The sequence below is a fragment of the Cololabis saira genome, chromosome 23, assembly GCF_033807715.1.
Source record: "Cololabis saira isolate AMF1-May2022 chromosome 23, fColSai1.1, whole genome shotgun sequence".
NCBI classification, from domain to species: domain Eukaryota; kingdom Metazoa; phylum Chordata; class Actinopteri; order Beloniformes; family Belonidae; genus Cololabis; species Cololabis saira.
The window spans coordinates 28,047,393-28,119,481 of NC_084609.1; the positions used below are offsets into that span (position 1 = coordinate 28,047,393).

General features: G+C 43.1%; 1 protein-coding gene across 1 annotated transcript; it reads left to right on the plus strand.

Moving 5' to 3' along the window:
- Positions 1 to 8,684: 8,684 nt before the first annotated feature.
- lrig3 (leucine-rich repeats and immunoglobulin-like domains 3) lies at positions 8,685 to 45,910 on the plus strand. The gene is made up of 19 exons (XM_061714585.1): positions 8,685 to 9,097; positions 13,986 to 14,057; positions 14,162 to 14,236; positions 21,586 to 21,720; positions 21,803 to 21,946; positions 22,653 to 22,796; positions 24,363 to 24,506; positions 28,254 to 28,397; positions 33,042 to 33,122; positions 33,214 to 33,285; positions 33,734 to 33,805; positions 34,919 to 35,082; positions 35,852 to 36,187; positions 37,849 to 38,130; positions 39,756 to 40,229; positions 42,204 to 42,362; positions 42,446 to 42,586; positions 43,495 to 43,728; positions 45,211 to 45,910. Exons 1-19 carry the CDS (start codon positions 8,898 to 8,900, stop codon positions 45,447 to 45,449), a joined length of 3,312 nt encoding a protein of 1,103 aa, XP_061570569.1. The 5' UTR covers positions 8,685 to 8,897; the 3' UTR covers positions 45,450 to 45,910.
- The last annotated feature ends 26,179 nt before the right edge of the window (positions 45,911 to 72,089 follow it).

Here is a 72,089-nt window from a genome sequence, read left to right on the forward strand (position 1 = left end):
TAAATGGAGCATCAGGAAAATGGTCCACTTTTTTTTTCCCCCCAAAAAAGTGCTATTTGACCAGATTTAGAGGATGCTGAACACCAGGATGCCTGTCACCGTTTCTGAGCCTGGGTGTCATCCACCTTTGCAAACTAATGACCTGCATACTTTCTGCATCAAGTACCCTCAAACTTTATTTTCAGTAAATCAGAGTTTTTCTCTGACCAAAAGTTTCTCGCTTTCGGGAAGCTCTACAAAAGAAATAGGCCATAAAAGAGACCATTTACAAGTCGACTGAATTACATTTATTAATAATCTATTAGATATTAAAGGGGTTTTTTTTTATTACAAGTTGTGAAACATTAGCAGCAGTGATGTGTGATGTGTGTTAATTTACAACAGAAAAAGACTCCAGTCAAATCTTATGAAGAAAATAATTAATTTCAGCAGATGATTATTTAAAACACAAAACGAAAGCCAGATTTGGATACATAAACATTAAACTTAACACGCTATTTATCACCAGATCTGACCCCATACCAACTGACATCGTAACATTTGGTAACCAATGGTATTTTAAATAAAAAGGATTAGATAACAGATAAACTGTTTTGTTTTAACTTCACAACATTATTGCACAACAATATGTTAGTTATGTAAAGTTATTTGCATGAGTGATTATAAGTCTTGTGACGGTTTAGTCCGTAGATAACAGACCTCGTCATAATAAACCAAATCTGTTATAACAAATAAAGATTAACACTGATAACATCTAAACACTATGATCTCCAGAAGGTGTGGCCTGCTGGTGGATTAAAAAAAAAGAAAAAAAAAAGTTGAATCCTCAACTCAAACTTTAAAAAGTTTTAATTTCAAAATGTAACAATTACATCAGTCATCCACGTCGCTAATTTGACTCGGTTTCAGTTGTAAATTGTCAAAAGTAAAGGATGGAGGGATGCTGCAATCTGATTGGCTCAACTGGGATCACGTGAGTAAACAGCGGCCTGAATACCTCGGACTTTCAGTCATGGTTTAGTTCTTCAGAAAGTCAAATTAAACCAGATAAAGAGCTATATGTAAGATTAAATGTCAAGAAAACATCCTACACAAACAAAGAATGGGTTTAATTTTTCTATTAAGTTATAACACCTGCGTGAGGTGACGTTTTTCTAAAGACTGAATGCACCCCTGTCCCCTTCTGAATAACATCTGATGTAGTCAACACTTCATTTTATTACTAATCAGATGGATGAGCAGGTTCTGATTTCAGAAGAAGACACAATCATCCCATTAGCACCAAATCAGGTAAAGGAAAAGTGGCTAATTAGCATTTTCTTCTTCTTTTTCTTCCCCACTTGCTTAATAAAACCCAGTCAGCAGCAGTAAATCTGATAAATATGTTAGGCTGCTTTTAGGGGGAGAAAGTTCATTCATTTTATTTTGTTTCAACCTGCACCCTCCTAGAAATGTGTCCACAGATTCAGGCCACGTTTCCACATAGCCGAGTATTTCCAAAAACGGATATTTCCCCCTCTACGTTTTGAAAAATACCATCATTTACACGAACCCGCATAAATACGCTGTTAAGGTGCTATGAGCAGCCAAACCTACAGGGGGCAGTGTAACGAGAAGATAAAGTCATGCTAGCCAATCAGAATCCTGGAAAAAAAACTCAACAAATGACACGAGTAACTTCCAGTTACTTCCAAGATGAACGAGAGTCTTTCGTTTGGAGTGACAGAGAAGGAGTTACTTTTAAATCTGACTTTAGAAAATAAAACAGGTAAAATACAAGAAAATATTGACGGTGGCCAAACACATTGTAAACACAGGTCGAACTCATGACGCTGGTGAGAGTTTTTGCAAATCTCCACTTTGGCCGGAGTTTTCAGAAATGATTGTTTTTGGTGACTTTGAGCTTAATTTTCGTGTAAAAGAACGGCCAAAACGCATGAAAACACCACCGTTTTTGCTACGTGTAAACTGGGCCTAAAAAGCAAGAAAAAAGAAAGTTCACTTTCAAGGGTCCCAAACGACTCAATCGGTGACCTTTTGGTTTTTGTTCTGACTTTCATCTCTTCATCTATAGTCCAGGTCCTTCAAACGCTCCAGCCCCGGCACGCGGCCCCGCATCCACACATTAATGAGTCCGTGTCCTCGCCGAGGAGAGGAAGCGCCAGATGACAGTGAAAACGTGACCTTGGTCAACAGGAAGCTGTTCAACACTTCGCCTCCGGGGGGGAGGGAGGGAGGGGATGGATATCCCCATGAAGGCTCTTTTCATGTGTAAAAGTTAAAAGAACCCAAATCTTTTAACTTGCAAATGAGTAAATATCAGTTGACTTTCAAGAGTAGAATACCAATTAAATCCTCTGTTAGCAACTTTAATGTAAATGAGGCTGTTTTGAGAAGCAAAAGCCAGTGGGAAAATTAGCGTTTTTGTCTAATTAACACAATTTATGAATCCTGCGCTCAACGCTGACTCCCACTGGGAGGAAAATATCCCACGAAGCACCAAAACAGTCCTTTTATTCTTATTCCTTTCAACTCCACTTCATCTCTGTGCACACGGCGAAACTTTGTCAGACTTTGTTTTTTACCAAATTTGATTGATGTTGCCGGCACAAATAATTTCACTGATGCACAGCTGGATTGAATCGGCACACAAACAAGACAGCCCAAGAAAGTGTCTCAAGACGGCAATAGCCAACTTTTTATTATTTATTCCATATACCAGATCAGTCCATCAGTAGCAGCCTCACAGGGTACAAAATGTGCTTTTCCTGACTTTCAAGGGCTTAAAATGGACTTAAACTGTAATATATCCAGTTTTCAGACCACCCAGCTGTCACTTTAAGAGGTGCACCATTGATCAAGCAGAGAATAAACATTTTAAAAGAGCACTCATACCAAGAGTTTCCAGAGATTTTGTTCAAAACTACTTTCTGCTTACATCAGCATTAACTACATCTGCAGATGTCTCCGTGAGTCCAGAACAATCCTGCCTCAAACGCAGCAGCAACTCGTCTACTGATGGAAAGGAACCATTCCTACATGCATGTTTCACTTAATGTGAATAAAGTCACTACTTTCTTGATGAGCAGCAGCTAAACCGGACTTTAGAGTCGGAGTAGAAGAGGTTTCTCCGACTTCAAACTTCAGACTAGGAAGTTGGAAAGTCTAATTTACAAATAAAAATGTAAAGCATCATAAATACACTGGGAATAAAAGTTGCAGAAAGTAATCCTGTCTTGAGCTGGTCGTCAGTGGTATCAGCATTCATTTATAACAACGCTGTATGCAATATTTAACATTTACAAACCACATGTGTGTTTACTGTGAAGCACTTTGTGATTCTTCTCTTGAAAGTAGGCCTATGTTGAAAAAATCGATTTTCCGATTCTAAATCGATTCTCATATTAATTCCTAAAAATCGATTCTTTTTTTTCTTTTTTTGGGGGGGGGGGGGTGTTTCTTTTATTTATTTTTGTATTTTTTTTTTTTATCATTACATTACAACTTTTGGTTATTTTTTTGTTTATGCCCAAAAAAGGAATGTTTTGTTGGACACGAGAATAACTGGTGCCATGTTTTTGCCTTTAAATATGTTTAAAGGTATGAAAACATTAAAGTGTTAGGTTATAATTGCATAAATTGTCTATATTTCATTACTTTATATACTGTCTTGGGGTTACATTTGCAAAAAATGCTAAAAACCAAATGCTCAAAAATTAAAAACCAAAATAGACCGAAAATGGAACAAATAAAAACAGAATGTGGGAAAAAATAAAACCGATTTCATCCGTCTCTGTTTCCTCCCTGGATCTGTTTGGTAATTCTGCACCAAGATGTTTCTGAAAGCAGTTCTATCAGCATTCTGGGAGCTGATTGGTCCTTACAGCATCATTAGCTGCAATACTTGCTGTTTAATCTCAGTATAATACTAGTAGTAATATGTTGCATAACTACACAGTCATAGAATTCATGCAACAGCTCAAAAAACTGTTTTAATAACACTAACCCAAATCAATATCGGAATCGAATCGGATCTAATCAAATCTTGATAATCGATTCTGAATCTTAAGAATCAGAATCGAATCGATTCTTGACATTTGAATCGATCCCCAGCCCTACTTGAAAGGTGATTTTACTTACTTACCTAACTTTCGTCTACAGATTAAAAGTAAACAGTATGATGTGCATGTCTGCCTTTAAGTGAATAAAATGTGAAACTGGCTCAGCGTTTCCTTGCAGCCATGTAGGAGTCTGAAGTCGGAGCAGGTGAGGGTTCTTCATCTCTCCAAGTTGGAATTTCAACCTCAGGCGGCGTTCCAACTAGGAATTAAGGCTTTTCTCCCACTACGGGAGTTTTAACCTGCCAGTGTTCATGTAATAATCGCTTGGGGGGTCTGGTTCTGGTATCTGGAAAGACTTGACTAGACAACTTGTGTTGTAATAGATGCTATATAAATAAAAATTAATTGCACTCAAAAAATCCAGCTATGAATACAAATGGCTGCACAATGGGAACATGAATACCAGACACCCACCAATGCTGTGGTATTTACCTCATATAAACACGGAGCAACATATTTTGTCTATGCCTGAGTTAATGTGAATAAAGTTAGATGCTCCTCTTATAATCAATACAATGAGTTCAGGGTTTCATTTCTATTCAATTTTTCAATATATATTCAATTCAATTTTATTGATATAACGTCTATTACAAGAGACCCAGAACATGACCATGACCATTTCCTAGGCACAGAAAGTCATGTTGGATTCTGAAGTCGGGGTATGCAAGGTTACTTTAACTTTCCAGATGACAATTACAACCTCAGGGGGTAAAAATGAACAGAAATGGAGTGCATCATGAATATAGGAGTATTTACTGCAAAATAGTGCCGTCTCGAGCTTGAACCATTCTGTCTGACTTCAAGGGTTCAATTGAAAATTAACAGAGACTCAGCATTTCAGACACCTGAATACAAATAGATCAAAAGTACATTGTTAATTTAAACTTTTGAAAGTCTTGAGCTGGGGGTATTTCTTTGCTGCATTTTATGATAATTATGATGATATGCGAATAAATACTAAGTTAACTGAGTCAGATAGCATCTACGTCTAATCCATACCTGTCAAGTCCCCTGTTTTAGGAGTATTTTACCCTCTTTTCCGCCATACTCCAGTATTAGTATTTTCCTGTAAATTTCCCGTTTTATTATATACTGTAATCATTTTTAAACTGCAAACTGAATTGCCACTAACCTCGCGAGAACTGCCCTCTGCTGTAGCCTGGGTGGCAGTTCTCGCGAGGTTAGTGGCGACAACGGGAGCAAACTCAGAAAAACAGATCAGGGATGGATGGATGTAACCATAGAGAAGACATTTCTGCCAAAAAAAGCGAAGACTTTGTTTAAATATCTCTAAAAATGGAAGACCAAATTTACTTTCCTAAAGAGGAGATACAGAAACATGCGTCTGTGTCATCAGACATTAATGCCAGAGAGCCACATGTGTGAACATGTAAATGTTTCACTTGAAGACAATCGAGAGCTGCGTCCAAAATCCCATATTTCCACCATAATGAGTAGCAATAACAGTATGTGAGATTTTTTAGTGCGTCCGAAACATTAGTACGTACACAATAGTATGCGCTATCCATACTCATTCCGGAGAAATGTATTAGTATGGATTGATGGACACTAGCTAAGCAGAAACTTCCCACAATGCAATGCAGTGGTGTTTGGTTGCTAAGTGATACGTATATGTCATAAGTGTAATATTAAGTATAACAATATTATTATATAACATTAATATTATAATATTGGTATATAATAATATTATATGATGTCATCTTGTTTGGCCAGAATAAACAGGAAAGAGCGTAGCGCTGCTGCTACTGCTGCTGTGACAGGAGTTGTTACCATGGTAACAACTCCCCCTCCCAACGGCAGGAAGTGCCGTGTGTCTCTGAGTAGTACGTCTGATTAATGCAGACTACTGATATTTACTCAAAAGTGTACCGAACTAAAGTATACTTTTTAAGTATATACTGTTTAGTATGGCATTTCGGACGCACCGAAGGTGTATATAAACTGAAAATATTTAAAATAAATAAGTGTGCCTTAATTCACTATTGTGTTTTCATTTAGGTTCTATTATAGGAATTACATACATAGGAATGTCCTCAGCATTTCAGTCAACAAAGATAGGAGCACATAATTGTAGTTTGTAAGTGCTGGACAGGTAGTTATATTGGATTTCTCGTAGATCTGTCTTATAATGTAAGATACTGGACCTTAGTTGGGCTGGTGGGACAGCGGTGGAACATTTTCCGTATTTTTAAATCCAAAACTTGACAGGTATGGTCTAATAAAAAACATTAACTAAAAACATTACTGTTTACTGAAGCGTACTCCTAAATTAAATACTTACCTGCTGTGCTCTACTGCCCTTATTTTTAACCACTGGTGCTTTTTATTATTTTACCTCTTTTCTTATCATTTTATTTCATGTATTTGTTATTTAAGCATACTCTTAAATTAAATACTTTGTGCAAACCGCGAATGAGATGTGTACCTGCTGTACTCTACTGCCCTTAGTTTTCAGCAACTTGTGCTTTTTATTATTTCACTTTCTTTTCTTATCATTTTATTTGTTATTTACTGTTTAATTATGTCTTACCGCTTTTAATGTAATTTAATGTAAAACACTTTGAATTACCTTGTGTTGAATTGTGCTACGTCTTCTCTCTGGTTACATCCATCCATCTCTGATCTGTTTTTCCGAGTTTGCTCCGGTTTGCTCCCGTTGTTGTCACTAACCTCGCGAGAACTGCTACACAGGCTGCAGCAGGTGGCAGTTCTCGCGAGGGTAGTGACAATTCAGTTTGCTGTTTAAAAATTATTATATTTTAAAACGGGAAATTTACGGGAAAATACTAATAGGTAGGAAGACAGCGGAAGACAGGTAAAATACGGTAGTTTCCCGCCCAAAACGGGAAACTTGACAGGTATGGACATAGATGCTATCTGACTCAATTTTTTTTCGCATATCATCATAATTATCATAAAATGCAGCAAAGAAATACCCCCAACTCAAGACTTTCAAAAGTTTAAATTAACAATGTATTTTTTATCTATTTGTATTCAGGTGTCTGAAATGCGGAGTCTCTGTTAATTTTCAATTGAACGCCGCTTGAGTTCAGACTTCCTAATCAGGAATGCCAATCCTTGTTATGATTTATTACTGATAAGGCGAGGTAGCGCTGGCAATGGTTCATGCTTGAGACGGCACTATTTATCAGTAAATACTCCTATATTCATGATGCACTCCATTTCTGTTCATTTTCACCCCCGAGGTTGTAATTGTAACCTGGAAAGTTAAAGTAACCTTGCATAGCCCGACTTCAGAATCCAACGTGACTTTCTGCGCCTCAGAAATGGTCATGGTCATGTTCTGGGTCTCTGGAAAGCGCCTAGAGATAACTTCTGTTGTAATAAACGTTATAAATAAACAGAGGTGTCAAATAACGAAGTACAAATACTTTGTTACCTTACTTAAAGGAGCTTGAGGCTCCTTTTAAGAAATGAGACTCTCTAACGCCACCCTTCACCACGACGGCCGTCGGGGGTACTGCAGCCAACAGTGAAGCCGGCACGGGAAAACGGGGAGAACGCGCATGCAGCATCATGTGACGTCACATCCGCAGGACAGCGCGGGAAATTCGGGACCGAATTGCAGCACATTTTGCAGCACACAGCCTGTTCAAGGAAAAGGAGAGATACACTAGAGGATCATTCTTTTGGGTTTGGAACGCTTCATCTGACATTATTACTAGAAAACTTAAAATGTATACAGATTTTTTTCATAAATCTAGCCACAATCCGGCCTCAAGCTCCTTTAAGTAGAAATTTTGGTTATCTATACTTCACTGGAGTAATTATTTTTAAGATGACTTTTTACTTTTACTCCTTACATTTTCACGCAAATTATCTGTACTTTTTACTCCTTACATTTTAAAAAACAGCCTTGTTACTCTATTTCATTTCGGCCTTTAAAAAAAAACTATCCAGTTAAATTGCTCCATCCGGATAGAGTGAATTTGGTTGTGGTTGTTTCAGATGTTCTTGTCCAGTTTTGTTCTTACATCCGTTCCCTCAGATTCCTGCAACTAAACTTGGATGTACATTCCAATAAAGGTTAGGATAAATGATAACATGCCTCTGAAGTTTGACTTTTTGCACCATTACAATATAGGCAACTATAGTCATCATATCTTCTGCTCTCTTAAACACACGTTAATGCTCAATAGTACACATATATGGTTCTTTAATATATTTGCATTATACTAAGATGCATTCATTTTCAATGGCTTTTATCCTTAATGACTTTTTTCCCCCTTACATTACTTTTACTTTTATACTTTAAGTAGTTTTGAAACCAGTACTTTTATACTTTTACTTGAGTAAAAAACTTGAGTTGATACTTCAACTTCTTCAGGAGTATTTTTAAACTCTTGTATCTATACTTCTACCTGAGTAATGAATGTGAATACTTTTGACATGAACTTGTCGGCACTACCTGTAACGGGGTCCGTGTGGGACTACATCTCCCATGATGCCCCGCGGCCCGCCCCGCATACCTCCAGTCTCCTCACGCCTCACGCTGCGGGGATCCGCACCAGTTCCCCAGCAGCCGCGGCGACGCGCCCCGCACTGAAGTTTGCTCTCAGGAATGGAAAAGTTTCAGAGCGACGTCGTCCTTTTACGTTTCAACAAAACCCGAAAGGATTGGAAATAACTATCGACCAGGTGGATAAAACCAGCGCTGGGGGATTTGTGTGTTTTTAAAGGGCTTTTTTCCCTCACTTTGGAGCGGAGAGGAGAGAGCTCAGCCCGGGAGGAGAGATGAGTGTGTGGCTGGCCGCCGTGCTGCTGCTGTTGGCGGGGCCGGAGCCGGGCTGGAGCTCCGGGGGCTGGAGCTCCGGGGCCGGGGCCGAGCCCAGGACCTGCCCCGCGCCCTGCCGCTGCTCCGGGGAGCTGCTGGACTGCAGCCGCCTCAGGAAGGGCCGGGTCCCGGACCAGATCCCCGGCTGGACGGTCCGACTGTGAGTCCTTTAATACATGTGATTGTGGCAGAGTTTATTCACACCTCAAGAGTTATACATTCTTACTTTTTACTTAGAATATTAAACTGAAGGACGGAAAAAAATCACACCATAGACTTTGATTTGATTTTTTGATTTGATTTGATTTGATTTTGTACATGTAAAAAAAAGACAATTCAAGAGAAAATAAGAAAACAAAACAAAGAATTTCATACTTTAACAATTGATATCTTAATTTACATGTGCAAAAAGGAGTAGGAAGAAGTGTAAACTTATTTAATCCTACCCCCATTATAAATACTCACACACTTACCTATACATACACACAATACTTTGTATTAACTTGATTGAAATATTTTACTATAAACCTTTTTTGGGGCATTTTTAGCCAAGTCAACACCTGATTGCAAACCTATTACATTAAAAAAGTTTTGATTTATTGTTGTTGTCTTTTAAAAGCACATGCCGTGGTTGTAGGTGCAGATGTTGCTGGTGTAAACAGCTGTATGAATGTAACTGTTTATATTATCGCTGTTCCATTGGGCCATCGGATATTTGAAGTTAAAACACTAGTTATTACTACATTACACCTTCAGTGATCGGTGCATGTGTTCAGTCTCCAGGTAGTTTAGTTTCTCTCTGTTATTTCCAGATTTTGAGGCCTCCAGTGTGCGTAAGGCATAAATCAGATGCAGGTTATGTGCAGCGTTGAACCGTTTCCTGGAGTCAAACCTGCACCAGAACAACTGCAAATGCTGCTCTCTTTACTTGTAATTGTTCTCAGCGGACTTTTATGGGCCCACTTTGAGCTGTAGTACTACTCTCCTCCTGCCCCGGCCCGACTCCACGCCTGGCTCGGAGGCCGGCCCTGCTGCTCAAATCACTTTTTCTCCTGCTGAAATGTGCTGCTCTGGAAAGTTGGAGGCTGCCAGAGAAAACAGACCCAGCCTGAGTCTCATAACCAAGGACTGGTCTTCCAAAGAAAATGAAGGGGGGAGAGAAAGAGAGAGACACAGAGAGAGAGAGGTTCCACCGAAGGGGGGAAAAATTCATTTCACTCTGGCATGCTAATTTACGAGTGACTCTCCAGCACATCTTAAACCCCTTAAACCGCCCGGGTCTTTGTTTTCCAGCACCCCATTATTTCTGCTGAATTAGCAGCGGCAGAGCCAGCAGCGGTGCTGATGGAGGAGGAGCGTGTGGGGTTTAGTTTGGAGGAAAGGGGGATGGAGGAGGGAGACGAGTGGAGCATGAAGACAGGGGTGTCTCAGTTTGTCCGGGGTTGGGGAAACGGGATCAAGACTAACATTCATTTATGAATTTGGACTTTAGTGGCGAATTTAAAACTCTCTGATAGTTTTTTTTACTCTTGCAAAGTGAAAACATCATAGGAAGTATATCATAAACGTAACTAAAGAAAAACTTTAGTGACTAAATTAAAGCAGATTTAGTCTTCATTAATGTAAAAGCTTGCAATTAGGGTGTTTTCCTACAAATATTTGGATAAAGGTGAAATACACCACTTACATGTTGATCCATTTAAAGAAAAAAAACAACTAGATATTTAAAAAACAAAGGGCTAAAGGATAAATGTGTGTAAAAACTTACATGTTTAAGTGTTTTTAGAAGTTTCTTAAGTAAATATCTGTAAGCTCGTGTCCCTACATTTAAAAGATACATAATCTGCCCTTTTTTCCACACATTTAAACCATTTCCTGAAGTGTGTGTGAGAAGTTTTGGTCAGAAATACCACAGAGGCGCTCCAGCGTCAGCGCTGGCCCCTCCCCGGGTTACGAGGGGGCCGGGCCAGCCGTGCGTCTTTTCTTTCCAAATCTGTGCTCCAGCTTTGTGCTACTCCAGAGGGTGGTAATGTTTTTGCTCTGATCTGGAGCTGTGATGTCACAGATGCCCTGCAAGTCTCAACTGCGATTAGGCTTGTGTTTCTTTGTTTCTTCAGGTTTTAACTGACTTTTTCACTTCAAACACTCAAACATATATTGCTAAACAGAAACAAGGTAGTCTCTAGTAGTCTCAAAAACTTCAATTATAAGTTTGAATCACCATGGTAACTTACATTTATGTTCTTACAATGAATATGGGCCAAAAATTGCGGCTTCATTTGCTTTTCTCCCTTTGTGGGGACGTTGCTGACAGCTCCTGCAGCCCGGAGACTCGTCCATTCATTGGCTTTTCAGCGTTTGATAATAGAAAGCTGTGGCGTTTTCACCCGGGCAGCCCGAGCAGCGCTCTGCGTGTTATCTCGCTCCACTCAGAGCCTGCTTTGTGAGGGAAATGGAAGTGTAGGGGCTACTCAGGGTTTATCTGAGGAGTATGATAGGACACCTTTCCCATATGGCTCGCAGGGCTGGAGTTACAACAACAACAACAACACTTAGCTGCAGGCCGGGAGAGAGAGGGGAGACGAGGGGGGGGCACGGCTTTAGAGAGGCAAGTAAAACTCTGCTTGAGTGGTTCGTGAAACTTTCCAGCAAAGAACAAAAACAGGCCCGAGAAATATCCAGCAGGGGTGTTTCAGATGTTTGAAAGGCGTCCCTCTCGCTTTTCCCGGCATTGTGAATACATTACCAGTTGTTAGGTTTTCCCCTCCTCCCCGGGCTCCTTGATGGATTCCAGATGAGGGAGGTAAGGAGGGAGGAGGAGGAGGAGGGGGAGGTGTAAAAAAAAAAGTGTCTGGCACCACAGCGTTGATCATGCGCAGCAGCGGCAATAACTCCCCGGCTTTATGGCGCATGAGGCTCTGCTCGCCAGACCTCGCGAGCTGCTTTTCAGGCTCGTTTTCCTGAAAAAAAAAGAAAGAAAAAGAAGGGAAAAAAACGGGCTGCGAGTGCAGCAGTCTCACCCCCAGTGAGCTGCAGCCAAGACTGCTTCAGACGAGTCCAAGACCAGACTCTGCTGAGCCTCAGCCAGGTCCAGATCCAAAGAAGGCTCAGACGAAACCAAAACAGGCAGCAGATCTGATTGAGCAACATTCAAGTCCTAAACGGATAATAAGCGGCCTTCGTGCGCATACTTCTGAAACACAAACGGCCGCGCCGAGCACAAATATGATGAAGTTTCCAAACAAAACGTGCAAAAAACCCACCAGCAGCTCCGGCTGGTGGATGTTTTTGAGGTTTCGTACACCAGCAATTATCAATGAGAAACAAGTTCTGATACAACTAGGCCTGGCGTGCAGGTTTGTTAGCATTTGAGCCGGAATAGAAATGTGACTGATTTGGGTCCAGACTCCTGAAGGATGTCTGAAGACGTCTCTCTTTCCCCCTCTCCGTCCGTCAGCCTGTCTGCTCTGGTCTGGGCAGAGGGCTGGGCAGGAGTCGTCTCCTCTGAGTTACAACAGTTCATTTGATGTGAAGCGTTTAGCTGGCCTTGGTGCCGCACCAACACACCACGGTTTGGGACTCGGGGACTGGACTCCACGCTGACCTTTGGTGACAGCATCCCAGCCGTAGACCTCACTTATTTTTCTTTCGTTTCTCTTTTTTTAGCAACCCTTATTTATTTAATATCGTACACTGTACTGGGACTTTCCCAAATACCGTTTTAGGGCTCCGGAGCTTCGGGAGAGATTTCGTTGGCAGCTTTGTCCTAGCACTTTAAATTAAGATCTATAACACTTATTGGTCATTTACACATTATCTGCTATAATAGATCACACATATATATATATATATATATATATATATATATATATATATATATATATATATATATATATATATATATATATATATATATGTGTATGTATATGTACACACACATACATTTATTTATTTATATACATACCGTACATATACAGTATATATGTGCATTTGTGTACATATATATGCATGTGTGTGTGTATATATATTCAATTCAATTCACACTTTATTAGAGACCCATCTCGAGAAGAGGAGAAGAGGTACGATACAACATACACAATATAAAAGACAACAACAACCACAATACAGAAGACTTAAAAATAACAGTGACACAAAAAGAAAACGGTGTCACTGTATGTGTGTGTGTGTATGTATGTGTGTATATATATATATATATATATATATATATATATATATATATATATATTAGGGGTGGGTTAAAAATATCGATATACCGATATTTCATCGATATACATGTGTAGGAACGATTATCGATACATAAATCAAAGTATCGATTAAAAAAAAAAAAATAATAATAATTTTTATTTATTTTTTTTTAATCCCGATTTTTTCCCCCCATTTTATCACCCAGTGCTCCATCCTAAGTTAGTCCTGGGCATTGCTCCCTCTAACAGCCCCAGGAGGCCCTGCACTGAGCTCAAGTCTCCTCCTTACTTGAGGAGTGAGCAGGCTGCTTCTTTTCACCAGTCAGGGTGGAGCTTCTCTGGCCGGACGTAGAGATGGAAGGATCACGTTATTCCGTTATTGTAACTAGAATATCGATATCCAATCGTATCGGAAATCGTATCGTCTTGGGACCTAGTGTATCGGAATCGTATCGTATCGGGAGGTCAGTGATGATACCCAGCTCTAATATATATTACATATTTATAAATGTTGTAGTTGAGCTGTTTCCTAAAGCGATAAAAAAATAAATATTCAGATACCAAAAATAATAACCAAATGTCTAAGAAAGTACAAATACTGGTATATCTGGGTGTTCATGTCCGGCCACATCGTACTACATCGTGTTCTCTGGTGTGATTCCTGTTACTTTGCTCTACTTTTGATGATCACGCTGTTTCAGCTCCATAAAACTGAACTTGACGTTATGTTTGTTGTTGTAATCACTGTGTAGACGCAGGTGGAAGACGGGAGCGTTTAAAAACTTCAGCGTATGGCATGTGCTTCTCCATTTTTGTTTACTCTCCCTTTTTTTCCTTTCACAGGGACCTGAGCCATAACAAACTGCAGTTTCTTGGCAAGACCCTGTTTTCCAAAGTACAGCATCTAAGAGAAATGTGAGTGTTCTCAGTCCGTGTTCAAGTAAATACAAGTTCCCCTGTTCATCTGTGTCCTGCAGACGATTAACTCTCCTTTCATCTGTCTCTTTCTCAACATAAAGAAAGCTCAATCACAACGAACTGGAGGATATTCCGGATTTGGGTCCCTGCGCCTCAAACATAACGACTCTCATTCTGTAAGTACTGCTTCTTTTCCACCGTGTCGCTTGTCCGGGTTCCCGCCTCGGCCCGCTCTGGTGGGCGATCCTTCGCCGCGACCGTCGCTACGTGCTTGGTAGCGGCCCCCGCCCTCCGTCTGGAGAGCAGCCCGTTCCTAACTGAGCCGGTTCCCAGACGGAGCAGTCGGGGACATGGCGGTCGGCCCCAGACGGGTCAAGTGTTCGGGGACTCATGTCATCAGCAGGGATGGAAATGTTTTGTTTGGTGGCGTTGGCTGCCATTGGTGTATTTTTAACCTCGAGGCAGTGACGGGACACTTGGAAGGAGAGAAAATCTGTCACACTAGTATAAACAAATTACTAATTTTGTGGCCGTTTTTCATTCGGCCTGTTATGGGACTTGGAAATAAAAAGTGGCAGATCAGGGTTTTTATTAGCAGCGGATCAAAAAAAGCATATATTCAGCCATGTGATCATTTGGAATATTTTCTCGTCTCCACAACAACGCTAGCAGATGAAGCATTTGCAGTATCGTTTGCCTTCTGTGGCACATCTTTGAAAACCACCCAACACACGGGGGGAAGAATGTGCCCGACTCTCAGCTCAGTGAGGAAGACTCTTTATCAAGCCCCGACACGATGGTGTGCGGCTGCCGCAGGGCGCACGGCCCTCAGCCAGTCAATCGACAATTTGTTTGAAGGTTTAACGCAGGCGTGTCATCTGCAGCTACAAGTCTGCTCTAAGCGCAGAAACGTGAGCAGCACAGTACCCACCCCCTTCCCCCTCAAAGCGTTTTATTATTTGTTCAAAATTCTCTGTCGTGTCTCACATGGTTGGCTTTAATGATTCTTTAATGCCCGTAGAGATGAGAGTTGTCCGGGCTCTCCGGGCTCTCCCAGCTGTCCTAGCTCTCTGGGCTATCCATGCTCTCCGGGCTATCCGGGCTGTCCGAGCTCTCCGGGCTGTCCGGGCTGTTCAAGCTCTCCGGGTTATCCGGGCTGTCCGAGCTCTCCGGGCTGTCCGGGCTGTCCGAGCTCTCCGGGCTGTCCGAGCTCTCCGGGCTGTCGGGGCTGTCGGGGCTGTCCGAGCTCTCCGGGCTGTCCGGGCTATCCGGGCTGTCAGGGCAGTGAGACTACAGAATTCTGGTTCCGATGTTCCAGTTTTTCATTGACTGAGACAGAAAGAGACAATTTACACTCAAAATTAAAACAAATAAAATCTGTCAAACCTTGTAGAGACTACATTAAGAATCCCTTAAAGCGAAGGTTTTTAATATGCTGACACAATTTCCTGTGGTCTTAATGAAATGTCTGTGACATGTTTTGATAAAAAATACCAGAAAGATCCAGTATAACATCTGGATTTACAACTGAGTCGTTACAGCTCTGTTCATAGCAGACACAGTTTCATTGTTTTATTTGAAATCTGACGCAATTACCTGAAATTTTAATCAAATGTCTGTCACATATATATATTTTGCTCTAAGTCGCACAGGAGTACAGTACGAAAGCATTCGTGCCTGTTTAGGGGTTGGAGTGATATTCTTATTTAATCTCCACCCCTTTTCTACGTGGGGTGTGTCCAATGTTGCCAGTTGTACGATAATTATCGCGTTTTTACGATAATGTCAATCTATGTAAGATGCATAGTTGAAAATGAACTATAATTTCACAATGCCTCTCAAAAAGCGAGTATTTTTCACAACAATTATTCACTATTAGTCTGATTTGGAGTCAACAGGTTAATTTGTTCGTAATTGATCTGATGTTTTGAGTTACCGTATTTTCACGACCATATGGCGCACCGTGTGAAAAGGCGCACCCTCAGTTTTGTGTGTCATTTTAGGTTTTAAAACACACATACGGCGCACCGACCCAAAAGGCGCCGTCTACAGAGACGGAGCTGCACACACGGGCGCTGCAGAACACACACACAAGAGTGCTTATTTAAAAATAGAGCGGAAGCAAAACTTAGTTTGATTGTATTTTATTTCACTTTACACATCAAGCAAATCCTTAAAAGTCTTCATCTTCTGTTTCCGCATTAAACAGCTCAGTGGATGGTCTCATTCACGTCGCAACTCACGGGGGCTTCACCCGCCCCCTTCTCTTTTTACCGTTCTCATGGTGGCCGGCCTCACATTACCGTAATTCGGGTAATAGACACGGCGCACCGTTTCATAAGGCGCCCAGCACATTTAAAAAAAAAAAAAAAAAAAATTATGTGCGCCTTATGGTCGCGAAAATACGGTAGTTTTTATTATCCTTCATTGTGGCCCTTCAACTCATCAGAATACTTGGTAAACTTGTTTCTCATCTCATGTCGTCGATGTAGCGTACAATACTTTTTGTGAAAGATGATAGTTTCAGACTGGCTGTACGATAATTTGGTTTTGGGTATCTGGAAACACTGGGCGTGTCTTTCCCAGCGTTAAAGCTTTGTGCTACCCCTTTAAACACGGACGGGCAGCATTTAGCTTTCATGCTCCAGAGACCTGGAACAATCCTCCAGAAACCTGCAGGAACGCTGAAACCCTCATTTTTTTCTTTCTTTCCCTCTTTACTTTTTAATGTTTTCACTATTAAAGCACCTTGAATCACCTTGTTGCTTGAATGTTTTATACAAATAAACTGGCCTTGCCTTTAAGAGGAGCCGTAAATGCAGCATGATGGGAAGTTGACGGGATATAACAACAGGAATGCTGGGTAATTCCACTTCAGTCTGGATCTGTAACCTGTAAAAGTGATTTTTCTTTTCTTTTTCATTGACTGACGTGCGTGTCAGGGTTGTGTTGTGTCAGGGTGTTGACTTGTTTGTGTCTTCAGACACCAGAATATATGTTAGAAAGCACAAAGGGTGGGTGTTAGCCAATCCTTCCGTTGAAATCCCTCATACAGCTTTATGTTACGCATTTTGGGGGTACAGCAACTACAGATGGAGATCCAGAAATTGTACTCTGATCCGAGTCCCTTAAGTACCTGCTACGTTGAAACATCTCACTGATTGGTGTATTTTTTTTTTATGTTTTCGACACCAAACAACGAGACAGGGTTGTTTTTGGTTAGGAAGTCGCCTCAAACACCCAAGCATAAGCTAAGTATAGAAACACAAGTTGGGATATTTCCCACCTTAAATGGTCAAATGAATCTAAAGGACTAAAAATTGAATAAAAGGGTGAAGATTCACACTTGGTCTCACATGTTTCCTTCGCTGGATTCCACCTTCCTTCCTTTCCTTTTCTCTTTTTTTTTTTTTTTTTTTTTTTTTCATTTTTCCCTCCAGTGAAACATTTTTCCAGAAACCCCCCCTTCCCAACCCCACCTTCAGTTTCACGGAGCTGGGAGGGCTGCAAAGACGAAGGAGAAAAAAAAAAGCCTCGGGGTATCAAATAGCACTTATTCAAACAGCCAGTCAGACATAGCGGCAGCTCTCGCCGACTCTCTTGACCTCGCAGCTCGGAGTAAAAACAAACGGCAAAACCCTGCAGCTGGTAGTAATCGAGTTGTGATCATCTTAATTAATTGAACAATTTCCTAGGAATTCACGGAGGGGGCCAGACCCCCACCGCCACCAAATCCCTCTGCATGTGTTCGGGGAGGGTTCAACAAATGACCAGAGAGATCCCAGGTCGGATAAGATGCTCTCGGAATATCGGCAGAGACCTGGGACCCGGCTGAGGATGGAAATCACAAACCAAAACAGGAGCGATTATAATAATCCGCCGTGACATTTGCATAATAAATATGCGTGCGATAAGGAGCCGGCGAGGGCTGCTGCTGCTAATAAAAAGGTTTGCTTGCTTTTGAGGAATCGGGTTAAAGTTTAGTCTGTTGAGAAATCCCCGGGGTCGACGGCTGGAGTCACAATAGCTTTGATCGATTACCGCTGCAGCTCGGGGTTCGAGCCAGTTCCAGCCGGCGTGTTTAGATGATGAGCCACTTGAGTGAGATATGCGCGGGGGTTTTAATACGGCGTCTCGGCAGCGAGCGCAGCGCTGGTTTTCATTACAGGCGCCACGGCGGGGGGAAAGAATCGTCAGATTGCATCTAAGAACTCTGTTCTTTTTCTGATAGGAAAAACCACACTGACACACACACACTCGGCAGAGAAACAGTGGATCCATAAGTCCAGATTTCAGCCGTGACGATACCTCAGGCCTCCCATAAAGGGCGGGAGAGCGCCGCGACCACCCTCGCGCCGTAATTACGACAAATTGGATGAACAAATTTCAAGTTGACGCAATTAAAGCGGGACAATACTGGGTGTGTTGTGTGGGCTTGTTGAGTGGCGGCGCAGATGTTCAGGTGCTCGTCTGGGCTTGGACTCGCCCAGCGTTGAAGTTTATAGTTGTTTTATCACTTGACTGAGGGAGGAAAAGGGAGTTATTGGAGCGTATTTGGAGGCATCTCCACCGTTTCCCCACCGAGCCCCTTCCACATGTCCGTGGCCCTACGTTTCCCCCTGAGGAAAACTGGAAGGACTGGTTCTGTCCCGCCGGGCGGCCCACCCTCCCTCGGCGGGCCGGTCGGGGGAACATGTAAACTGAGATCCAGGTGGTGTGCAGCACCTTTGTTTGGGAGCGGAGGGCCGTGGTGCGCGGAGAGCCCTCTGCAAATCTCCCAACAAAAGGCCTCCTTGTGCCGGTTTCATCGTAGAGATTGAGCTGATGTGCTCCACGACGGCCCGCGGCGCTTAATTCACATTTGCTTTTTTTTTAGCGTTATAAGGTTACAATCTCAGCAAATGTTTCAGGAAAGGAGAAACAAAGCATTTGGTCTTTAATAAATGTTCAAATTGGGGCAGTATAAAAACCAACATCACTGTTTCTTGGTTTTCTGTATGGTTTTCGTCAGCTTCTCGCATCATTGCGGAGGAGTTTTGGCTCGCCCTTCTTGACAAAATTGCTTCAACACATTGAGGTTTGTGGGCGTGAATCTGTCCCCCGTTCCAGTCAGGTTGAGGTCTGAATCCCGGTCTGGTTCGCTTGACATCGTCATCCCGCCGCACAGCCCCGTTATCGTTGGGGCGTTTGATATTAGGCAGACGGCCTCACACTTGAATAAAAATGTTTTGATATCCGGGGGAGTTCGTGGTTAAGTCAATAACTGCAAGATGCCCCAATCATCGCCCCTCCACCACCATGCTGGACAGATGTTTTGTGGTTTCTTCATGTAGACTAGAGCTTCACACGTTCTTTTAAACTCCTTTTATCTAACAGTCCTGTCATGGACCTTCACATTCAGACATAGCTCTTGGTTTCTTGGAGTTTCTCGGCCCTCGGATGATTTTTTTTTTTTTTTTTTTTAAAGATTTTTTTCGGCACAGACGCCTTTATTTGAAAGTTCAATGACAGGAAACAACGGGAAGGAGAGGGGGACTGACATGCAGCAAATGGTCCCCGGCCGGGATTCGAAACGGGGTCCACTGCGTATGTGGCATGCGCTCTAACCACTCGACCACCTGCGCGCCGGCCCTCGGATGATTGACTGAAACTGAACCGTCTCTAGCGTTTTCCACTTTTGAGTGAGCTTTCCCGCTGCAGACTGATGAACTCCAGAGTGTTTGGGAGTTCTCCGTGTAACCGTTCCCAGTTGTTTCTCTAAGTTCAGTGCTGATGTCTTTCCTCTGCAACATTGTGTTTAGCCCACCTGAAACCTTCAGACCCGCAAAACCACAGAAACCTCTGCATTTATCAACTAGTTAGGTGTATGTTGTGAGCTGCTACCGCCTCCACCCCCCACACCGGCGATACAGTCTTCCCTTTACCCATAAAGCCCGGCGACGGGCACCGCTGCCCTGCAGAACCTCCCGTCCTCCTCTCAGGTGGAGGATTGTGGCACCGTGTGGAACGATGAATCCCGTTTCCATGGAAACGACTGTGCAAACAGAGAAGGTGTTTGGAAAATGAGTCAGCGGTGGTACGCGGTTCCTTGACTAGTTGAGAGGTTCTGGAGCGCCACGGTCCCGTCTCTCCCTCTCTAAGTACATAAAAAATACATAAATAAATAAAATAAAAACAAGAAACCTGTGACCGGTTCACATATTGACTGCGTTTACACTCAATGCACTCAATAACCCTTTTAAAACCCAAATATTGGCAATAACCCGAATTTGCACGGCCATGTAAACACCAATAACCCCTTTCAATAACCCGAATTTGCTCATATTCTGGTTTTTAAAAACCTGGGTTACTCCGAATATTGGGTCATGTAAACGCCTAACGGAATATCCCCATCAAACGGAACATGAATTTGTTTTCTGCGCATGCTCTGTTCACAAGGAATCCTAGTCTTTTGAGTCCAGGAAGTTCTTATGAACGGCGAAACGCAAGACCACGCCACACTTTTGGAGTGAGGAGGAGACTAATCACTTCATAAATGTAATGAAGGATATGAACATTTCTGCATTTGTAGACGGTAGAAAGTACAGGATAGCGAGATTTACAAGTTGCGCGAAGCAGCATTTGTTTTGAATTTGGATACCGGAAGAAGAAGCGGAAATGACGATAATTGCGTCATCACGTTCTCCGTGCGTCGCTGGTTTGATCCAGATATCCCAAATGATTAATTACCATGTAAACGCAATATTCCAAATTATTCAGTAACCAGAATATTAGCAATAACCCGAATTTTGACTGCATGTAAACGTAGTCAATGATGACTGATCTCTCGGTGACACCTGGCAGCCTGGGTTCTGCAGGAGAGCTAAACATCCCAACATCCCCGGGCAGCAAGGTGCATCAGGAGGAGCCATTGTAACCGTGGCGATGAATGCTGAAAACGGGGCCTGTAGTCTGGCGCTGGAGGCCCGTCCCCCCCCCTCCCGTCCACTCTCCCCGCCGCCGAGTCCCGTGCACAAAGAGGGCACTGTACAGGGTCTGTTTATAACTAAGCAGTCCCTGCTCTGCAATTTAGGAGGCGTGCAGCTCAGGAAATTGCTGGCCTCTGCCGAGGCATGCTTTCACTGAAGGAATGGCATTCATCAGCCAAGTAATTGGTGGGTTACTTTTTTAAATACCTTGTTGGTAATTACCTTATAAACAGAGCAACACATCGCTAAGCCCAAAGGTTGTTTGCTGCGACGAACGGCGACATTAATCATATTCAGCAATTTGTTTGGCTGTTATGGACTGTGAGTGCAGCGTCAGCGCAGACGAAGAGAGTCAGACAGGGAAACCTCGTATTGGGTGGTAAGTTTAGCTTTACGAGCGTTTGAGTCATTTTTTTTTTGTTTTTTTTTGTTTTTTTTTATCCCGCAGCTTAATTTAAGGCCGTTTGTGTGTCTGGGAGCTTGAAACCGTTGTGCAACGCGACTCGAGTACCCGGTATTTTTGTAATTTATCGGAGCGATGGTGTCTGTGTTTACAGAGCGCACAACCGGATCAGCCGGATCTCCGAGGAGCGGCTGCGGCCCTTCGTCGCCCTGGAGACGCTGGACCTCAGCAACAACAGCGTCGTGGACATCAAGGCCGACTCCTTCCCCGCGCTTCCTCTCAAGAACATGTGAGTTTCTTTCCTGATCGGTGGGGCGGGGGCGGCGGAGGATAATGATATTCAGAAACCTTATGGCACAATCTCCGTTCAGGTTCCTCAACAGCAACCGCATCTCGTCGCTGGAGACCGGCTGCTTCGGCAACCTGTCGGCCACGCTGGAGATTCTTCAGCTCAACCGCAACCGCCTGTCCGCCATCCCGGCCAAGATCTTCCAGCTGCCCAGCCTGCAGCACCTGTGAGCACAACACTTCTGTTTCCTGCATGACATGACAGAAAAACATTGATCTTTCCTCATCCATCAGTATTGATACCGTCATACTTAAAGGGGACATATTATGGAACCAGATCGTTGAGTGTGTTCCTCGCTGGACGCGCTAATGAGTCATGATGGAAATGTGCAGGTTTTTCTCTTAATAATTAAGAGGGAAAAAAAATGTATTATAATTTTTAGTTTAGTTTATTTATTTAGCAATATAAGACAAATATGAACAAAAAATTACAAACAATGAAATAACATGCAAGGAAAGGAAGAAGCCTGGTGGCTTATATAGAATCATTTCCATATATGAATAATAATCAACTGATTTGCTAAAAAACAGTCATTTTATTTCAGTATTAGTTTGGTACAAAATATGTCTCATTTGTAAAACATCACACATTTATTTAAAGGGGACCTATTATGGCATCTAATACCTATTTTAAACAGGCCTTGAATGTCTTAAAAACAACCTTTTGATTGTTTTTGCTAAATAAATTAGAAATTCAGCCTCTGAGCCGTGTCTTTATCATCATCTTTATCATTATCATTTATTTATAAAACAGTAACTTTACCACTTAAAATAATTAAATATTGAGACGTAAAAGACAAGAGTGTGTTTTAATCAGCTGGGTTCTGTCGCTGCACTCGAACGCTGACCCTGCGTGTCCTGCGTGTGCTTCAGGGAGCTGAGCAGGAACCGTGTCCGCCGGATCGAGGGCCTCACGTTCTACGGCCTCCACGACCTCCAGTCCCTGACGATGCAGAGGAACCGGCTCAGCCGCCTGATGGACGGAGCCTTCTGGGGCCTCAGCAGCATGAAAGTCCTGTAAGAGCCATCCTGCGGGATTTTTACACTTCTGATTGCGTTTAACCACTTTGTCAGAGACGCTCCGGTCTCATCTGTTCCAGAGTTCTTGTGGTTTGTTCAGATACATTTCTGCAAACCTCGGTTGTGTTTCCACAAATCCTTTTAGGCCCTGTTTACACGTAGCAAAAACAGTGGTGTTTTCATGCGTTTTGGCCGTTCGTTTACACGAAAATGCTTGTAAACAGAGGGAAACGGACATTTAGGCTTCAGAAACGTCACATTATGGGACAGAAACGTCACCAGCGTCATGTGTGCGACCTGTGTTTACAATTTGTTTGGCTACTGTAGTTACTTGTGTCATTTGTTGATGTTTTTTTCCAGGATTCTGATTGGCTAGCATGACTTTATGCTTCTCGTTACACTGCCCCCTGTAGGTTTGGCTGCTCATAGCACCTTAACAGCGTATTTATGCGGGTTTGTGTAAATGATGGTCTTTTTCAAAACAAAGAGGGGGAAATATCCGTTTTTGTAAATACCCGGTTATGTGTAAACGTTGCCTTAGACCGAAGAGGCTCCTGGAGAACCTTCCAGACAAACTCCCTCAGTCTTTCTGCATCGGTGCCGTCACAAACATTTCACCTGCTCGGTGCAGGGCTCTCCGGTTTATTTGTACCACTCTCGAGCGTTGCATGGTCAGACCTTTTTTGGTGAACCTGCTGGGACGTTCCTGTCTGGGGAGATGTTGTAGTCGTCTTGAATGCTTATCACTTTTCAGAGGTGCATGCAGCAACAATTGCTTCTCTAAGGCCGATGCTTATGTCTTTTTGTGTTGGCATTGTGTTAACATACATCTAACTGCTCCAGACCAGCCCCAACATCTGCCTTTTCAGAGGTTGATTAGAGCATCAGGAATTTAATTAATTTTTTCTAAATAGATAATGGTCTGGTGAAAAATGTATGTTTCTGTCCGTCTGAGGTTTTATTTGATGTACCCCTCATCCCTCGCTAAAACGCGGTTCACCTTTCACGTCTCATTGCTTCAAGGATTTGCATTGTGTTCTGCATTCTGATTGGATAAACAGTCCCCCCGCTTTTTCACTTCCTGTGTGTCAATAACGTTATGGTTTAATATGTACTGTACATGTACATGTACTTAAAACATCTTGCCAAATTAAAGTTTGCAAATTTTCTCCAAACCCCATAATGTCGACAAAACGTTCTGCACTGATTCTCCCGTTCAAATCCAAAATCCAATTACTCGGGTTGCGGTGGGGCGGTGCTGATCTCCACAATTTGAAGCCTTAGAATAACTGTAAAAGAAATAAAGGTTAGTACATCACGGATTTCACCTATCATGGGTTCTTTTTGGAACGTAACCCCCGCGAACAACGAGGGATTACTGTATATTGTTCTTTTACGCTCAAAAAGCAGCATCGGATTAAACGAGGAGTCCAACCTTTTGCACATTAGTACTGGCTGCTGTTCTCGTGGCACCGGGCTCATGGCAGTGATGTTGCACACAGCCTGGATGTTGATAAGTGTGATACGTGTAGTAACGTGCTGATGTGTCTGTGGCTCCGACAGGCAGCTGGACTACAACAACCTGACGGAGGTGACGAAGGGCTGGCTGTACGGCCTGAAGGCGCTGGAGCAGCTCCACCTCGGACACAACGCCATCAGCAGGATCCGACCTGCCGCCTGGGAGTCCTGCCAGAAGCTGGGCGAGCTGTGAGTCCCCCGCCCGCGCCCCCCCTTCCTCGAACCCCACACCCCCCTCTACCACCTTCACCTCCTGCTCCTCACTTTCCATTCACACTCTGAGCTCCCAACACTCCTCCGTGTTGCCCTCTCCTCCCCTCCGGCACGGCTGGCTGCCCGTCCTCACGCTGCAGCTCCTCCCCTCCAGTCCCCGCCTCATCTCTCTCACACACACAAACACACACACACACACACAGGAATGGGAGATATTTTACCGTTCACGATATACCGTCAAAAAAATTCCCCACGGTAAGAATTTGTCATCTCGCGTTAAAAACGATAAATTCCCGTTGATGACGTTTTTGTGTAAAGTTTATGGTTCTGCGTTAAATCCACGCACAACGTACGTGTGTGTGAAGGAAGGAAGGAAGGAAGGAAGGAAGGAAGGAAGGAAGGAAGGAAGGAAGGAAGGAAGGAAGGAAGGAAGGAAGGAAGGAAGGAAGGAAGGAAGGAAGGAAGGAAGGAAGGAAGGAAGGAAGGAAGGAGGGAGGGAGGGAGGGAGGGAGGGAGGGAGGGAGGGAGGGAGGGAGGAAGGAAGGAAGGAAGGAAGGAAGGAAGGAAGGAAGGAAGGAAGGAAATGAGCCAGAAACAAAGAAAGAAAGAAATTAGCCTGAAAGAAAGAAATGAGCAAGAAAGAAAGAAATGAACCTGAAAGAAAGAAAGAAAGAAAGAAAGAAAGAAAGAAAGAAAGAAATGAGCAAGAAAGAAAGAAATGAACCTGAAAGAAAGAAAGAAAGAAAGAAAGAAAGAAAGAAAGAAAGAAAGAAAGAAATGAGCAAGAAAGAAAGAAATGAACCTGAAAGAAAGAAAGAAAGAAAGAAAGAAAGAAAGAAAGAAAGAAAGAAAGAAAGAAAGAAAGAAAGAAAGAAAGAAAGAAAGAAAGAAAGAAATGAGCAAGAAAGAAAGAAAGAAATGAGCAAGAAAGAAAGAAAGAAATGAGCAAGAAAGAAAGAAAGAAAGAAAGAAAGAAAGAAAGAAAGAAAGAAAGAAATGAACCTGAAAGAAAGAAAGAAAGAAAGAAAGAAAGAAAGAAAGAAAGAAAGAAATGAACCTGAAAGAAAGAAAGAAATGAGCAAGAAAGAAAGAAAGAAAGAAATGAACCTGAAAGAAAGAAAGAAAGAAAGAAAGAAAGAAAGAAAGAAAGAAAGAAAGAAAGAAAGAAAGAAAGAAAGAAAGGAAGAAATGAACCTGAAAGAAAGAAATGAGAAAGAAAGAAAGAAAGAAAGAAAGAAAGAAAGAAAGAAAGAAAGAAATGAGAAAGAAAGAAAGAAAGAAAGAAAGAAAGAAAGAAAGAAAGAAAGAAAGAAAGAAAGAAATGAGAAAGAAAGAAAGAAAGAAAGAAAGAAAGAAAGAAATGAGAAAGAAAGAAAGAAAGAAAGAAATGAACCTGAAAGAAAGAAAGAAAGAAAGAGAGAAAGAAAGAAAGAAAGAAAGAAAGAAAGAAAGAAAGAAAAAGGATAAATTCCTGTTGATACGTGTTTGTGTAACAAACATGGCAGAGTCATTACAGTTTTGCAGTACAGGTGTAACTAATTTAATTGGTTTTTATTAATTCAATGTAATTGGTGTAGTTTAGTAGTATTTAGTATCTTTTAAAGCAGTGATTTGGCTCCAAAGACTGTATGTGGTCATAGATTTAAAGTTACAAAGGTGGAGTTGAATTGGTATTTTTTTTATCGTTATCGGGATAAATACCAGAACACACACACACACACACACACACACACACACACACACACACACACACACACACACACACACAGGGCACCGCCTCTTACCCAGTGCCAGTCGGTGCCACCGTTGAAGGACTGCCAGTACCCCCCCCCCCCCTTCTCCTCTCCTGCTCTGATGTCACCCGAGCCCAAACCATCGCCCTCCGGAAGTCCCCGTCGTTTTCTTTCTTTCCATTTATTTATTCTTCAGATTGCGTTATTAGCTGCACTTCACTTGCTTTGAAATACCCCCAGACTTGAGTGGTTTTCTGGGCCCATCGGGCCTCGTTCCTGGAAGCAGATTGGGTTTCCTTTGTTGTGGCGGTTGTTTACAGCTGCGGCCGCCGCGCTGCTTGCCAGGCCCCGAGAGCGTTTCACAGATCATTTTTTTCTTTTTCTTTTTGACTCCCACACCTCCCCCCCACCCCCACACCCACACCCCAGCCTTATCACATGAACCTGGGAGTAAACAAACTGCCTGGGGGCCGTCAAAGTGTCCAGGTATCTGATTTGCTCTCATCTGAGTTTACTTTCTTTTTTTAGCTTGACTCCGACTGTAGATGAAAACAATAGACTGTACACATTAAGTAGTTATTTACTTTTTTTTTTTTTTTTTACTCCATTTTAGTCTCTTTTTTTGAACACTTATAGTTGTAAATACCAGTTTTTCTTTTGTACTGAAAGCACAGCTGAATGCTGACTGGGCCCTGTGAATATCCGGCACAAATATTACACCAAAATCTGCATGTTTTAGCAACTACAGTCTCTAAAACAAGCCAATTCAATACTTATCCATCGCTAGATTACCCAGAGTTCCCTGAAAGCTCCAACATACTCAGAATTGGAGTCCTGTCTAGTGACCAGAACCAACTTCCAGGGTACCAGTGAGTGGCGTCACACTGATGCTCCAGCATGTTATATAATCATCCAGCAGGACTGAGAATGGCAGTTTTTAGTCCCTTTCGCCTCCACTACCACTACTACTATCACTACTACTACTACTACTACTGTCATTTAGCGGAGGCTTTTATTCAAAGCGACTTACATCTGAGAACAACACAAGAATGAAATCCCATAGGAGGTCCAGCTGGATCAGTGCTGGTCAGACTGCTGAGATTCCAGTTGGACACAGGTGCTGCCATGCCAGTGTTATGGTTTTTTATTTATCTTCATTTTTTTTCTTCGCCCAACCCAACAGTCCATTTATACAAGAAAGCTACGTCTAAACAGACACCATCATGCGACCATCTTGTCATAAGTGCATGCAGCTTTCTCAGTGCTGAGTCCTGCAAAGAGCTGGATATTCTAACTCATTCTGATGAGCAGAGAAGTTTACTAGATGCAGAAGTTCTCCTTAACCCTTGTGCTGTCTTTGGGTCAAGGGAGGGTGAAGGGAGAAAAGAAGGAATGAAGGAAGGGAGAAAAGATGGAAGGAAGGAAAGAAGGAAGTAAGGAAGAAAGGAGTAAAGAAGGAAGGAAGTAGGAAAGGGAGTAAGGAAGGGAGAAAAGGAAAGAAAGAAGGTAAGAAAGGAACAAATGACGGAAGGGAGGTAGGAAGAAAGGAAAGAAGGGAGAAAAGGAAAGAAGGGGGAGGAAGGAATGGAGAAAAGGAAAGAAAGAAGGGAGGGAAGAAGGAAGGAATGGATAAAATAAGGAAAGAAGGTAATAAAGGAACGAATGACGGAAGGGAGGTAGGAAGAAAGAGGAGTAAAGGAGGGTAAAAAAGGAGGAAAAGAGGAAAGGAAGAAGGAAGGAGAGAGCAGGAGGAAAGAAGGATAGAATAATTGTGTCATTTTGACCCAAACACAGCACAAGGGTTAAAGAGCTGCATCTTTAGCTTGCTCTCAAAAGTCCATTGAGGAGTCTCGTCTCTTTTTTGCTCCTGCAAAGAAAAAGAAAGCAGTCCTGCTCTTCCAGTCTACCGAGCAGCACCTTCACTCAAAATTAGCATTTGCCTCTTGTTTACTGGAGAAATCCCTCATGTTTTTCTGCATCTGCCCGACAGGAACCTGTCCTCCAATCAGTTTTCCCGGCTGGAGGAATCCAACTTTGACGGCCTGAGCCAGCTGGACGAGCTCCACATGGGGGATAACCGCGTGAGCTTCATCGCGGACGGAGCCTTCCGCGGCCTCTCCGGACTGCAGATGCTGTAAGTAACAACCTTTTCCTTTTGTTTCCTTCCAGTCTTAGCGTCTGCTGCTTTAGAAAAGCTGCAGTTAGTAACACCAGGAACATCTCCAGACCTGGGTGGTGCTGCTGCAGCTTCCCTGACCCCTCCACCCCCTCCACCAGCTCTCTGCATGAGTGGAAATATCCTGCCTGCTTTGTTTTGGGGAGAAATAGATGAGTGTGTTAAGGTGTTCCCGCACACATGGAGGGGGAAACTCAGCGAGGCACAGCCCTGACCTCGAACCCCCCACCAACCCTTCATCCGTCCCACCCCTCCTTCCACACGCACCCATCCCCCCCTTTTCCCACAGAAACATCTCCCGCGGCCGGGACTCTTAACTGGAACCAAATGTTGGTCCTGCTGCCGAGGTCAGCGCAGGGCAGGTGTGCAGCTAGGTGGACGCGGGTCGCCCCGGGGCTTCAAACCCGCAACCCCTCCCTCACACACACATCCCAGCACACACACACACACTCACACACACCCTTCCTCGGCTGCAGTCAGCCGTGGCCGAGCATGCTGGGGAGGAAAATAAGCGTTTGAAAGCAGCCGAGCAGCTGAGGATCAAAGCCCATCGTTTCTCCGGGAAGTTCTCGCCGTTCAGGGATGTTTCCCCTTTTGTTTTGAAATTCCTTCATATTTTGAACGAGTCAAGAGTTTGGTAGCTTTAATAATAATAATAATAATAATAAACTTTATTTGTATAGCACCTTTCATACATAAAATGTAGCGCAAGGTGCTTCACATAAAAAGAAATTTAAGGCATAAAACATAACATAGAAATAGAGGGCATAAAACAAAAAATCAAAGCAGCAAAGTGGAAGCAAAAACAATAGCAGTAAAGCAGCATAGCATAACCAACCCATAACCCAAAAGATCGATTAAAATAATCAAAATACAGACAGTATTTTAAAATAATTTAAAAGATCAATTAAAAGCAAGTGTGTAAAAGTATGTCTTCAGCTGCGCTTTAAAAATGTCCACAGAGGCTGCCTGTCGGAGATACAGTGGGAGTTTGTTCCACGCAGTTGGGCCGTAAAAGCAGAAGGCTGCTTTACCAAATTTTTTAGTTTTCATTTTTCGGGGCACAACGAGCAGGTCAGCGGTGGAAGACCTGAGGGGGCGGGTTGGGACATATTTAGGGAGGCAGTCCAGCAGGTAGGGAGGCGCGAGACCATTCAGAGCTTTATAAACAAGTAAAAGAACTTTAAAATCAATCCTAAAAGCAACTGGAAGCCAATGCAGTGAAGCTAAAACTGGAGTAATATGTTCTCTCATCTTGGTTTTAGTTAAAACTCTGGCTGCCGCATTTTGGACAAGTTGTAGTCTGTCTGTTGTTTTCTTTGGTAGGCCCGAAAAAAGTGCATTGCAGTAGTCAAGACGAGAAAAGACAAAGGCGTGGGTCAGCGTTTTAGCATCATCCAAAGACAGGTAGGCTCTGATTCGAGCAATATTCCTAAGGTGAAAAAAGGCAGTCTTAGTAACATAACTTATGTGTGAGTTAAAATTCAGATCGGAGTCAATAATGACACCCAGGTTCTTGACTGTGCTGTTGCTATCTACAGCCAGGTTGCCAAGTTGTCTGTTTATGATTGTTTTCTGCTCACTGGAGCCGATTATGAGAACCTCTGTCTTATCCTCGTTTAGCTTCAGAAAGTTCTCACTCATCCAACATTTAATGCTGAACAGACAGGTCAAGAGTGGGTCTAGGGCAGAGAGATCATTTGGAGCTACAGAAAGATAGAGTTGGGTGTCATCGGCATAGGAATGAAAATTCACCCCGTGATTGGTAATGAGTTCCCCCAGCGGCAATATGTATAGGGAGAACAGTAGGGGACCAAGAATTGAACCTTGTGGAATACCAGAGTTGATGTGGTGTTTGTCTGATTCAAACTCACCTAATTTAACAAAATAAGTTCTGTTTGCTAAGTAGGATGAAAACCAGGATAGGGCTGATCCAGACAGACCTACACAGTGCTCTAGGCGTTTTATTAAAATAGAGTGATCAATTGTGTCAAATGCCGCCGTTAGATCGAGCAGTAGGAGAACAGATACATTTTTTTTGTCAGCAGACACTCTCAGATCGTTAATCACCTTAACGAGTGCTGTTTCGGTACTGTGACCTTTCCTAAAACCCGATTGGAATTTGTTGTGCACATTATTATTTTGTAAGAACACGTCCAATTGGTGAAAGACACATTTTTCTAGAACCTTGCCCAGAAAGGGCAGATTAGAGATGGGACGGTAGTGGGCCAGCACAGAGGGATCGAGATTGTGTTTTTTGAGGAGGGGCCTAACTACAGCCGACTTCAGTGTGTCTGGAAATATGCCTGACTGCAGAGAGCTGTTTACAATTTTAAGTATATCTCCAATCACGCTCTCTAGGATTTCTTTGAGAAAAGAGGTGGGAATTGTATCTAATGAACAGGAGGATGATGACATCTTAGATATGGTTCTGCGAAGATCATTTTCATTAATTGCGTGAAATGACATAAGGTGCCCACTGGGGAGGTCAACCCTGGCACCATTAGCTCCAGTTTGAGGATTTGCACTAGTGGCACCACTCATAATACCAGCTCTAATGTTAGAAATTTTGTCACCAAAAAAACATGCAAACTCATTGCACTTAGCTTTAGACGCAGGGAACGACTGCTTGTAGGACTCAGGGGGGTTTAAAAGTTGTTCGATGGTAGAGAAAAGGACTCTGGCATTTGTCTTGTTCTCATTAATAATGCCAGAGAAATAGGCCTGTCTTGCCAGACGCACAGCTTTGTTGTAGGTGACCGTTGATTTTTTTTAAATTTCTAGGTGGATGGTGAGTTTGCTTTTTCTCCAAACTCTCTCAGCTCTGCGACAGTCCTTCCTCAGTGAGCGAGTGTGGTCATTTATCCAGGGTGTTGTTCTGGTGCTCCTTTAGAAATACAAAATAAAATCCTAGTTTTCTTTGTTCGTACAGATATTATTTTTAATTCTGATTATTTCAAATGTAAAGTTTAATCATTATTGATAAAACAGGTGGAGGTCTAATACGTCACATTTAGCAACATTTAATCATAAATGTTTTTTTCTGTTGTTCCAACTGAATCAAATTACGAGGCTTTTATTGTTTCCCCAAATAACCGACTTTGAGATTAAATAACTGGATGGTTGTTGACGTGCCGAGATTCACATTTTGTGTAAAGAATCCAAAATAATCAGTTTCTCTGAATGTAGTTTGAGGAGCATGAATTATGACGCTTATCTGCTAGAATTTGAGTGATTTAGCAATTTTAGGTTTCTTGATTTTGTTCTGTGGCCTAAAAACTTAAAAACTCGCTGGTGGAAACTGGTTTTGTTTATGATCCATGTCAGTTCTCATTACTTACATGTTTAGCGGGCTAAGCTTTAGCTTTGCTGCCTCTGTTCGCTTTGCCAGGCAGCGTTCACGCTTTTCATGGAAATACTTAGTGGTTAGGGCTGGGTTAAAAAAATGAATGAATCAATTTGAATCGATTTTCCTTTGAATGATCCAATATTGATTCATAAAATCCCCAAATCGATCATTTAATGTTATTTCCACCGGGTGTAATGCAGCCTGCTGTTTAAAGCCGGGTATTCTGACGTGACCAGCGATCTCACGAGATCTCAGGACGAGGTAGAGAGTGTTGTTGGACATCATGGCAAGGGCACTGAAGGCACCACCAACAAAGCTGAAATCAGATGTTTGGATGCATTTTGGATTAAAAAAAACACAAAGCCAGCAATGAACTGGACAATATTTTTGATAAAGTACCAAATTAGAGTTAGTTTCTACAATTTACAGCATTGCTTTTCTGAGAATCTCTTCCATATTCAAGTAATATTGGTACTGTCTCTGAAATATCCTGACTTACTACTTGATCAGGCTCTTGTGAATCGAATTTAATCGATTTTGGAAATCTGAATGGATACCCAGCTCTACTAGTAGTGCTTTTTTATGTCTGATTGGTGTGTTTGCTACCAATTATACATGAATCTTTCCTTCTGGGACATAATGTTCTCGATCACCTGCTAACGTGATGTCATTCTGTCAGGTTTTATCAGGGATTTGAGTCAGAATGAGCCATTTTAAGTTTTTTGTGACCTTTTTTCTTCTATTAAATTAAGAAAAAAATTGTACATTGTTAGTTTGACTGTATCTCATTTCCTTTTTCATTAATTACCCTAAAAAAGTAACTGGAGCGCCTTCAGAGACACAGTGAAAGATTGACTTGTTTACTTAATTTAGCTCCTTTGACGCCTTTTTAATTTCTCACATAAGGCGACATCTTTAAATTGCATGTAGTGTATATTAAATATGCATCATCCCCGCAAATGAGAGTTAAAATTGAGTACACATGTTGCAGTTTGCAGTAAAACCTTTTTTTTTTCCTTCCATACGACACAAAAAAAGCCATCAAGCTTTTTAAAAGTGCTGCACGAGCCAGAAAGTCACTTCCTGTCAAAGCGAAGGCGCTTTGAGTATAATTTTAATGTCTCGAACATATTCCGCCCTCACACGAGATGCAAAGCCGCGTAAAGTTTTATTAGCGTAGCCAGCTCAGTTGTTTTCTGGGGCGTGGACTTTTTTTTTTTACAGCAGCGGTTTGTCTTTGTTTCCTCTGAAAGGGATCTCCAAAATAATGAAATATCCTGGACCATCGAGGACATGAACGGGCCGTTCTCCGCCCTGGACAACCTGAAGAAGCTGTGAGTTTGGCCGTCGCTCCGCTGGAATCCCCGAGCCAACGTGATGAAGCCAGACCCGTAAAAGTGATCAGAGCTTTTGTTTTGTTCCCAGGTTCCTGCAGGGGAACCAGATCCGCTCGGTCACCAAGAAGTCCTTCTCGGGCCTGGACGCTCTGCGGCACCTGTGAGTCGGCCTCGCGTTTCACTGATTGTTTCCAAACGTGTAAACGAATGCAGGATGAATCACGGTCAGACATGAGAGTGTGTTTGTTGGAGCCGCTGCAGCCGAGCGGCCTTTTCTCTCCCGCTCCCCCGTCTTTGATGTGGAGAAATCAGACGCTCGTATCTTAACGCGTCTGCCAAACTATATCGATCACAAAGGAAAGAGGAGAAGAGTGTGTGTGCAACAGCTGCATTTGATTCTCATTAGGGCTGTTTCCCAGCCGTAGCCAGAGCTCCGAGCTCGGAGCAGAGTCGGGGCCTCTCTTGATTAACGCAGCAAAACTGCTGCCCAGAGTTTTATTGTTCTGGAGCCCAGACCTTTCCCTCCGTGCAGCCGACGTCGATCCCCCTACAAGAAGATCTTATCGGCTTTAACCTCCTTTTTTTTTTCTTCATCTTTGTCTTCGCAGAGATCTGAGCAATAACGCAATCATGTCCATCCAAGCGAACGCCTTCTCCCAGATGAGGAGCCTGCAAGAGCTGTAAGTGTGGTCGCGTCTGAGCGCCGCTTCGGTGTTTCTGCTCTACAGAACACCAGGTGAAAGTCATTATGGGCTGCTGGGAAAGTCAGAACCACACACTGCTCACCGCTGGGCTGAAAACGCTCCGTTTCCTTTGTCTTTCCACGTTGCAGGACCGTTCTGACCTCAATCTTTTATCTATTATGAGCAGTTTGATTTTTATTGCCACATTCATGAACATGCAGATATTAAAAACTGGTCCTTGTTTACAAGCAGTACTGGAGTTGAGGGGGGATGAGGGGGGATGGCATCCCCCCCTGAAATAAAAACGGTCCAAATCATCCCCCTGTAAAACTGCCATCCCCCCTTTCCATCCCTTATGTCATTTCATCAATGAATGTGGTTTTACTGCTATTTCAACATTTAGAGTCATCACCAGAAAAATAACACCAGAAAAATAACTTATTTGACAATTTTCACCTGTTTCAAGTAAATTTTCACTTGAAATAAGTAGAAAAATCTGCCAGTGGAACAAGATTTATCTTCTCATTACAAGCAAAAAAATCTTGTTCCACTGATAGATTTTTCTACTTATTTTAATTGAAAATCTACTTAAACAGGTGAAAATTGTTTGTTTTTTTCCAGTGATGAGTCTTGTTTTAAGTGTAATGAGATTTTTTTTTTACTAAAATGAGACATTTTAACTAGAAATAAGACAAATATTCTTGTTAAGATTTAGAGTTTTTGCAGTGATCCATTTTACTTGTCCTGTGAAGGACAGAGTCATATTGATAAGTTCAGAAAACTGTTTTTTATTGTTGTGTTTTGATGTATTTGATGTAAGTCCAGTGGATATTTAAAGCTTACAGAAGGCTGCATTTAACTGCTGCTATGTCATTCCTGCAGTATTTCTGCAGGTGTTTTGGTCACTGCTATTATTTGTAATATATTATATTATTTGTAATCAGCACAAATTATCTGTCACCATATGATAAAATCCACCATCCCTACTGATTTCTTTTTACAACTCGCGTACTGTTTACAACTTATGGTTAAGTGGGCTCAGACCTGCATTAGTGTCAGTTACCTCCGTGTACAGGTGTTTCTGATGCCTTGCCTCCCCTCCTCCTGCAGGCTCCTGAACACGTCCAGCCTGCTGTGCGACTGCCAGCTGAAGTGGCTCCCCGTCTGGGTGGCGGAGCAGACCTTCCTGCCCTGCGTCAACGCCAGCTGCGCCCACCCGCAGATGCTCAAGGGCCGCAGCGTGTTCGCTGTCGGCCAGGAGGAGTTCGTCTGCGGTGAGTGACACTCGCATCTCCACGCACCGCAACATCTCAGAAACACGCCGCAGGTTTTCCACTCACACCGGAACCAGATTGTTGAGTGTGTTCCTACCTGGACACTAGGGCTGGGGATCGATTCAAATGTCAAGAATCGATTTGATTCCGATTCTTAAGATTCAGAATCGATTATCAAGATTTGATTTGATTCGATTCCGAGATTGATTTGGGTTAGTGTTATTAAAACTGTTTTTTGAGCTGTTGCATGAATTATATGACTGTAGTTATGCAACATATTAATACTAGTGTTATATTGAGATTAAACAGCAAGTATTGCAGCTAATGATGCTGTAAGGACCAATCAGCTCCCAGAATGCTGAGAGAACTGCTTTGAGAAACATCATGTGGGTCAGAATTAACAAACAGATCCAGGGCAGCAAACAGAGACGGTTGAAATCTGTATTATTTTTTCCCACATTCCGTTTTTATTTGTTCCATTTTCGTTTTGTTCTATTTTGGTTTTTAATTTTTGAGCATTTGGTTTTTAGCATTTTTTGCAAATGTAACCCCAAGACAGTATATAAAGTAATGAAATATAGACAATTTATGCAATTATAACTGAGCACTTTAATGTTTTCATACCTTTAAACATATTTAAAGGCAAAAACATGGCACCAGTTATTCTCGTGTCCAACAAAACATTCCTTTTTTGGGGATAAACAAAAAAAAACAACCAAAAGTTGTAATGTAATGATGATGTAATGATCCGTTTTTGTCTTCCTCCCAGACGACTTCCCGAAGCCTCAGATCACGGTGCAGCCGGAGACCCGCTCGGCGCTCAAAGGCACCAACGTGACGTTCCTGTGCTCGGCGGCGAGCTCCAGCGACTCGCCCATGACCTTCGCCTGGAAGAAGGACAACGAGATCCTGGAGGACGCGGAGATCCACAACCAGGCCCACCTGCGGGTGCAGGAGGGCGCGGGCGGGGACACGGAGGTGACGGAGTACACCACCACGCTGCAGCTGCGCGGCGTGGAGTTCTCCAGCGAGGGGAAGTACCAGTGCGTCATATCCAACCACTTCGGCTCGTCCTACTCCACCAAGGCCCGGCTCACCGTCAACAGTAAGTAGGAGTCTCTAACTTACACAAATATCAGGGTTCCTACGGGGGCTTGACATCCTTGAAAGCGCTTGAATTTCGTTGTTGTGTTTTCAAGGCCTGAAAATTGCTTGAATTTTAGTTTAAGTGCTTGAAAGTGCTTGAAAATTGTAACTCTGTGTCTTTCACAAAATTGGGATCAGAGTGTATAGTTTGTTTCAGGGGTCAGCAACCCAAAATGTTGAAAGAGCCATATTGGACCAAAAACAAATATGTTTTCATTATGCACTTCGAGAAAAAAGTCGAAATTTCGAGAAAAAAGTCGAAATGTCAAGATTAATGTTGAAGTACAATCTTGAGAAAAAAGTCGAAACGTCAAGAAAAAAGTTGTAATGTCGAGATTAATGTTGAAATATAATCTTGAGAAAAAAGTCGAAATGTTGAGAAAAAAGTCAAAATTTCAAGAAAAAAGTCGAAATGTCGAGGAAATAGTCAAATTTTGAGAAAGAAGTCGAAATGTTGAGATTAAAAAGGAAAGGAAAAAGGAAGAAAAAAGATTTTTTTTAAATGAAAAAAGAAGAAAAAATTAAAAAAGCAAAAAAAGAGAAAAAAGGAAAAAAAAAGAGAAAAAAAGGAAAAAAGAAGAAAAAAAGGTCAAACATTTTTGAAAAAGCTCCAGGAGCCACAAGGGCGGCGCTAAAGAGGCTCTAGACCCGCAGGTTGCCGACCCCTGGTTTAGTTATTACAAGGAGAAATAAAATCAGTAAGATGAAACATAACTAGATGTTTACAGCACGATAGAATGTACATAATTGTGATAAAAAGCGGAAAAAATAATTATGAGTATATATATATTCCTGTAGATATTTTACCCCAGCGATAAGGTGCTTGAAGATTTTGAAAATTACCCTTGAAAGTGCTTGAATTTGACCTTGAAAAATGTGTAGGAACCCTAAAATATACACGTCGTAATGTTTATGTTTCGTTGTAAATAACTGCACTGACCCAGAACAGTCACCAAAGAGGAATTGAAACCAAACTTATACAAATGACGTTATATATGTTATAAATATACAAAATGGACCGATCTATATGCCAACTGGCACAATTTATAACGTTAAATCATTAAAAGCCATATTTTGGTCAACATTATATTTCGAATTAGTTTTGTTTTGTCTTCATTAGTGCTAATTAGTTAACTTAAGCCAACTTTTAATGCTAGATAATGCAAGCACTAACTGGCATGTCGTTAGTCTTTACATCCATAAACTGTATATTATTTAAAACGGTACAATTTCATGAAATAAATAACTAAATAAAAATAAATAAATGTTGGATGAGTTATTTACTTTATGACCTGCCTGTGACGTCATTTCAACAGTTTTTCGACTCGTACCCACAGACTTGAATTCGTGTTCACAGTGAAGACTCGTAGTCGTAGAAATTAGAGTTGTATTCATAATCAAGACTTTGCACTCACAGCTTTTAGATTCATACTCACATAAAAACAATCCTAACCCTAATAATTGATCAGACTCGTGTGTGACAGCAGAATTCTGGGTACAACTTTTTTATTTACATACAAATGTTCATCATTACGAATAGTTTTAACATGGACACATGTTTTTGAAAGTGATCTTATCCATATTTCCTGTCTAACTCAGGTGTTTTTCTTCCGTCCCCAGTGCTCCCATCCTTCACCAAGATCCCCATGGACCTGAGTATCCGGGCCGGCGCCACGGCGCGGCTGGAGTGCGCCGCCGTCGGCCACCCGTCCCCCCAGATCGCCTGGCAGAAGGACGGCGGCACCGACTTCCCGGCCGCCCGCGAGCGCCGCATGCACGTCATGCCGGAGGACGACGTGTTCTTCATCGTGGACGTGAAGACGGAGGACATCGGCGTCTACAGCTGCACGGCCCAGAACACGGCCGGGGCCATTTCTGCCAACGCCACGCTCACCGTGCTCGGTGAGACTCCAGTAGCTCAGTCACACGTTCTAGTTCCACCCGGTGTGTTTACGGGGGACTGGTAGGGCTGCAGATATCGGATATTTGGGTGATCAATTATTCTATCAAATCGATTAATCGGATAAAACTTACTTTTGCTTAATCAAAGCCCATTATAAATATATAATAGAAAACAAGACAGATCGCTTAATAAAAACAACCAATTTGTTTTATAATAATAATTGACATTTATTTACATATTATGCAAACTAGTACCGTATTTTCCGGACTATAAGTACAAGTCGCACCAGCCATAAAATGCATAATAAAGAAAGAAAAAACATATATAAAAGGCACTGGAATATAAGTCGCATTTTTGGGGGAAATGTATTTTATAAAATCCAACACCAAGAACAGACATGTCATCTTGAAAGGTAATTTAAAATAAAAATAGAATAGAGGCAACAACAGGCTGAATAATTGTACGGTTTGCTTACGTTACATGACACAACTGAGAACGAGCCTGGTATGTTAACATAACATATTAAGAATTATTCAGATAACTATAGCATAAATAACATGCTCAGTTTACCAAACCATCCGTGTCTCTCCTAATAACTAAAATCCAATTAAATCTTCATCCTCGGTGTCACTTTTAAACAACTCCGCAACTCTGGAGCTTCCTCTTTTACGTCGTTTACTCATCGTTGGTGCCGGTAATAATGTGTTAATAATTTCACACATAAGTCACTCCGGAGTTTAAGTCGCACCCCCGTCCAAACTATGAAAAAAAAACGCGACTTATAGTCGGGAAAATACGGTAAACTGTAAATTATTTCAAACTTAACATTTCCTGAAACATAAAAAACGAAACAAAAATAGTGTTTAAATGTATTTTTTATTTAAACGAGGTTTCAACGTAGGGCTGGGCGATATGGACCAAAAGTCATATCTCGATATTTTCTAGCTAAATGGCGATACTCGATATATATCGATATTTTTTCTGTGCTATAATTGGGGTTTCCCCCAAAGCAGTATAGCATAGCATCTCTGTTAGCTTCATTTTTTCTGAGGCAAACCCTTAAAAAAACAGTTTTAATACAAAGCCTCGTGCCAAATGTCACACAGGTTCCTTTATTAACAGAGGTCTGCACAATATCAACATGTATAAAACAAATGAAATAAAAATAAACTGCCTGCATATATAGAATAAAAATGCTTCTTGAATAAAATAAAACAAATATCCCTTTCCTGCATAACAATGACCGGTAAATTAAAATACACTGTGCAATTAATACAATGTAGACAGTAACAGGCAGACTTTTCCACTGAGGTTGACAGTTGTGCAAATAACAAAACATTTGTGCAAATCTCAAATAAAACCTTCAAGTCAATTTGTCACAAAATAAGCTATATCAAAATCATAAATAAAAAATAAAATAAAAAAAGCTGTATCGATATAAACGATATTGTCTTGTACCATATCACATTTGAAAATATATCGATATATATTAAAATCTCGATATATCGCCCAGCCCTACTTCAAGGCAGAGTTACTCGACTTACTGGAGGAATCATTGCAGTCCTAGTGACGTGACTCTGGCGGGTTTTCTCTCAAACTTGTTCTGCTGCTTTGTTCCACGCAGAGACGCCATCGTTCCTGCGCCCGCTCATCGACCGCACCGTGGCGCGGGGCGAGACGGCGGTGCTGCAGTGCATCGCCGGCGGCAGCCCGCCCCCCCGGCTCAACTGGACCAAGGACGACAGCCCGCTGGTGGTGACGGAGCGCCACTTCTTCGCCGCCGCCAACCAGCTGCTGATCATCGTGGACGCCACGGAGGCGGACGCGGGGAAGTACACGTGCGAGATGTCCAACGCGCTGGGCACGGAGCGGGGCAACATCCGGCTGGCCGTCCTCTCCAACCCCAACTGCGACCCGGGGGCGCCGGGCGGCGCCGGCATGAGCTTCGTGAACTCGGGCTCGGCCGAGGACGGCTGGAACACGGTGGGCATCGTCATCATCGCCGTGGTGTGCTGCGTGGTGGGCACGTCGCTGGTGTGGGTGGTCATCATCTACCACACACGCCGCCGCAACGAGGACTGCAGCGTCACCAACACAGGTGGGGCCCCGACACCACCCCTCCGTCTCCTCCCTGACCGACCTCTGGTACCAACACGTGTTTGTTTATTTGGTTATTTAAAAGGATCCCCATTAGCTGACGACAAAACGAAAGCTAGTCTTCCTTGTGTCACGTTAAGAAGATCCCATGCGAAACGTGAAGTTTAAATGTATTTTTTATTTGAACGAGGTTTCGAGGCAGAAATTCCTCCATCATTTTTTGTAATCGAGTTAGCCTGAATTAAGGTTCTGCATTAAGGCTGAATTACACTTCTGCGTCAAAACGACGCCGTGTCTACGGCGTGTGGTTTTTGGACACGCAGAGGACACGCCGTCACATGCGCCGTCAGTGACGTGCACCTCCCGAAAATTGTAACTACGCGTCGAGGAGACGCAGACCACACGCAGACCGAGAGGGCTGTGATTGGTTCGTTTGAAAGCGAAGCATTTCCGGTTTCCGGTTTGAATCAGTAGTGAACTTCCAGGGCTTTTTTCTTCGTTTATATGTGATTTTTTTTGTTTTTGTTTTTTGCACAATAGTTGTCCTTATTTCTTTGATTTACTGTGACCGGAAAAAGTCGGATAAACCATTCAGAAAAAGATCGCTAACTAGTGGCCGCGGGGGGTACTGCACCGCGACCAAACGGAGAGACGGAGAAGTCTGAACGATTCGTGACGGCACCACGGGTGCGCCGTGTGCTCTGCGTGTGTGTGACGCAGAAGTATACTCAGCCCTTTAAACCAACGCAGAGCCTTCGCCGTTGCTGTGATGCCGTCGAGAACCCTTCAGACTTCTCCGTCACTCCATTTCGCCACGGTGCAATACCCCCCCAGAGCACTAGTTGATCCTTTGTTTAGCTTCCGGCTTTTCCAAAATCAAATATACAATCTCAATTCATTCATAAATAAATAAAATTACAAATAAGAAATAAAAAAAAACATCATACAAATCATATATAATTTGATGTATTGATCTCACTCAATCCGATACGCTATATGATGTTAAGGTGATGACAACAAATACATTCTTAATCTTCGTTTCAAATCAGCCTCTTTTGATGTCACGATTCTCACTTGGAAGGGTTTTCCAATATGCAACTGATGTATAAAGTACTGTCCTCTTCATAGAGTCAGACATAAGTAAGGGGAACATAATCCCACCACTATTTGCCCCTCGAGTGTTATTTGAAAGAATATTTGAACAATAAGTTATATTATTATTAGTGATTCAACGAATGTTCGGTAACCGAAATTGTTCGGCTGAAAATAACAAAAAAACACTTTCGGTGTTCAGTGGAATAAGTGGGGGAAAAACCGAACAATTAATAACGGCGCGTGATGACGCAATCAAACAGTGAACAGCGTGGAGTGAGGGGGCAAGCAGTGTTAAACACAGCAAACATGTCAGCATGTCAGATCATTACTTGGATGTGGGGAAAAAGCAGAGGACACGAGAAATGATCCAGACTGAGTTGGATTTGGGAAACCGCTTGGTGATGGAGACGGTGACGGGACGCACAGCAGAGAAAAGGGCCCGTACTACCGATGTGGTGGAGAACCCTCACTGTCTGATATGAAGAGATCCTCCAAGAAAATAACCCAGATTTTTACAATTATTATACAAGGCTTTAAATTGCGGAGATCAGCCCCGCCGTGACCCGATTAATTGGATTTGAACGGGAGAAAATGAAAAAGGATTATGAGAAAAAATACAATAAGTACAGTAAGACAAATTGTGACTGGTGGGTATTTCACTGCACATTTATTTGATTTATGCAATGTTGAAAAAATTGGCAAAATAAATGAAAAACTGCTGAAGAACCATTGTTCGGTATTATTCAGTATTGGGCCATGTGTTTATTATTATTTTCGGTTTTGGCCACAAATTTTCATTTCGGTGCATCACTAATTATTATAAAGAATTATGTCTGTGTTATGTGTGAATTCTGATGTGAGATGTGTTCCTGTGCTGCAGATGAGACCAACCTGCCGGCGGACATCCCCAGCTACTTGTCCTCCCAGGGCACGCTGGCGGAGCGGCAGGACGGCTACATCCCGTCAGAGAGCGGCAGTAGCCACCAGTACATGTCCTCGTCCATCAGCGGCTTCTACCTGCAGCCCAAAGACATGAACGGTGGGTAACGCAGCTCCCTCGTCCCCCCGCCCTCAGAACCAGGAACCTCCGTCACTAACCCCGTCCCCCGTCCCCCCCCCCAGGTCTCTGCCAGCTGGACACGGGCAGCGAGCCGGACATGGACGCAGCCATGGACCCGCTGCTCTGCCACTACCAGTGTCCCATCGGCTCGCTCTTCTGCCGAGATAACATCTACTCCAACGAGCCCTCGGACGCTTTCCCAGGTCTGTACACGTTCTCTTTTTATCCTGCTGGATTATGGTCTGAGTTCAGGCTGCAGCTATCAAATACTTTGGTGATCGATTAATCAGATAAAACTGACTTTTGCTTAATTAAAGTCCAATTATAAATATGCAATAGAACATAAGTCAGATTACTTATCAAAAACAACCAATTTGTTTCTTTTATGAGAATAATTTACATTTATTTACATATTATGCAAACTAGGAAACGGTTTGTTAAATTTTCCAATTAAAAAAAACAAAACATTATTTCAAACTTAACATTTCCTGAGATATTAAAAAAAAATTCACTCCCAATAACTAAAATCTAATGAAATCTTCATTACTTTGAAACAACGAGAAGATGCAACACTTCCTCTTCTACATCACTTACGTCGGACTCATCGTCAGTAGCGATAATAATGTGTTAATAATTTCACGTATGAGTCACACTCCCGGCCAAACTATGAAAAAAAACGCGACTTATAGTCCGGGAAATACAGTCAACTGTTTGTTCAATTTTCCAATAATTATTTCAAACTTAACATTTCCTGAAACATTTAAAAAAAAATTCTAAGTATCAAAAATAAAAAAACATTCTTAAACACTGCTTGTAAATTGCGCAACATCACATTCATGACCAACACGCTTCAACAGAAATGGCGTCTTCTTCCGCTTTATAGGGGACACATGCGTGTTAGTACGTTGTGTAACGTTAAAAAGAGCTGGTGCAAAACCTGAAGTTTAAATGTATTTTTTATTTAAACGAGGCTTAGAGAAAGAGGAAATTCCTCCATCAATGTTTTTTGTAATGGAGGTAATCGAGGAATGGTTGCAGCCCTATATGAGTCCACAGAAATGCAACCAGGTGACCCTGGATCCCGTTTGTGACCTGTGTGGTTTCTCTCCAGGCTGTCCCGGGGACCAGCGTGTCTGCGTGGAGTCGTACAGCGGCAGCCTGAGCAAACGCAGGGACTACTTCCTGTCGGAGCACTTCGACCTGTGCTCGTCCTCGGTGCTGATGCAGCTTCCCAACGCCGGCCTGCAGCCCCAGCACGGCGAGCGCCGCCCGTCCGCCGAGGACGGCGACGCAGCCGACCCCGGGAAGCCCCCGGAGAGCGTCGGCTCGTCCAACACCTTCATGGGTAAATCCTCCGCTCACCGCTGCTCTGACCGCCTTAGTAAGGTCGTCCCGGTCAGGATCTTTTAGCTCCCAATGCCTTCCCGATCACTTGAGTTTTGACTTTTTATTTCTGTCCATTTGGATACAACATAAAAATAGTCCAATATTTTAAATGGCACCGAAAAGATATACGCTGAAGCCAAGGCTTATTATGCCTACCCTTTTATGAACCTCGACTCAGGAGGTTTTATACAAAACAAAACTAGTAATTTAGATTCAAACATTGAAAAAGAATGGATATATTGGACAAGTAACAGAGGTATCTAGACAAGAAACAAAGACAAAAAAACAAAACAAAAAACATACTATAAATTACAAGGAGTGATAAATTAAGTGGTTTTTGGCTAGAGACTGTACAGCGTACAACTTGAGTTTGAGTATCTGCCGATCCCGATTTCTCCCGATCCGATCACTTTTTTTGGCTCCCGATACATTTCCGATACTTTTTCCCGATCAGATACATTTTGGCAATGAATTAAAAAAAAGAAAAGAGGACTAAAACTAAATGATCCCAAGTTTCTTTTATTGTCCATTGGAGAACAACATGGTCATATATTTCAACAAAGCTTATCAGCTCTGGTGCCACAAAATGTAAAAACATGAAATTCTAAACTAAAACAAAAAGTGCAGAATAGTGCAATAACAAAAATAAATACATTTAACTTCAAAAGAGATAGTTGAATGACATCCAGTCAAACCCACAAACACAAGAAAATTAAAATACACTGCAAAAACTCAAAATCTTAACAAGAATATTTGTCTTATTTCCAGTTAAAATGTCTCATTTTTTGTCAAAAAATCTCATTACACTCAAAACAAGACTCATCACTGGAAAAAAACAACAATTTTCACCTGTTTCAAGTAGATTTTCACTTAAAATAAGTAGAAAAATCTGCCAGTGGAACAAGATTTTTTTGCTTGTAATGAAAAGATAAATCTTGTCCCACTGGCTGATGTTCCTACTTATTTCAAGTGAAAATTTACTTGAAACAGGTGAAAATTGTCAAATAACAAGTTATTTATCTGGTGATGACTTGTGATGGTGATTGTTTTAAGTGTAATGAGATATTTTGACAAAAAATGAGACATTTTAACTAGAAATAAGACAAATATTCCTGGTAAGATTTTGAGTTTTTGCAGTGTACTTTTTGGCTTAACCTTAGTGCAACATTGAATGGCATGAAATGAATAGCAGCAGCTTAATGCAACATGAACAGATATAAAATTTCACAATTCAAACATGTAAACCATGTTAGCTGGAGGGAAGTGACGTTAAATGAAACGATATATAAAACGATTTAATATATATTAAAAACATTAATAACTAGGTATGTTCCGATACTTTTTTGGCCGATACCGATGTTTTGAAAATGCCGTGATCGGGACAACACTAGACCGTAGCCCTGAACTCGGCTCTGATCTCCTCTCCTTCCTTCACCCGCAGGAACCTTCGGGAAAACCCCCTGGAGGCCTCGCCAGGACGCCGGCTTCCCCTCGCCGCCGCCGAGCTACAACGGACTAACTCTGCACGAGAACCCGTACACGGCGCCGGACCTGGACCTGGACTCGGAGCGCGAGGACGGCGGCGCCGGCAAGGACTCGTCCTCGGAGCCGATCAGCAACGTGTACGAACTTCCGTTCGACACCTGCAGGACTGAGTCTCAGCGCCGGATGAGCACTTAGCTGGGCGAGCGGGATTCCTGTTTTTCATGAAGAGGACAACCAAAAACAACGATCGTTTCTACCTCACTGATGGACACTTGCAATAAAGGACTCGGATGACGTGCAACGAGTGAATGTAAAGGCAGTCTGACGCTCCGGGACAAAGGAAAAGGAGCACAACAGCTGTATTTCCATGATGCAGATTCAGCTAAATAACATAGATGATTATATACATTTTTATATAAAGTTTATTATATTTTGTAAATTGTATATAAACAGATTTCATTATTTTTGCTTACATCTTGTGTACGATAGTTTTGCAGCCCTGCCTATTCATTTATTTCAGCTTTCTGAATGAAGCATTGTTTTGCACATATGTACAAAATAAAAGAAGAATACCTTGATTTGCGCCGCTACGTTCCTGTCAGTGCTCGTTTTCCGTGACATTTCAAGGGTTAAATACTGGACGCTGCAGAGGATGGTGCAGGTCTGTCATCCATCAGCTCCCAGAGAGACGGGATGTTTAACCGTTTAGTGTGGAAACTTAATGGCTTCCAGGTATGGAAAGCCAAACTATAACATGTGCCGTATTATGACACTTTAGCAAGATTACAACATTAATATCGTAAAAAAACTGAGCATCTTGTGCAAGAAAATCCAATCCAATCAGAGTTCTGCGCTGGCAGCAACAGGCAAACTTACATTTACTGAAGTTGTTAGTTATTAGGAGCATACAAGAAAAGTCTCAGAAAATTAGAATATTGTGATAAAGTTCTTTATTTTCTGTAATGCAATTAAAAAAACTAAAATGTCATACATTCTGGATTCATTACAAATAAACTGAAATATTGCAAGCCTTTTATTATTTTAATATTGCTGATTATGGCTTACAGTTTAAGATTAAGAGTCCCAGAATATTCTAATTTTTTGAGATAGGATATTTGAGTTTTCTTAAACTGTAAGCCATGATCAGCAATATTAAAATAATAAAAGGCTTGCAATATTTCAGTTGATTTGTAATGAATCCAGAATGCATGACATTTTTGTTTTTGTAATTGCATTACAGAAAATCACAATATTCTAATTTTCTGAGACAGTCCTGTATATGGCGAGAGAATACTATTTTACTGGAGTGAAAAGGCTGTTTTTCATCATTAAAAGGAATATTATTCCCTTCTGGGTTCTCATTTCACATTAGGTCGCACGTTGACAGCTTTTCAGACTAACAAATGACTGTTAACGTGACGTTATGAAGCCGCGTTGTGACCTCTTCCTACTGAAGTCTGGTAGTTTGGACGCTCTTGTGGAGTAAAGCCACATCATCGCTGGGAGGAAACATCACGCTGCTTTGCATATTGAGATATAAACAAAAAAAGATTCTCAGTGTATTCATGTAGTTCTTTATTTATATCATAACAAGTCACAACAAAACCATCACAAGGCACCCAAAGGTACTTGGAGATTACGAAACTAAACTTTCAGCAAATACGATCCAACAAATTATATTCTTATTCAGTCTCATGCATTTTACACTGGTTTGTTCCTGTTGGGCTCCTAGAAAGACGCTGATTTGATGGATGTTTTTGAGCGTACCTGGCTCTTCCCAGCAGGTTCAGTTGTGCATAAAGTCAGTTAGGGGTCGTGCAGATTGGTAACGGCTAGGAATGAGTCCTGACGGAGCTCCATTCGCTGATCTATTGATTTCCTATGCCTGTTTTCCCCCGTTTACTGTAGTGGGAAGACTGGACTCCAGGGAGTCGTAGAAGCAAATTCATTCTCGTCTGGTTTTGATTACAAGATAGTCGCATCTACTTAAAGTTAAATATAACTAATGTAAGGTATGTTTGGATTTTTTTGTCCAGTTGAGCAAAACATGTTGCTTTTTGTCGCACCTTTCCTACTGCTCAAAGGGTAATTCTTTTCTTTTCAAAGATACTTCTTTTTTTCTTTTTTTTACTCCAATCAAAGAAGGCAGCTCCTTACGTTTGTCCTTTTGGTGTAAATTTCCAAGATCTTAATCGCGATCACTCCCCTGCAGCTCAAACGAGAAAACAGTCCAGGGAGACAAAGAAGTAATTGAGTACAAATTTAGGAAAATAGCAACCAGCAATAACAAATATTGGAGCCGTGGACACTATCATTCATAAGTGCTCCATTAGCTATAGTGTCTGTAATTAAATACAACTCAAAGCGATTATGCAGCATATAATTAATGCTAAACCCACAAATTGCTGTTGGAGCAGTATGGCACAATACACCTCGGCCCAAACTAAACTCTCTGTTTACCGGATGAGTCATGGCTCCCCCCTCCTTCGGTCCTTCTCGCCTGGCGGTTTGTTGTTTCAGGCCTCTCCTCTTCAACATGAGGGAAAAAGGTGTGCTTGTGCGCCGGGCTCGCTGTCGAAACTTGCACTTGGAACTTGTCTCGCGGCTCCTTGGCTGCCACAGTGCAGACTTGTTTATGAAATGGCAGCTTGGCCATGCCGGTGCCAGCACTTCGGAGGAGTTTAATCAGATCCCTCCATTCAGAGGCCGTTGCTTGAGTCTGAAGAACCCAAAAGGAAATTAAAGCTGCAAGCAGCGATGAACGGGCCCATGTGCACGTTCAGGCTGCAGTGGAAGCTTGTATGACTTGCATGTAGATTCTTCAGGCCTGGACATTTAGTGGATGAAACACCCACGACTCTCTATATCAAACCATTCAAAAGTTATAGCAGAAAATAGGAACTATCACATATCGACCAATCAGAAGAAGGGACGGGGCTAATTTGCACCAATTTTGTTCAAGGACTCAAAACCGAGTCCGATGACACCACCCACGAGTCTTTATGTCAAACCATTCAAAAGTTATGGCAGAAAGTAGGAACGATCAAATATGGACCAATCAGATGAAGAGGGGGCGCACTTTTTGGCGTCTATCATCGCCACGGTAACGCTTTTGACTGAGAAAAGTAATGCACGTCGTCGCAGGATGGAGACGCACATTTTGATGTATAACACACCTGGGTGCACGTTACGGTTCGGGCGAAGAAACGGCCGAAGAAATGGTATAAATTGCGGCAAAATTACACAATGAATTCAAAATGGCTGACTTCCTGTTCGGTTTCGGCCATGGAGCCAAGAGACTTTTCTGTAAGTTGCGACATGATACAGGTGTGTACCGATTTTCGTGCATGTACGTCAAACAGTATTGTGGGGCTTGAGGCATGAAGTTTTCTAGGGGGCGCTGTTGAGCCATTAGGCCACGCCCATTAATGCAAACCATTAAATATCAAATTTATCACCAGGCCTGGCTTGCGTGCAAAATTTGGTGACTTTTGGGGAACTATCAAATATGGACCAATCAGATGAAGGGGGGGTGCGCTTTTTGGCGTCTAGCGTTGCCACGGTAACGCTTTTGACTGAAAAAAGTCATGCGCGTAGTCGCAGGATGGAGACGCACATTTTGATGTATAACACACCTGGGTACACGTTACGGTTTGTGCCGTATTAACTGCCGAAGGAATGGCATAAATTGCGCCAAAATTACGCGATTAATTCACAATGTTCAAAATGGCCGACTTCCTGTTCGGTTTCGGCCATGGCGCCAAGAGACTTTTCTTTAAGCCACGCCCATTAATGCAAACCATGAAATATCACATTTTTTGCCAGGCCTGGCTTGCTACGCCCATTACCACCCACGAGTCTTTATGTGCAACCATTCAAAAGTTATGGCAGAGAAAAGTTTTTCTAGGGGGCGCTGTTGTTCCATCTTGCCACGCCCATTAATGCAAACCATTAAATATCAAATTTTTCGACAGGCCTGGCTTGCGTGCAAAATTTGGTGACTTTTGGGGCACGTTTAGTGGGGCAAAAAGGCCCTCCTTACGTCGGAAAAATAAAAATAAAAAAATTCCTACGGATACAATAGGGCCTTCACACTGTAAGTGCTCGGGCCCTAAAAATGAAGAAGTGGTTCATCGCCTTTCGTGGGAGTGATTGGATGCACATTCTCCTTAAATGCTGCTGATGAGTTTTCTTTCAAATGTCATTGCGCTCGCATCTCTCTGGCTGACTGATGTTTATGTACACCTGGCTGTTGGCAACGGAGTTCGTATGACTTCGGTTTGAAGAAAGGAGGAGGTTTGTTGGAAGCCTTGCCAGCTCTCCGAGGAGGCTGCGATTAGGACAAGATGGTGGAGCCACACACATTCAAACACCTGGGAAACAGCTGGCGCTGCTGCCGAGCTGAACCCTGGAGCTCTGCTCCATTTTCCTCTCGTATCGTTATCTGTGCGCTGAAAGCCAGAGCAGAAAGTAGATCTGCCAAACACGGCCTCCAACGATGGATTAGTGCGGCTTTGAAATGATAGATGACGAACTCAGAGGACTCTGATTACACTTCTAGTTGGAAACAATGTGCTGACGTTTATGGGACGGACACGTTAGATTGTTTAGAGGTAAATGTTCCAATCTTCAAAAGATGAATGATGCAACGGTGCAGCTGAGCTCAAATGTAAATTCGGCAGAACAGAGCGACGGACTGGACCCTTGACTTAGACGTCGGCAGCTTGTTTTTTCTTTGGAGCCACATATTTGAACCAGTTTGTGAGGCTATAAAATGGATATTTGAAACCTCATTGGACACAAATACGTAGAGGTATCTTGCAAATGAAAATTGATGGACCAAAGAAAAGAGAGAAGAACAATTGGGAACAGGAAAACAAAGCAGCATCCAAGTTTAATCCCGGTTGAAATATTGTGAATTCCACTGGAGAGTGTTTTACTGCACTTAACGGCGAGTGTCTGGCTGGAAGAGTATGTGGATGTTTTACTTTTACTGGGGGGGGGTTGCCAAGAACCTCACGATACGATACGCATCACGATACTTGAGTCATATATATTGCAATATATTGCGATGTTATACATAGATTGCTGAAAACTGTAAAACACATTATGCATCTTAAAATCTGAGTTGCACTTACATCAGATTATAATAATTCATGGACAAACTGAGTCAAAACAGTGTAATTCATATTATTCATGCCCGTTTTATTGTAACTATACAAGCTAAAGTTACAACATATTTGCATTATGTTTTTCATATTATTTACATAATATGAAATCTGTTTAAAAAGGGGGACCGGAGGGTGTGTTCCAACTACAGGGGGATCACACTTCTCAGCCTCCCCGGGAAAGTCTACGCCAGGGTACTGGAGAGGAGATTACGGCCGATAGCTGAAGCTCGGATTCAGGAGGAACAATGCGGTTTTCGTCCCGGTCGTGGAACACTGGACCAGCTCTATACCCTCCGCAGGGTGCTCGAGGGTTCATGGGAATTTGCCCAACCAGTCTACATGTGCTTTGTGGATCTGGAGAAGGCATTTGACCGTGTCCCTCGTGCCATTCTGTGGGGGGTGCTGAGTGAGTATGGAGTCCGGGGCCCTCTATTAAGGGCTGTCCGGTCTCTGTATGATCGGAGCAGGAGTTTGGTTCGCATTGCCGGCAGTAGATCAGACTTGTTCCCGGTGCATGTTGGACTCCGGCAGGGCTGCCCTTTGTCACCGGTCCTGTTCATGATTTTTATGGACAGGATTTCTAGGCGCAGCCAGGGGCCGGAGGGGATCCGGTTTGGGAACCACAGGATTTCGTCTCTGCTTTTTGTGGATGATGTTGTCCTGTTGGCTTCATTGGACCGGGACCTTCAGCATGTGCTGGGGCGGTTTGCGGCCGAGTGCGACGCGGCAGGGATGAGAATCAGCACCTCCAAGACCGAGGCCATGGTTCTCCACCGGGAAAGGGTGGCATGCCTTCTCCGGGTGGGTGGAGAAGTCCTGCCTCAGGTGGAGGAGTTCAAGTATCTCGGGGTCTTGTTCACGAGTGAGGGAACGATGGAGCGGGAGATTGACAGACGGATCGGTGCAGCGTCCGCAGTTATGCGGTCGATGTACCGGACCGTCGTGGTGAAGAGGGAGCTGAGTCGAAAGGCGAAGCTCTCGATTTACCGGTCAATCTACGCCCCTACCCTCACCTATGGTCATGAACTTTGGGTAGTGACCGAAAGGACAAGATCGCGGATACAAGCGGCCGAGATGAGTTTCCTCCGCAGGGTGGCTGGACGCTCCCTTAGAGATAGGGTGAGGAGTTCGGTCACCCGGGAGGAGCTCGGAGTCGAGCCGCTACTCCTTCACATCGAGAGGAGTCAGCTGAGGTGGCTTGGGCATCTGTACCGGATCCTCCAGGACGCCTCCCTAGGGAGGTGTTCCAGGCATGTCCCTCCTCCCTAGGGAGGTGTTCCAGGCATGTCCCTCCTCCCAGGGAGGTGTTCCAGGCATGTCCCTCCTCCCTAGGGAGGTGTTCCAGGCATGTCCCTCCTCCCTAGGGAGGTGTTCCAGGCATGTCCCTCCTCCCTAGGGAGGTGTTCCAGGCATGTCCCTCCTCCCTAGGGAGGTGTTCCAGGCATGTCCCTCCTCCCAGGGAGGTGTTCCAGGCATGTCCCTCCTCCCTAGGGAGGTGTTCCAGGCATGTCCCTCCTCCCTAGGGAGGTGTTCCAGGCATGTCCCTCCTCCCTAGGGAGGTGTTCCAGCATGTCCCTCCTCCCTAGGGAGGTGTTCCAGGCATGTCCCTCCTCCCAGGGAGGTGTTCCAGGCATGTCCCTCCTCCCTAGGGAGGTGTTCCAGGCATGTCCCTCCTCCCTAGGGAGGTGTTCCAGGCATGTCCCTCCTCCCTAGGGAGGTGTTCCAGGCATGTCCCTCCTCCCTAGGGAGGTGTTCCAGGCATGTCCCTCCTCCCTAGGGAGGTGTTCCAGGCATGTCCCTCCTCCCTAGGGAGGTGTTCCAGGCATGTCCCTCCTCCCTAGGGAGGTGTTCCAGCATGTCCCTCCTCCCTAGGGAGGTGTTCCAGGCATGTCCCTCCTCCCAGGGAGGTGTTCCAGGCATGTCCCTCCTCCCTAGGGAGGTGTTCCAGGCATGTCCCTCCTCCCTAGGGAGGTGTTCCAGGCATGTCCCTCCTCCCTAGGGAGGTGTTCCAGGCATGTCCCTCCTCCCTAGGGAGGTGTTCCAGGCATGTCCCTCCTCCCTAGGGAGGTGTTCCAGGCATGTCCCTCCTCCCTAGGGAGGTGTTCCAGGCATGTCCCTCCTCCCTAGGGAGGTGTTCCAGCATGTCCCTCCTCCCTAGGGAGGTGTTCCAGGCATGTCCCTCCTCCCAGGGAGGTGTTCCAGGCATGTCCCTCCTCCCTAGGGAGGTGTTCCAGGCATGTCCCTCCTCCCTAGGGAGGTGTTCCAGGCATGTCCCTCCTCCCTAGGGAGGTGTTCCAGGCATGTCCCTCCTCCCTAGGGAGGTGTTCCAGGCATGTCCCTCCTCCCTAGGGAGGTGTTCCAGGCATGTCCCTCCTCCCTAGGGAGGTGTTCCAGGCATGTCCCTCCTCCCTAGGGAGGAGTTCCAGGCATGTCCCTCCAGGAGGAGACCCCGGGGAAGACCCAGGACACGCTGGAGAGACTATGTCTCTCGGCTGGCCTGGGAACGCCTCAGACTCCCCTCGGAAGAGCTGGAGGAAGTGTCTGGGGTGAAGGAAGTCTGGGCATCTCTGCTGAGGCTGCTGCCCCCGCGACCCGGGAACGGATAAGTGGTGGACGATGGATGGATGGATGGATGAAATCAACAATATTATTAAATTTACATTGCTAGTTCTTTTTTTCAGACAAATAATTTATGTTGTGACACTGATGAAGGGAAAGGATTGCTGAAACATGTCAGGTAATTAAAAAAGCTAAATCAATATTATTTAAGCCCATGTATATAATAAAGTTGTACTGGACATACAACCTGTCTGAAACATGATTTATTATTTGAAAAAAGAAATTCGATATTCAAATTTTTAATATTGATCATCGAATCGGCTGCCATATACCGTTTAATTTTAATATTAGTATTAAGTATCATCATCCAGATTCCATTAGTTGCTGAATCAATAGTGAATCCACTGAGACAATCCATCCATCCATCCATCCATCCATCCATCCATCCATCCATCCATCCATCCATCCATCCATCCATCCATCCATCCTCTATACTGTACCTGCTCATTATTCCTATTTAGGTCACAGGGATCTGCTGAAACAGCACTTATTAATGTTAAATCTCTGTTTTTGAAGAATCTTTTTTTCCCATGAAGCGAAAGGAATAAAAACTTGATGAAGTGAGGAAGATATGGAAGCTGTCTATTTCTCCAAAACTCTTAATGTGTAAATTATTTCCTTCATACAAAGTTTGACATATTTTGAATCGGAGTGTTTTGGAAGCAGATCTGGTTTGGCGCCAGAACTTACTATTCTTCTTGATTTTTTTTTTTTGGCACTTCCTCGTTGGCCGTACTTCACACACTGGACACGTCCGTCTTTTATACACTTTCATGATATACAGGCTTGTACAGATCCACATGTCCAGGGGTTTCTGTAACAGCTGGAGGCCATTCAACACCTTCAAAACTAAGTGCAATACTTATTACCGTGTTAAAAGTTACTGGCTCACCTGAGCATCAAATCGGTATATGTTTCCGGTACAAAGAAACACGACTTCCAAGCGCGAGCGCCTAAACTCCTAAAACTCCTAAAACTCCTAAACTCCTAAACTCCTAAAGTGAGCCACGTATCCACCAGACGTGGACCAGATCTTCATTTCCTCTGGGCCAATGGCCCACATCTGGCCCTCACCACAGACCTGACTCACACAACACATACCCAAGCCCCAGTCTGACCCGGCTCGTGAACTTTGGGACATGTGTGGCCAATATAGTGCTGTGATGAACCAGACGTAGCCCGGATCAGGCCCAAAAGAGTCTCCAACTGGGATTCAGTGTACAAGAGAGTGTCTCTTAATGAAGTAAACAAGCTATATTTCAAGATACAGTGAAAATGATCATAGATTTGACGTCAAACGCGTGAAGGCATGTTGAACGAGGAAGGACTGTTGTTTTACTGCCTTGCTTAAGATCATTTAGCAGCAACTGTGGGAAGAAATGTGTTTCCTTGCTGTGGTCTGGTGGATTCAAACCTTCCTGTCAACACTATGTCATCCCCGGCTTAACGGCGAGGTTTTACACTTCGCTAAACTGTGCGTGTTACAATTAAGCGGGAGGGTGTAATTCCCCCCTACAATGGTTCATTTACTCCTTTTAGGAGAGTCTCTGAAATTGCTGCAACTAAAAAACAATTTGCGGCCTAACGAGCGACTGCGGCGGGAGAGGCTTCCACCACTTCTGAGGGATCGCGCGGATCCAGGAGACTAGTACTCGGCGACAACCTTCGCGTTTCCATCCCAGAGGGGGGAAAAAGAGAAAACGGCGGCCAGATTGGGGGAATAATTTCCCCCCTCTTTGATTCAGCGTCCAGAGCAGTGAGACAGGAAGTTGACGATTCCTGTGGACCACCAGGGGCTGGGTGAGGAGAGGCGGAGCCCGGTGAAACCCCTTGCTTTCAGGTCGGGGTGTGATTCCCCCGGCCGGCCCCCCCTGCTGCGCTCGCGTTAGCTCCTCAGGTCATCGCCGCTCCCCACCTCGCTGTCTGAGGTGAGCGAATGTGGCACGCCGCAGTCTTATCTCATTACCAGACACTCCGAAACTTTGTTGCTAATTTGCTTTCATCGTTTCCAGATGTGGTGACTTGCAAACAGATGTTTATTATATTAAACAGCTACGAGGGGGGGTGGGGGGGGTCTCTGTCATGAGGTGGTGTCTGATTTCTACGAGCGCTGCGTTCACTTGAGGCAAGACAGGATTGGAGGGGATTTAAAAAAAGAGCTGACTGCTTTTTATTAACGCGAGGCCTCGCTCTCTCTTAAGGCGGATAAATTCACCCAGTCAACAATTTGTCTGGGTTTCACAGATGGTTTTTTACCTTCCCCTCCCGAAGCATTCTGATCTTTTACGGGTTACCTACAAACCTTTGAGCGTATCAGGTGACGGGAGGCGGCCAGGGCGCTCGTCTCTCTCCCGAAACACCAGCTCAAGTCAAAAAATTCAGCCCTGGAAACGCGGGGCTGGATAAAATCCCACGGTCGTATAATATGTTCACATGAGCTGCCATCAGCGTGAATACCAGCACGGACTCCATAAAACCCCATCAGACCATCTCTTCCCAAGTCTCCACTCCAGCTACAGCTCCTTGCATGATTAAAAGCACATACAAGAGGCTTTGCATCTTGCAGATGTTGCCATAAATCACCGGCTGGCCCTGCCTCTGCAACTGGCTGCTTGACAAATGTTCCACAATAACTGCGGCCCCCACCCCACCCTTCCAGTAAAAGAGGGAAAAAAATGAAAAGAGGGGGAAAGAAAAAAGGCTGGAATTTGTGCTCGGCTGCTTGTAACTCTTTCGGGACTATTGTAAAAATCTCAGCCATGTCAGCACAGGTGGAAACCTGAGGGGTCATAAAAGCAGAGAGAAAAGGAGCCCGCCCACCGCAGGCTTTTGTCCTTCCCCACAGTGTTTTAAACTCCCCGCTGCCTCCGCCGGCCCTCCGCCGTGACTAATTTCACACAAGTCTAAAGAGCTAAATCAGTCAGTCTGCACAGGAATCTGCGGACGCCAGTAACCGACACCCCTATCCCTGCCGGAGGAAGAAAGTAAATGAATAAAAATGCCACAATAATGGCCAAGACCGAGACCCGAGATTGCGTCCGTATAGGCCGCTTTCACACCCTAAACCTCAATCCAACCACTTTGAAATACTCAACTCAGTTACTGATAGAATGGCAGAGGTGGAAAAAGTACAAAAATATTGTACTTAAGTAAAAGTACAAATTTTCTGCTTGAAAATTACTTAAGTAAAAGTAAAAAGTACCCATTAAGAAAATTACTAAAGTAAAAGTATAAAAGTACCTCAAATTAAATATAATAAAGTACCAAAAGTACATGGTGTAAAATGTACTTAAGTACAAAAGTAAAAAGTAAAAAGTACAAAGTACAAAGTACAAAATTCAAAGTACAAAATTATTTTCAAAAGGATTGCAAAGAAATGAAGAATCCAAGAATTTGCTTACAACTCTAAATAATGCTGATATTATTCTGACCCCTTTAGCGTTTGTTTCCATTACCCCATTTTAATGCGTCGCCGCGTACCCTACGCCGTAGCTCTGCGCCGGTGTAACGCGGAACCATAAATCAGCCCCCGCTGTGCTGTTCTCACGGCAATAGCCTACATTTTCATTTAATGTAAGACTTTAATTTGTAGCGAGTAACGACGTGTCCATTTTTAAATATAGCGGATTAAAAGTATGATTTTTTTCCTTGAAAATGTAACGAAGTAAAAGTAAAAGTACAGAAAAATGAAAGTATCAATAAAAGTACAAATTCTCAAAAATCTTACTTAAGTACAATAACGAAGTACTTGTACTTCGTTACTTTACACCACTGTAGAATGGGAAGTCCATTAAGGGCAATGGAGGTCCAACTTTTTAAAAGAAATGTTCTTTTGTTTTTTTTTTAATTGGATTTAAAAGATGGAAGCCAATATTTGGAATATTTGCGAGAATTAAAAAATCACAGAGAAGCATCTGGCGGTGCCGCAAATTTAATAATGAACATTTCAAGCATTTTTCTATCTGAAGTCAGGAAGGTCTGAGCTATGTTTACTCACTCATAAAGGCTTGTTTACTCGGTTTGAGCAAAGGGGAGAGAGCCGTTTGGAAATAGGGATTACATTCTATTGGTTGGCACGCTGATTCGCTCCAGACGGGATTGGCGTTAAATTTTTAACAGATATCCGAGATCCCTAGGGGATGAATCCCACCGACTTTGATCATCCACTGGATTCATTTTCCAACATCCCCAGGATATTTGCGGTATCAAATAATATGTTTCTGCACTTTGGGTGACATGGCAGGACGCAGTTCGGAGGAAAAGAAGAAGGTACACACTTTTTTTCGACTCTAAGATTTTACAGATCGGAGGTAATAATGACAATAATACAACATCTGGTCTTTACTAGTTCTTAGGTTTTGGTAAAAACAACCTCAGATGAACAACAACACATGTCCCAATATACAATGTCATTATTCATGGGGCGTAAAACAAAGCCAGCATCCAGGAGCAGTGGAACACCCAAGTACATCCCATAATTCACTAGCTGTAGGATCACATCACAGCGGTAACATGAAGTCATGGTTTTCTGTATGACGTTAGCAGTCTTTCACATCGTTGAGGAAGAATTTTGCCCCACTTTTCTTCACAACGTTGCTTGGGTTCAAAGATGATATCATGGTCACATCCACCACTAATATACAGTGATTCTATAGCAACAGGGACCCGTGCAGCACTTTAAAAGACACATACTTGAGCTTTTTCATACTTTTTACTTCTTTAGGTCTTTATGAAGTATCTTTGACACAATTTGGTCCCAATACAACTGTCATAAAGTACAACAGATTGTTATTCCAACACATGTTGGTAACTCTGTTAATAGCAGCTTGTTTTAGGGGTGGGGTCAGACACCAGGCTTGACTCCACCCCCTTCTTTATGGATGCTTCTTTTGAAATTTGAAAGTGTTGCATCTTTATACTCCATTCTTCCAAGGAACAGAAAATCAATCGATATTGGAGAAGCAGAAGGGGCTTTTGTTCACATTAAATTATCAGTGTCAATTTGATTTGAAGATCGCGGATACAAGCGGCCAAGATGAGTTTCCTTCCTTAGAGATAGGGTGAGGAGTTCGGTCACCCGGGAGGAGCTCGGAGTCGAGCCGCTACTCCTCCACATTGAGAGGAGTCAGCTGAGGTGGCTTGAACATCTGTACCGGATCCTCCTGGACGCCTCCCTAGGGAGGTGTTCCAGGCATGTCCCTCCTCCCTAGGGAGGTGTTCCAGGCATGTCCCTCCTCCCTAGGGAGGAGTTCCAGGCATGTCCCTCCTCCCTAGGGAGGTGTTCCAGGCATGTCCCTCCTCCCTAGGGAGGTGTTCCAGGCATGTCCCTCCTCCCTAGGGAGGTGTTCCAGGCATGTCCCTCCTCCCTAGGGAGGTGTTCCAGGCATGTCCCTCCGGGAGGAGACCCCGGGGAAGACCCAGGACACGCTGGAGAGACTATGTCTCTCGGCTGGCCTGGGAACGCCTCGGACTCCCCCCGGAAGAGCTGGAGGAAGAGCTGGAGGAAGAGATGGAGGAAGAGCTGGAGGAAGAGCTGGAGGAAGAGATGGAGGAAGAGATGGAGGAAGAGCTGAAGGAAGAGCTGGAGGAAGAGCTGGAGGAAGAGTCTGGAGGAAGAGATGGAGGAAGAGCTGGAGGAAGAGTCTGGAGGAAGAGATGGAGGAAGAGCTGGAGGAAGAGCTGAAGGAAGAGCTGGAGGAAGAGCTGGAGGAAGAGTCTGGAGGAAGAGATGGAGGAAGAGCTGGAGGAAGAGCTGGAGGAAGAGCTGGAGGAAGAGCTGGAGGAAGAGCTGGAGGAAGAGATGGAGGAAGAGCTGGAGGAAGAGATGGAGGAAGAGCTGGAGGAAGAGCTGGAGGAAGAGCTTCCATGTTGTCAGTAAAAACTGACAACATGGAAAAAGTATTTTTCAGCCAAGACTGCTCAACAAGTCTGACTGCTTCCATTGTGAAATATGAAAAAATGAAGTCATAACTGTTATGGTTTGGGTTATCTGCAGGGTGTTGAGTTGCATTTGTTGTTTTACTTGGTTCTTCAGTTTTGATCATGTGTTTGACTTGTTTCCTGATTTATTTTGAAACTCTGTGTCCTTGTGTTTAGTTAAAGTTCGACTTCCCCTGTTCGCATCTGGCCTGATTGTTTGCACCTGTGTCTCGTCCGTCCTGTGACCTGTATACCTTTGTCTTGTGTTTCCTTCCCTCCCTGCTGGGCCGTACTGCTGCTCTCCCTGGCTGTGGGCTTTTCTTGTAGTGGTGGTATGTTGAGTTTTGTTTGGATTCCTGTTTGTGTAGCTCTTTTGTTTGATTAAAGAACTCTGGTTTGCGCTCCTGCCAGGAGCTCAAACCAAAGTCCTTTAATGAAGATGGCAGGAGACTCCTGCTATCTTCACCTCAAACAATAATCCCATTTAAGATGTGAATAAGAAAGTAGTTGTTGTCTGTGGTTATCGTAAATCAAAGGTTAAATGTTGGCCCTTGGATTGTTTAATTTTTTTCTACAGGGGAAAAAAAAACTAAGTTCTTGCTTTGATTTAATTTTGTGAGTTTTCACAAGCCTGTTTTATCCCCGTTGACAGAGCAAAGTTCAATTGGGAGTATTGGATGCGCTGCAATAGGAACACAGCCAGCAGTAATAACTTTAAGGAGGGAAGGCTCTATGAAAGGTAGAAGTTACAGCATTTAGCGTGAGATTATTCCCTCTCACAATGTTATGTTACGACATCTCTGAACTGCGACTCCAACCTAAATCTTCTTAAGTCTCTACATGTGGGCTCTTGCTTGAGCGGCCCTCGCTCTGCCGTTCACTCGTCGCTCATCATTGTCTCTCCTCTGCAGGAGAAAACTCCAGTTTGATCACTTACGTTTAAGCATCTCAGAAACTGGGCCAATCCCCTCATACAGTATGTTGAACCAATCCAAAGTTTTCCATCTATCACAAAAAACCTTTTTGGATGTAATTCAAGTAGGTCGAATCGGCTAAACATTAATCAATGAGAGACACTTTACACCACAAGTAATAGCAAGGGAGTGATGGTGAGTATAAAAATTGTCACACAGTAAAGACTAATAGTCGTCAAAGTGGCTCAGTAATGACTTTACTACTCCGAACTGGCTTCTCTCCAATACCAAACCAAGTAAGGCCGTAAAAGATAAACATGCACAAAGAAGGAGTGCCCTGATTTGAGTGTTTTTTCTACTTAAACTCAGAAGAAATTGGTGTAAAAAAAGATTTTGTGCAGTATCAACAGTTTTTGAGCGCTTTGCACACACACATAACAAGAAACTGTATTGATCCTATTGGGCACATGAAGCAAATAGAGAGGACGAGTATAAACGTCCTTGTCAGAAATTATAATACTAAAATAGATGGCGTGGGAGACAATGTTTAGTTTGGTAGATTGTACCTGCTTTTGAACTGTGAGTACACGAGTTGAAACACTTTTGAGGGACTAATAAAATGTCTGTGGCATGCTTTGGTCGGAATACCACAAATATATACTCCACCATACACGCCACAGGGCGTGCCTTATTGAACCACTTTCACACAGAGATTGTGGTAGAGAGATATATTGGACATCTCTTCTTTATCCCGCCCTTTTACTTTCCAGTTGGTCAGTTACTGTACTATGATCCAAAAAAGGAAGAATATGTCGTCCCTTGTGTTTGCTTTCAGGGAGCATTATTGCATTCCACAATCTAAAGATGCTCCCGTTCATTTTTCTTGGTCCACTACCAGAAACAAGTCCCTAAAGTGTCTCGTCACCGACTGAGCTATTCCCAGTCTGCACTAAATAAAGCTCAATGTTGAATGAATGCTGAGATAACTTGAAGTTTCTATTGTTTTAGTATTCCCAGGGCTGTTGGGTGGATTCAGCTGATGGTGGCTCCCCCAGTTTTCTAAGCAGAGGAACAGGGTTCACCTAAAACGGGGGTCGGCAACTCTTTAGCGCCGCCCTAGTGGCTCCCTGGAGCTTTTTCAAAATTTTTTTTTATTCTTTTTTCTCTTTTTTTCCTTTTTTTCTCTTTTTCTCTTTTTTTGTTCTTTTTTTTTCCTTTTTCTCTCTTTTTTTTCCTTTTTCCTTTCCTTTTTAATCTCAACATTTCGACTTTTTTCTCGAAATTTTGACTTTTTTCTCGACATTTCGACTTTTTTCTCAACATTTCGACTTTTCTCGACATTTCGACTTTTTTCTCGACATTTCGACTTTTTCTCTTGACATTTTGACTTTTTTCTCAACATTTCGACTTTTTTCTTGCCATTTTGACTTTTTTCTTGACATTTCGACTTTTTTCTCGAAGTGCATAATGAAAAAAAAATCTTCCCCCAGTTATAACTAATATAGATACATGCAGCATGTTTCACGAGATTGTACTTCAATGTTAATCTCGATATTTCGACTTTTTTCTCAACATTTCGACTTGTTTCACAAAATTTTGACTATTTCCTGGACATTTCGACTTTTTTCTCAACATTTCGACTTTTCTCGACATTTCGACTTTTTTCTCGACATTTCGACTTTTTTCTTGACATTTTGACTTTTTTCTCAACATTTCGACTTTTTTTTCAAAATTTTGACTTTTTTCTTGACATTTCGACTTTGTTTCTCGAAGTGCATAACGAAAAAAAAATCTTCCCCCAGTTATAACTAATATAGATACATGCAGCATGTGTTGCCTTCATTCTAAGGCTTAAGCCTCATTTTTTGCGGCTCCAGACATATTTGTTTTTTGTGTTTTTGGCCCTCTTTCAACATTTAGGGGTTGCCGACCCCTGGACTAGAACCAGTGCCCCAAGTTAACTTTCAGGTTTTCATATGGCCAATCCAACCTCAGCCTGTCCGACCGTTGCTTGGTCTCAAACCTGGTTGTTATTTTGTTATGGAGCATGTTCAATTTGCTTGTCACTTGGGCATTGTCCCTTATGCAGCCACACTCTTGAAAAAGCCTCCCACCTTCTCCATGATGCCCTAACTGACTTCACCTCTGCACAGTTTGAAACCATGAGACAGGTTTCCATTGGTGGGAGTCTGGAGTAAAACCCAGGAGGCAGGAATTGTCCTCTTCGTTTGTCCGTTTGAATTGTTGCACCACTACAACAGTTAGGTGATGGACTCGACAGGATCCACTGCCTTAGCGCTCCATATCGTTTGGTGGTGGGAGTGTGCCATTTTTGCTGTTTGCCAATCGCCAATAAATGACACAATAAGACAAGAGCAAAGAAGAAAAACAAACTGGTACAACAAGGAGCTGAGGCGGTTGCTGTGTGCATCCCTTCCCAGGCTTAAATATATGCTCTAACACTGAAAAAGTAACTTTTCCAATCCTAAGGGTGCTTTAAAACTAGTTAAAATAAAGCTTTTAGAGCACGTCTGTAAACAACTTTGACTTGACCTGTGACAGCTTGGAGAATTAACACTTCACACATTCTTGGGTCAAACCGAACATGTCACTGACCCTTGAACACGGGCCACACACCAACAAACACACATAAACTTGCATCATAACCCCCCACCAAGCTGGTTTAAGTTAGAACTTCCCCCATAATTATAATCTTACTACTTTTTTCTCATCGTGCTGAGGAGGCTCCATGTCTTTTGGAAGCCACCAGTCACCAGAAGAACAGCTGTCACACGATATGAGTGATGCTGTTGTGGGAAATGATGGGAAAAGCCTTGCGCTGACAACGAGCAAACAAACACTAAAGGGGGTTTAATTTCAGGCCGAGCTCGCTGTCGACAGCTCAAACAAATGAAAGCAAAGGGAGGAATGAGGATGGGGGCTGGGGGGACAGAGAGGAGAAAGACCAACAGTGCTAATCGAGCCTTTTTCTCTAAGAAAGAAGAAATATCTCTTCCCTTTGTTGGTGCCGAGAGCTCTTTGTAAAGACCTAATCTGATAACAGGGTGTGAGTGTTTTCATGAGTTTAACGTACTCTGTGTTTACTGAGACCCAAAGTCGCCAAATGGTGTTTGTGAAACTTGCTTCGGCACATTGAGGGGTTTAACGCCTCAAAACAAAAGTTTCATCTCGCTCTTACACCTCAAAATGGATTTTCTGCAGCGTCTCTAGGAACTAATGCGTACACCGCCAGAGTTTGTGTGCCTGCTGAAATGTCACTGCAATTAAGCGTTGCTTTCGTCATGTGTGCCAGTCATTAATGAGTACAATATGGCTCGCTTGCCTGTGCGCTATAAATTCACTCTTAGATTGATGGCTTGTGAGTCCAGATTCAGAGGTTCCAAATTGCAACAAAACAGTAAAACGTAAAAAAAAAAAAAAAGAGTAAATGCATTTTGTGTGTTTATGACCACAAAAAAAAAAAGGTTTTAATGCGTTTTGTTCAGTGAAAAGAGGCAAACAGGCCTCTGCATTTCAAATGCGGTGTCTGACATTACAAACAGCCAATTTCATCACACCCAGCGAACCCCATGTGCATGTTCTGGCAAGTACTGTTGTACAAACAGCTCTGCTTTTTGGAGCAACTGAGCTGTCGAATATTTATTGTTTGGTTAAGGTTTCAGTGAGATATTATGACATCAGTCACAGGAGCAATTCAGCAAGGAGGCCGTGAGGGGGGGATTTCCAACTTTTCCCTCAGACCAAGTCTGTGAGTTGAAATGTAGAGATCTGTCTAACCTGCATGGAGGTTTGATGTTCTTTGGTTTGAAGCAGCAGTTTTTAGCCTTTAAAAGGGCTCTCGCCGGACAATACACATGCCCTCTTTACCAGACTGGTAAAAAAGCCCAAACTTATCGGACCTATCGTATTTTTCCATGTACGTAGCTCAGGAGTGTTGGATACTTTCAAATTTCTTTTCAGCTCCTTTTCAGAGTAATAGAAAATCTATTAAAAAAGGTTATCTCAAAACCCCCCTCTTCAATAATTACCAGCTGCGAGACTTGTGGTCCAATGAATCAAATTTAAAAAGGAAGTATTATGATGTCTAGATTTCCTCCTTTCAACACAAAAGGCACTCATTGTGCTTCCAAAGCAAAAGCAATCTGAAATGACTGATTTGTCAGCCACTCTTTCATCCACTCATGTGTAAAAGATCTGTAGAGCAGCTACTTGGATGCCAGTTTGGCATCCCTCAGGTAGAGAATAATGGTGTATTCAGTTCACCTCAGAAGTGGGAATCAGGAAAGATATCCAAGTTGTTCCAGTTGGAAACTAAACCTTTCCAGACATCGAATTTCTACTATGACCCATTGTTGTCAATATTGATTTATAACTATCATGTATTCTGTATTTATCACATACAAACGGTGTAGCAACACGTCCACTGACAAAAAGCAAACTGCCCTCTGAGTATGTTGACTTAAAGGAGCATGAGGCTCCTTTTAAGAAATGAGACTCTCTAGCGCCACCCTTCGCCACAACGGTTGTCGGGGGTACTGCAGCCAACAGTGAAGCCGGCACGGGAGAACGGGGAGAACGTGCATGCAGCGTCATGTGACATCACATCTGCAGCCCAGCGCGGGAAATTCCAGCCCGGAATTGCAGCACATTTTGCAGCACACAGCCTGTTCAAGGCAACGGAGAGATACACTAGAGCAGTGGTTCTCAAATGGGGGTACACGTACCCCTGGGGGTACCTGAAGGCACTCCAGGGGGTACGTGATATTTTAAAATATACATATATTTAAAAAGTAGCATCCATGCAAAAATCCTTTAAAAATAAATATTTCATAAATAATTGAGGAAAATCTAAGTCTAAATTCATAAAATGAATTTTATCTTCAGGAGTAGGCTATTCAACTTATTAGCCTAAAACCGCAGAGTATCCCCCACACCAGGATGGTTCCACCTAACCTGTCAATCACCTGGCTTCACCAACGATGGAGTCGTGGTTGAAGCATAGCAGCAATATTTTTATGTTTAATAAATCAGTTACTGATGGCACAGTGCTCTGTTTTAGGTCTTTTTTTTTTTACAACCAAAAGTGCTTTGCGCTGGTTAGGGGGTACTTGGCTGAAAAAATATTTCACAGGGGGTACATCACTGAAAAAAGGTTGAGGACCACTGCGCTAGAGGGCTCATTCGTTTTGGTTTGGAACGCTTCATCTGACATTATTACTAGAAAACTTAAAACGTATACACATTTTTTTCATAAATCCTGCCTCATGCTCCTTTAACGTGTCATAAACCGTAAAATGTTTTAATTTGTTGACGCAAGTTGCAGCCATGTTGAGAAGGCCACGTTTACACATAGCCGGGTATTTACAAAAACTGATATTTCCCCCTCTACGTTTTGAAAAATACCATCATTTACACGAACCTGCATAAATAGCTGTTAAGGTGCTATGAGCAGCCAAACCTACAGGGGGCAGTGTAACGAGAAGATAAAGTCATGCTAGCCAATCAGAATCCTGGAAAAAAACATCAACAAATGACACGAGTAACTTCCAGTTACTTCCAAGATGAACGAGATTCTTTTTTTTGGAGTGACAGAGAAGTGGAGTTACTTTTAAATCTGACTTTAGAATATAAAACAGGTAAAAATATTGACAGTGGGCAAACAAATTGTAAACACGTGACGCTGGTGACGTTTCTGTTGCATAATGTGACGTTCTGAAGCCTAAATGTCCGTTTCCCTCCGTTTACAAGCAAACGTGAAGACGGAGTTTTTGCAAATCTCCACTTTGGCCGGAGTTTTCAGAACTGATCGTTTTTGGAGACTTTGAGCTTCGTTTTCGTGTAAACTAACGGCCAAAACGCATGAAAACACCACCGTTTTTGCTACTAAAACCGGGATACATGAAGTTTGTACAACTTTCTGAGGTGGAACCCTAATGGGAGGGGCCATTCAAGTTTAAACCTCTGACATGAAACTTACTGAACGAAACAAACAAAAAAAAAAAAACCATGAGTAGCAACCTCGTGCCCAGTTTGGGTTAAAACTGAAGCATGTAATTGTAAAATTATCTTTATTTTATTATTATTATAAAACTAACCAAATATGTTAAGATTCAAATACTCAAACATAAAATTATAAATTAACTTATGGGAATAAAATGGGAATAAAGTGTTGTCACAGTTTTGTCTTTTAGAGAACAGAAAGAAGATGAATTCGAGACAAAAACTGGATAAAGAAAAAGACCTCAGCTTGGTAATTGGGTATATTTTCATGTTGTTTTTCAGGTTGGTTATTTTTTTGCTGCTTTTACTCAACCTCCAGCTGCAGTCTTTGTTAAAGAATGATGGCGACATGAGGGATCACATGAAATCCATCTCTATGCAGATGACACCTTCCTTCATCTTTACCAATGCAAGAAGTCAAGTATCACCAGTCCCAATTCTCCAACAATTAAAGCCATTAAATGAATCAAATCCACAAGTTTTCCTTTTTATGAGTAAAATAAAGATGTATCTTTGTTCAAAAAACACCCAGACTGACCATTTCAGAAAAAAAAAATAGATTATGTAAATAGAGACAGGACATAAAGCTTTTACTCTAATTGCACAAGTATAGCGAGATTCCAGTCGTCTCTCCAAACTGCCTATTGGTGTTTATGTCACAGTCATATGTTTATATACCTAATGTGCTTTCATTTCACCATCTGGAAAAATAGCTGCTATAAGCATTTCAACAAAAATATATTCTTCTTTATGGCACCAGTCCAACCAGCGTCACACTGGCTTAAAAATGTCTTCACTGTACCTCTATTTAACTACAATTACTCAAAAAATATAAAATACTTGTTTTTCTCCTCACAAAACCAAAAGTTAAACTAATTAAAATAAGTACACAAATAGAAATAGTAGCCTGAACAACATGTGAAATCTATTCACATGTTGAACGTTACGGTTCATTACCCATCTCTGAGTTCATTTAATTGAAAACCGTCTCCTGCACAAAACAATAACAAGTAAAACATTGCGACTGATATTTAATGGCTCATATATCAGTTCGAACTGTAAACAAAACTGCTGAGAAATGCAAAAAATAATCCCTCGCAGGCTTAATATGTCATGTGCTTTTGGGCCCACCCAGAAGAGTGACTGCAGACATTTGTTTTTTCTCATAAGCTATTTTATCATGCGCTCTGTTGTGCTGAAAATGTACACACACCCTCCCACGCACTGACTGAGCGAGCTCCAGATGGAAAACGGAGCCTTCTCTCCCCCAGCGTGAAGACGGGCATCTCTGCACTCTTTTCATTACAAAGATTTTCAAATGTTTTCCAGACTGCACGGCAGCAGTGTGGCGACTCCGTCAGCATCTTGGATAATGTCTTGGCACCGTGAGCTCAGTTTCTGAAACATAAATAAGGCCGTTCCAAACGCTGCCCGTCTGGCAGGCGGGTGCTCCCACAGGCCTCGTCCCTGGTTGTTTAGTGCCCCGTCCCTGTTGAGGACAAGGGACATTCACTTTACATGCTCTTGTTCGGCTCATTTAAGCTTTAATCTTTGGGGCTTTTCAAGCTCCGCGCTCCTGGCTCAACTTACAGCGGTTCTTCAGAGTAATAGATGACATTTATGTGGCTATAAAGTGAAATAACAGCAAAGCTATCATGAATATAGTCTCATCTGGACATTGTGTGATTACAAAGTCTTAAAGAGACTAAACTAAAATGTGTAGTGACTTTAATACAGACACTAGAAGAAGGGGGAGGGTGCACCTTGTTTAAGAGGAAAGATTGACACTCAATCTTCAGGTGGAAAATGGACAGAGAGGCAGAAAGAGAAGGAGGAGAGACGGCCTGCAGAGGCTAACGTCTATCCCGGCCAGGATTACTATCATTATTGTAATGACTCTGTAATGTTTTCTTTCCTGGACCAGTAATTGTTCCCAAGCCCGCCGCTCAGATGTGCAGGTGGACAAATTGCTGCGGATCGCTACTTTCCATGATAGCGAGGGGAACTTAATTATTTCCAAAATTCAGGCTTCAAACAGAACTTCTCCCCCACTCAATCACGCCAGTGGCACTTGCAGGCCAGTTACGTCAACCCTTTGGCACAAAATGAAACAAAGACATCTATTTTGCTAAGTACATTTGTGTGCAAAAGTGTCCAGTTAGTCATAGTTTTTAGGCAAACACAGTCTGAGAGGAATTGCATTTGTTTTTTCACTGTGCAGAAGTATTGGCGGAAAAAAAGCCCAAAGGAAAAGCATAATAACGTGGACGATATATCGGTCCTTCCACAGGACTTACCGGGTAAGTTGCAACCAGGTGCTTCATCAGTGCTGCACGAATTGATTATCAGCAGGTGTGCGGATCTCTATAAATGCAGACATTTTACCAGTTTACCAGTGTGGAGAATTCAGTTCACACAATGCCTATAAGGAAAGAAATAAGCAATGGCTTGCATTACATAATTGGAAAGCTCATAAAGCCACTTCCAAACAATTTGGAGGTTAGCGTTCTAGGCTGAGACGGATTATCTCAAGTGGGAAGAATTCAAGAGTGGACGTCCTTGTAAAATCACCATTTTATAATCACTTGCCTAACAGGGGGTCTCGGGATCTGCACCTGCCTCTATGAACTTGATAGTAACGGCTTACACCCCTTCACAAGCACTTCGTTCTTCACAACACAGACTGGCCTTGTCTTCTGCTCACAAGAGGTGATCTCAGTCCAGACTCTTCGCCCACATGCTTCCTCAACAGTGGAAAAGGTCACCTGTGGTTATACGGGCAAAGTCGTCCCTCTCTACGTCCAAGGACGTGTTGAAAACTGTCCTCTGTCATGAACGGCACTCCCCCTATAACTTCCTGAGCACTTGAATGTTGTCTAATGGCGCTTTTCCACTAGTACCTACTCAGCGCGCTTCTACTCTCCACGCCCCCGTCTTTCGCTTTTCCGCTATGGGCCGAGGCGGGTAGAGGCGTGCCGAGTGGATACTTTTTCTGTACCGAGGCTGCCGAGGTTCTAAGCGGCTGAGTCGGCCCTGGATCTGACGTCATCACCCTCCACGCCACCGATTGGTCGGGGGGCCGTCAGACGTTTGAATCAGGAAGCAGGAGTCGGTGCGAGAGCGACTCGCGGCTTGCAGCGATTTTATTATACAGCGCAAACGTCTGTTTGGTGATCCAACTCAAAACAACAAAAACCCCGTCTTCACGTTTGCTTGTAAACAGAGAGAAACTGACATTTATGGCCCTTTTCCACTAGTCCCGCCTCAGCTCGGTTCTACCCGCCACGGCCCCGTCTTGCGCTTTTGCACTAGGGGCTGAGACGGGTAGAGCCGCTCTAAGCCGATACTTTTTCTGTAACCATTCTGCCGAGGTTCTATCCGGGCTGAGCCGGGACTATTTCTGACGTCACCACCCTCCACGCCACTGATTGGTCGGGGGGCGGGGCCGTCAGACGTTTGAATCAGGAAGCGGGAGTCAGCGCGAGCACGACTCGCGGCTCGCAGCGATTTTATTATACAGCACAAACGTCTGTTTCATGATCCAACTCTGAGGTCCAGATGTTCATAAACTTGGTGGCTGAGGAGAGAATTAAAAAACGGATCTAGACGGGCGACAATGAACGATCAGATCTACCAGGATCTCTGTTTTACTCTCAGCCGCTCGCGGCTCCAGCTGATTTCTCATCAGCGCCGACACAAACAAAGGGGTTGCGCAATCGAGTACGTCACAGCAGCTTCACCCCAACCTGCCCACTTCTCACCTGGCTGTGGAAAAACAAACGAGGACAAAGCGGGTGGAGCCGGGACGAGGCGTGACGAGCCGTCCCAAGCCGGGGCGCGCTGAGTAGGTACTAGTGGAAAAGCGCCATTAGTGGCACTTAGCCACACTCATTTAAATACTGGTTCATCTGCACCTACTTTGTGATCGACCACGTTACTGTAGCTTGATTGGTTTCCTCTGTTGTTCCGCTTTGGATAAAAGCGGCAGCTAAATGTGAAGCGATGTCAACATGTAATCCAAGAGCTACATCGCAGACGCTGCAGCTCTTGCTGAGCATGTTAGATGTTGACGTTCATGACAGCACTATTGGAAAATGATGTAAAAAGTACAATGTGTCTGGAAGTGTAGCCAGAGGAAAGCTTCTTTTTTTCGGGAAAGTTTCAAAACAATGTACCATAGACAGATAAGACGACAGTGTAGGTGTTTGGACTGTTGCCCTGTTGTTAAAGAACCAAACACAGCATCGCTAGATACTTCCTACCCACCGTAAAGCACAGCAGTGAAGGGGTAATGATTTGGGGTTGTTTTGCAGGATCTGTACTGCAGTCGTCAAGTCAACCACCAACTTCTCTGTGTGCCAGTGTCCTCTAGAAGCCAATGTGATGGCGACAGCTAAAGTTCACCTGAACTCAATTCATGCAAGAGTACAGTTGCGTTTCAAATGGACCAGACCTCAACCCTCAAGAGAGGCGTGCATGAGTGATCCCAAAAACCTCAATGAACTGCAGCAAGGTTGGAAACAAGAATTGGCCGAAAGTCGTCCAAGTCTTGGAGACGATGGAGACGCTGATAAAGTCGAACAGGAAATTAATCCTTCCAAGTTGTTGCTGCCTGGCGTGGATTTTCAAGCTATTCAATCATGGGGGTACTTAGCATTGCCCACATGTTTTTCTTTCCTTTTTATTTCTGTTAGATAAATAATGGTACGGGGAACAAAGACGTTGTTGTTCGTCTCAGGTTGTGTCTGTCTAAATACTAAGGTTCGCTAGAAAGAGAAACATTGCATAAGAACTAAATAACTTTTGCACATGACTGTGTCCAGTTCTGTTTATACACAGCGCTGCAGTAAATGTGTTTGATCAGATGTCCTTGTAGTTTGCATCGTCTATAACTTGTTATTTCACGTAAGATAATATGGGAAGAATGTTTTTTTTTTATTGTTTCTGCCGCTCTGTCATACTCTCCTCTCCCCAGCCTTCAGTGCAGTCCGGAGATGTGTTGGATGCATTGACCCTTTAAAAACTTCCACACTCCATATAACCCATATGAACCTCCGCCCTCCGCCACCTGCAGCCAACTGTCCATGACTCTTAAAATTAGCCAGATGTTGCTTCAGGATTCCTGCACACAAGCATAGCAATAATGCAAACTGGTTTTGGTGAGGCGGTTGTGCTCGTTATTAGGTACGATGCACAAGTGTTCAGTAATCTGAAAACAAATGAGATCTCCTTAAATTAATGAGTTAAAGCTTTGTCCTCGACGTGCCTCCTCCCCTCCCCCACCGCTTCTCTCCAGAGAGCAAGTCCGGGCTTGTCTCTCTCAGGAGAAATGAAAGGAGGGGATGATGGAAGTAGCACCAGGGCTAGATTGTCCAAATAGGAAACTGTCACACCTTCTGCCCTGTAGATGTATTGTATTCTGGTTTGACTGCTGCTGTTGATATAAGGTCACTAGAAGTTCACGCTTCCGCAGAATTGGGAAGAAATTTGAAGCTTGCTTTTCAAATTTTGCAAAATCACTGAACGACTGCGCAAAATAACATCAGCCTGTTATCGACATTGCAAAGAGAATATTGATGCCAAGTTGTTATTGTGAGTGTATTTGCAAACTGGCTCATTTGCAGAGGAAAAAAGCAAAACTAGCTACCAAAGGAAGGACTTTGCATTCAAGTCTTTGAAGGAAAATAAACACAAAAAAATCCCAAACGAACTGCTGTTCATTCATTACTTAGCCATTAGTATTGTCCTCAGATTACCATGTACAGCCTCAACGCAGGAATAGTTTGGATGATAAAGAAAATGGACATAAAAAAAGCAACAGTTGTGAAAGTGATGACCTCTCTTTGTTTTGAAGATAGTCTAAAGTCCAGATATTTCATTTAATTTGTTGATGTATATCCATTTTTGCATTTGAGGCCTGTCCCTGATAGCAAAATAAGAGTGAATCAACGTTGAAATATGGTAAGGCAGAAACATGTTGAATCCATGTTGAAGCCTGGTCCACGACAAGCAGTATAAGGCCCCGTTTACACGTAGCAAAAACTGTGGTGTTTTCATGCGTTTTGGCCGTTCGTTTACAGGAAAACGGAGCTCAAAGTCACCAAAAACAGTCATTTCTGAAAACTCCGGCCAAAGTGGAGATTTGCAAAAACTCCGTCTTCACGTTTGCTTGTAAACAGAGAGAAACGGAC

Excerpts from the sequence above, each read along its gene's own strand:
- lrig3 (XM_061714585.1), top strand. The coding sequence starts at position 8,898 with ATGAGTGTGTGGCTGGCCGCCGTGCTGCTGCTGTTGGCGGGGCCGGAG. Across the intron at positions 14,058-14,161 it reads GTACAGCATCTAAGAGAAAT|AAAGCTCAATCACAACGAAC; the intron begins GTGAGTGTTCTC and ends CTCAACATAAAG. Across the intron at positions 24,507-28,253 it reads TGCCAGAAGCTGGGCGAGCT|GAACCTGTCCTCCAATCAGT; the intron begins GTGAGTCCCCCG and ends TCTGCCCGACAG.